Source organism: Pseudophryne corroboree, unplaced genomic scaffold (genome assembly GCF_028390025.1).
Source record: "Pseudophryne corroboree isolate aPseCor3 unplaced genomic scaffold, aPseCor3.hap2 scaffold_1579, whole genome shotgun sequence".
Classification (NCBI taxonomy): domain Eukaryota; kingdom Metazoa; phylum Chordata; class Amphibia; order Anura; family Myobatrachidae; genus Pseudophryne; species Pseudophryne corroboree.
In genome coordinates, this window is record NW_026968211.1 from 7,898 (window position 1) to 78,645 (window position 70,748).

General features: G+C 48.4%; 16 non-coding genes and 1 pseudogene across 16 annotated transcripts; all 17 read left to right on the forward strand.

Annotated features, from left to right (window-relative positions):
• The first annotated feature begins 31,864 nt into the window (after positions 1-31,864).
• On the forward strand, positions 31,865-32,028 carry LOC135000844 (U1 spliceosomal RNA). The gene has a single exon (XR_010202587.1). It is a non-coding gene; the product is annotated as a U1 spliceosomal RNA (small nuclear RNA).
• Positions 32,029-32,180: 152 nt separating this feature from the next.
• LOC135000852 (U1 spliceosomal RNA) lies at positions 32,181-32,343 on the forward strand. The gene has a single exon (XR_010202595.1). It is a non-coding gene; the product is annotated as a U1 spliceosomal RNA (small nuclear RNA).
• Positions 32,344-33,014: 671 nt separating this feature from the next.
• Positions 33,015-33,178, forward strand: LOC135000859 (U1 spliceosomal RNA). Its single transcript, XR_010202601.1, has one exon. It is a non-coding gene; the product is annotated as a U1 spliceosomal RNA (small nuclear RNA).
• A 152-nt stretch (positions 33,179-33,330) lies between these two features.
• Positions 33,331-33,493, forward strand: LOC135000854 (U1 spliceosomal RNA). Its single transcript, XR_010202597.1, has one exon. It is a non-coding gene; the product is annotated as a U1 spliceosomal RNA (small nuclear RNA).
• A 646-nt stretch (positions 33,494-34,139) lies between these two features.
• Positions 34,140-34,303, forward strand: LOC135000846 (U1 spliceosomal RNA). Its single transcript, XR_010202589.1, has one exon. It is a non-coding gene; the product is annotated as a U1 spliceosomal RNA (small nuclear RNA).
• Positions 34,304-34,455: 152 nt separating this feature from the next.
• On the forward strand, positions 34,456-34,618 carry LOC135000856 (U1 spliceosomal RNA). The gene has a single exon (XR_010202599.1). It is a non-coding gene; the product is annotated as a U1 spliceosomal RNA (small nuclear RNA).
• A 671-nt stretch (positions 34,619-35,289) lies between these two features.
• Positions 35,290-35,453, forward strand: LOC135000841 (U1 spliceosomal RNA). The gene has a single exon (XR_010202584.1). It is a non-coding gene; the product is annotated as a U1 spliceosomal RNA (small nuclear RNA).
• Positions 35,454-35,605: 152 nt separating this feature from the next.
• LOC135000857 (U1 spliceosomal RNA) lies at positions 35,606-35,768 on the forward strand. Its single transcript, XR_010202600.1, has one exon. It is a non-coding gene; the product is annotated as a U1 spliceosomal RNA (small nuclear RNA).
• A 671-nt stretch (positions 35,769-36,439) lies between these two features.
• LOC135000847 (U1 spliceosomal RNA) lies at positions 36,440-36,603 on the forward strand. Its single transcript, XR_010202590.1, has one exon. It is a non-coding gene; the product is annotated as a U1 spliceosomal RNA (small nuclear RNA).
• A 152-nt stretch (positions 36,604-36,755) lies between these two features.
• Positions 36,756-36,918, forward strand: LOC135000855 (U1 spliceosomal RNA). The gene has a single exon (XR_010202598.1). It is a non-coding gene; the product is annotated as a U1 spliceosomal RNA (small nuclear RNA).
• A 671-nt stretch (positions 36,919-37,589) lies between these two features.
• LOC135000842 (U1 spliceosomal RNA) lies at positions 37,590-37,753 on the forward strand. The gene has a single exon (XR_010202585.1). It is a non-coding gene; the product is annotated as a U1 spliceosomal RNA (small nuclear RNA).
• Positions 37,754-37,905: 152 nt separating this feature from the next.
• Positions 37,906-38,068, forward strand: LOC135000850 (U1 spliceosomal RNA). The gene has a single exon (XR_010202593.1). It is a non-coding gene; the product is annotated as a U1 spliceosomal RNA (small nuclear RNA).
• Positions 38,069-38,739: 671 nt separating this feature from the next.
• LOC135000843 (U1 spliceosomal RNA) lies at positions 38,740-38,903 on the forward strand. Its single transcript, XR_010202586.1, has one exon. It is a non-coding gene; the product is annotated as a U1 spliceosomal RNA (small nuclear RNA).
• Positions 38,904-39,055: 152 nt separating this feature from the next.
• LOC135000851 (U1 spliceosomal RNA) lies at positions 39,056-39,218 on the forward strand. The gene has a single exon (XR_010202594.1). It is a non-coding gene; the product is annotated as a U1 spliceosomal RNA (small nuclear RNA).
• Positions 39,219-39,889: 671 nt separating this feature from the next.
• Positions 39,890-40,053, forward strand: LOC135000848 (U1 spliceosomal RNA). Its single transcript, XR_010202591.1, has one exon. It is a non-coding gene; the product is annotated as a U1 spliceosomal RNA (small nuclear RNA).
• Positions 40,054-40,205: 152 nt separating this feature from the next.
• Positions 40,206-40,368, forward strand: LOC135000849 (U1 spliceosomal RNA). Its single transcript, XR_010202592.1, has one exon. It is a non-coding gene; the product is annotated as a U1 spliceosomal RNA (small nuclear RNA).
• Positions 40,369-40,520: 152 nt separating this feature from the next.
• LOC135000858 (U1 spliceosomal RNA) lies at positions 40,521-40,662 on the forward strand (annotated as a pseudogene).
• The last annotated feature ends 30,086 nt before the right edge of the window (positions 40,663-70,748 follow it).

Consider the following 70,748-nt stretch of genomic DNA (forward strand, 5'->3'; position numbering starts at 1 on the left):
CCCACACACTCACTACTTGTCCAACCCATGCTGCCAGGCAGGGATAGCTTGAAGACCTTGGGGCTGTCAGGGATGTGAGAGGGCAGCCTGGGACATGTAGTGCCATGCCTTGTGGGGGAGGACTAGGAGCGTCCCGTTTAGCGGCTAGCCATGGGCGTCTCATCAGTGAAGGCTTGCAGCTGTGCCTTGATGAGGGCGCCCTGTCATCGCGGGGTGCAGGACACACACACACACACACACACACACACACACACACACTCACTCCCACACACTCACTCCCACACACTCACTACTTGTCCAACCCATGCTGCCAGGCAGGGATAGCTTGAAGACCTTGGGGCTGTCAGGGATGTGAGAGGGCAGCCTGGGACATGTAGTGCCATGCCTTGTGGGGGAGGACTAGGAGCGTCCCGTTTAGCGGCTAGCCATGGGCGTCTCATCAGTGAAGGCTTGCAGCTGTGCCTTGATGAGGGCGCCCTGTCATCGCGGGGTGCAGGACACACACACACACACACACACACACACACACACACACACACTCACTCCCACACACTCACTCCCACACACTCACTACTTGTCCAACCCATGCTGCCAGGCAGGGATAGCTTGAAGACCTTGGGGCTGTCAGGGATGTGAGAGGGCAGCCTGGGACATGTAGTGCCATGCCTTGTGGGGGAGGACTAGGAGCGTCCCGTTTAGCGGCTAGCCATGGGCGTCTCATCAGTGAAGGCTTGCAGCTGTGCCTTGATGAGGGCGCCCTGTCATCGCGGGGTGCAGGACACACACACACACACACACACACACACTCACTCCCACACACTCACTCCCACACACTCACTACTTGTCCAACCCATGCTGCCAGGCAGGGATAGCTTGAAGACCTTGGGGCTGTCAGGGATGTGAGAGGGCAGCCTGGGACATGTAGTGCCATGCCTTGTGGGGGAGGACTAGGAGCGTCCCGTTTAGCGGCTAGCCATGGGCGTCTCATCAGTGAAGGCTTGCAGCTGTGCCTTGATGAGGGCGCCCTGTCATCGCGGGGTGCAGGACACACACACACACACACACACCACACACACACACTCACTCCCACACACTCACTCCCACACACTCACTACTTGTCCAACCCATGCTGCCAGGCAGGGATAGCTTGAAGACCTTGGGGCTGTCAGGGATGTGAGAGGGCAGCCTGGGACATGTAGTGCCATGCCTTGTGGGGGAGGACTAGGAGCGTCCCGTTTAGCGGCTAGCCATGGGCGTCTCATCAGTGAAGGCTTGCAGCTGTGCCTTGATGAGGGCGCCCTGTCATCGCGGGGTGCAGGACACACACACACACACACACACACACACACACACACTCACTCCCACACACTCACTCCCACACACTCACTACTTGTCCAACCCATGCTGCCAGGCAGGGATAGCTTGAAGACCTTGGGGCTGTCAGGGATGTGAGAGGGCAGCCTGGGACATGTAGTGCCATGCCTTGTGGGGGAGGACTAGGAGCGTCCCGTTTAGCGGCTAGCCATGGGCGTCTCATCAGTGAAGGCTTGCAGCTGTGCCTTGATGAGGGCGCCCTGTCATCGCGGGGTGCAGGACACACACACACACACACACACACACACACACACACACACTCACTCCCACACACTCACTCCCACACACTCACTACTTGTCCAACCCATGCTGCCAGGCAGGGATAGCTTGAAGACCTTGGGGCTGTCAGGGATGTGAGAGGGCAGCCTGGGACATGTAGTGCCATGCCTTGTGGGGGAGGACTAGGAGCGTCCCGTTTAGCGGCTAGCCATGGGCGTCTCATCAGTGAAGGCTTGCAGCTGTGCCTTGATGAGGGCGCCCTGTCATCGCGGGGTGCAGGACACACACACACACACACACACACACACACACTCACTCCCACACACTCACTCCCACACACTCACTACTTGTCCAACCCATGCTGCCAGGCAGGGATAGCTTGAAGACCTTGGGGCTGTCAGGGATGTGAGAGGGCAGCCTGGGACATGTAGTGCCATGCCTTGTGGGGGAGGACTAGGAGCGTCCCGTTTAGCGGCTAGCCATGGGCGTCTCATCAGTGAAGGCTTGCAGCTGTGCCTTGATGAGGGCGCCCTGTCATCGCGGGGTGCAGGACACACACACACACACACACACACACACACACACACACACACTCACTCCCACACACTCACTCCCACACACTCACTACTTGTCCAACCCATGCTGCCAGGCAGGGATAGCTTGAAGACCTTGGGGCTGTCAGGGATGTGAGAGGGCAGCCTGGGACATGTAGTGCCATGCCTTGTGGGGGAGGACTAGGAGCGTCCCGTTTAGCGGCTAGCCATGGGCGTCTCATCAGTGAAGGCTTGCAGCTGTGCCTTGATGAGGGCGCCCTGTCATCGCGGGGTGCAGGACACACACACACACACACACACACACACACACTCACTCCCACACACTCACTCCCACACACTCACTACTTGTCCAACCCATGCTGCCAGGCAGGGATAGCTTGAAGACCTTGGGGCTGTCAGGGATGTGAGAGGGCAGCCTGGGACATGTAGTGCCATGCCTTGTGGGGGAGGACTAGGAGCGTCCCGTTTAGCGGCTAGCCATGGGCGTCTCATCAGTGAAGGCTTGCAGCTGTGCCTTGATGAGGGCGCCCTGTCATCGCGGGGTGCAGGACACACACACACACACACACACACACACACACACACACTCACTCCCACACACTCACTCCCACACACTCACTACTTGTCCAACCCATGCTGCCAGGCAGGGATAGCTTGAAGACCTTGGGGCTGTCAGGGATGTGAGAGGGCAGCCTGGGACATGTAGTGCCATGCCTTGTGGGGGAGGACTAGGAGCGTCCCGTTTAGCGGCTAGCCATGGGCGTCTCATCAGTGAAGGCTTGCAGCTGTGCCTTGATGAGGGCGCCCTGTCATCGCGGGGTGCAGGACACACACACACACACACACACACACACTCACTCCCACACACTCACTCCCACACACTCACTACTTGTCCAACCCATGCTGCCAGGCAGGGATAGCTTGAAGACCTTGGGGCTGTCAGGGATGTGAGAGGGCAGCCTGGGACATGTAGTGCCATGCCTTGTGGGGGAGGACTAGGAGCGTCCCGTTTAGCGGCTAGCCATGGGCGTCTCATCAGTGAAGGCTTGCAGCTGTGCCTTGATGAGGGCGCCCTGTCATCGCGGGGTGCAGGACACACACACACACACACACACACACACACACACTCACTCCCACACACTCACTCCCACACACTCACTACTTGTCCAACCCATGCTGCCAGGCAGGGATAGCTTGAAGACCTTGGGGCTGTCAGGGATGTGAGAGGGCAGCCTGGGACATGTAGTGCCATGCCTTGTGGGGGAGGACTAGGAGCGTCCCGTTTAGCGGCTAGCCATGGGCGTCTCATCAGTGAAGGCTTGCAGCTGTGCCTTGATGAGGGCGCCCTGTCATCGCGGGGTGCAGGACACACACACACACACACACACACACACTCACTCCCACACACTCACTCCCACACACTCACTACTTGTCCAACCCATGCTGCCAGGCAGGGATAGCTTGAAGACCTTGGGGCTGTCAGGGATGTGAGAGGGCAGCCTGGGACATGTAGTGCCATGCCTTGTGGGGGAGGACTAGGAGCGTCCCGTTTAGCGGCTAGCCATGGGCGTCTCATCAGTGAAGGCTTGCAGCTGTGCCTTGATGAGGGCGCCCTGTCATCGCGGGGTGCAGGACACACACACACACACACACACACACACACACACACACACACACACTCACTCCCACACACTCACTCCCACACACTCACTACTTGTCCAACCCATGCTGCCAGGCAGGGATAGCTTGAAGACCTTGGGGCTGTCAGGGATGTGAGAGGGCAGCCTGGGACATGTAGTGCCATGCCTTGTGGGGGAGGACTAGGAGCGTCCCGTTTAGCGGCTAGCCATGGGCGTCTCATCAGTGAAGGCTTGCAGCTGTGCCTTGATGAGGGCGCCCTGTCATCGCGGGGTGCAGGACACACACACACACACACACACACACACTCACTCCCACACACTCACTCCCACACACTCACTACTTGTCCAACCCATGCTGCCAGGCAGGGATAGCTTGAAGACCTTGGGGCTGTCAGGGATGTGAGAGGGCAGCCTGGGACATGTAGTGCCATGCCTTGTGGGGGAGGACTAGGAGCGTCCCGTTTAGCGGCTAGCCATGGGCGTCTCATCAGTGAAGGCTTGCAGCTGTGCCTTGATGAGGGCGCCCTGTCATCGCGGGGTGCAGGACACACACACACACACACACACACACACACACACACACACTCACTCCCACACACTCACTCCCACACACTCACTACTTGTCCAACCCATGCTGCCAGGCAGGGATAGCTTGAAGACCTTGGGGCTGTCAGGGATGTGAGAGGGCAGCCTGGGACATGTAGTGCCATGCCTTGTGGGGGAGGACTAGGAGCGTCCCGTTTAGCGGCTAGCCATGGGCGTCTCATCAGTGAAGGCTTGCAGCTGTGCCTTGATGAGGGCGCCCTGTCATCGCGGGGTGCAGGACACACACACACACACACACACACACACACACACACACACACTCAATAGCTTTGTTAATGTCGATACGTTAAATTTCTAACATTTACCTGTCGACCTATTAACTGTCTAGCTTAATTTAAGTCGATGTTCTAAGAGTCGACCTTTTATTTGTCGATCTAATATCTGTCTACCTTTGTTAATTTCGATATGTTAAATTTCTAACATTTACCTGTCGACCTATTAACTGTCTAGCTTAATTTAAGTCGATGTTCTAAGAGTCGACCTTTTATTTGTCGATCTAATATCTGTCTACCTTTGTTAATTTCGATATGTTAAATTTCTAACATTTAACTGTCGACCTATTAACTGTCTAGCTTAATTTAAGTCGATGTTCTAAGAGTCGACCTTTTATTTGTCGATCTAATATCTGTCTAGCTTTGTTAATTTCGATATGTTAAATTTCTAACATTTACCTGTCGACCTATTAACTGTCTAGCTTAATTTAAGTCGATGCTATAATCGTTCGATCTTTTAGTTGTCATACTATTTATATTGTCGGACTTCTCAATGTCGATATATGTTCCGTCTAGGATGCGTATGCCGAACACAATGGTATGTCTAACTTTATGAATCGATTAGTTACACGTCGTACTAATGTGTTTGTCGACTAAAATGACATCGACTTTAAACCCAAGTCTACCTTGTACATGTCGACCTAAACAGTCTGTCTATCTAGCGCTGCCGATCAAAGTGCTGTCTGCAAACACTACATCGATACCGCGTCCCAGACCCGTTACGAGTATACTACTATCTCTTTATCAACCAGTGTACAGTGCGGTAGTTCACGGCTGTGGCTACCTCTGTGTCGGCACTCGGCAGGCAGTCCGTCCATCCATAATTGTATTATAATATATACCACCTAACCGTGGTTTTTTTTTCATTCTTTATACCGTCATAGTGTCATACTAGTTGTTACGAGTATACTACTATCTCTTTATCAACCAGTGTACAGTGCGGTAGTTCACGGCTGTGGCTACCTCTGTGTCGGCAGTCGGCAGGCAGTCCGTCCATCCATAATTGTTTTATAATATATACCACCTAACCGTGGTTTTTTTTTCATTCTTTATACCGTCATAGTGTCATACTAGTTGTTACGAGTATACTACTATCTCTTTATCAACCAGTGTACAGTGCGGTAGTTCACGGCTGTGGCTACCTCTGTGTCGGCAGTCGGCAGGCAGTCCGTCCATCCATAATTGTATTATAATATATACCACCTAACCGTGGTTTTTTTTTCATTCTTTATACCGTCATAGTCAGTCATACTAGTTGTTACGAGTATACTACTATCTCTTTATCAACCAGTGTACAGTGCGGTAGTTCACGGCTGTGGCTACCTCTGTGTCGGAACTCGGCAGGCAGTCCGTCCATCCATAATTGTATTACAATATATACCACCTAACCGTGGTTTTTTTTTCATTCTTTATACCGTCATAGTCAGTCATACTAGTTGTTACGAGTATACTACTATCTCTTTATCAACCAGTGTACAGTGCGGTAGTTCACGGCTGTGGCTACCTCTGTGTCGGAACTCGGCAGGCAGTCCGTCCATCCATAATTGTATTACAATATATACCACCTAACCGTGGTTTTTTTTTCATTCTTTATACCGTCATAGTCAGTCATACTAGTTGTTACGAGTATACTACTATCTCTTTATCAACCAGTGTACAGTGCGGTAGTTCACGGCTGTGGCTACCTCTGTGTCGGAACTCGGCAGGCAGTCCGTCCATCCATAATTGTATTACAATATATACCACCTAACCGTGGTTTTTTTTTCATTCTTTATACCGTCATAGTCAGTCATACTAGTTGTTACGAGTATACTACTATCTCTTTATCAACCAGTGTACAGTGCGGTAGTTCACGGCTGTGGCTACCTCTGTGTCGGAACTCGGCAGGCAGTCCGTCCATCCATAATTGTATTACAATATATACCACCTAACCGTGGTTTTTTTTTCATTCTTTATACCGTCATAGTCAGTCATACTAGTTGTTACGAGTATACTACTATCTCTTTATCAACCAGTGTACAGTGCGGTAGTTCACGGCTGTGGCTACCTCTGTGTCGGAACTCGGCAGGCAGTCCGTCCATCCATAATTGTATTATTATAATATATACCACCTAACCGTGGTTTTTTTTTCATTCTTTATACCGTCATAGTGTCATACTAGTTGTTACGAGTATACTACTATCTCTTTATCAACCAGTGTACAGTGCGGTAGTTCACGGCTGTGGCTACCTCTGTGTCGGCACTCGGCAGGCAGTCCGTCCATCCATAATTGTATTACAATATATACCACCTAACCGTGGTTTTTTTATACCACCTAACCGTGGCAGTCCGTCCATAATTGTATACTAGTATCCAATCCATCCATCTCCATTGTTTACCTGAGGTGCCTTTTAGTTCTGCCTATAAAATATGGAGAACAAAAAAGTTGAGGTTCCAAAATTAGGGAAAGATCAAGATCCACTTCCACCTCGTGCTGAAGCTGCTGCCACTAGTCATGGCCGAGACGATGGAATGCCAGCAACGTCGTCTGCCAAGGCCGATGCCCAATGTCATAGTACAGAGCATGTCAAATCCAAAACACCAAATATCAGAAAAAAAAGGACTCCAAAACCTAAAATAAAATTGTCGGAGGAGAAGCGTAAACTTGCCAATATGCCATTTACCACACGGAGTGGCAAGGAACGGCTGAGGCCCTGGCCTATGTTCATGGCTAGTGGTTCAGCTTCACATGAGGATGGAAGCACTCAGCCTCTCGCTAGAAAACTGAAAAGACTCAAGCTGGCAAAAGCACCGCAAAGAACTGTGCGTTCTTTGAAATCCCAAATCCACAAGGAGAGTCCAATTGTGTCGTTTGCGATGCCTGACCTTCCCAACACTGGACGTGTAGAGCATGCGCCTTCCACTATTTGCATGCCCCCTGCAAGTGCTGGAAGGAGCACCCGCAGTCCAGTTCCTGATAGTCAGATTGAAGATGTCAGTGTTGAAGTACACCAGGATGAGGAGGATATGGGTGTTGCTGGCGCTGGGGAGGAAATTGACCAGAAGGATTCTGATGGTGAGGTGGTTTGTTTAAGTCAGGCACCCGGGGAGACACCTGTTGTCCGTGGGAGGAATATGGCCGTTGACATGCCAGGTGAAAATACCAAAAAAATCAGCTCTTCGGTGTGGAGGTATTTCACCAGAAATGCGGACAACAGGTGTCAAGCCGTGTGTTCCCTTTGTCAAGCTGTAATAAGTAGGGGTAAGGACGTTAACCACCTCGGAACATCCTCCCTTATACGTCACCTGCAGCGCATTCATAATAAGTCAGTGACAAGTTCAAAAACTTTGGGTGACAGCGGAAGCAGTCCACTGACCAGTAAATCCCTTCCTCTTGTAACCAAGCTCACGCAAACCACCCCACCAACTCCCTCAGTGTCAATTTCCTCCTTCCCCAGGAATGCCAATAGTCCTGCAGGCCATGTCACTGGCAAGTCTGACGAGTCCTCTCCTGCCTGGGATTCCTCCGATGCATCCTTGCGTGTAACGCCTACTGCTGCTGGCGCTGCTGTTGTTGCCGCTGGGAGTCGATGGTCATCCCAGAGGGGAAGTCGTAAGCCCACTTGTACTACTTCCAGTAAGCAATTGACTGTTCAACAGTCCTTTGCGAGGAAGATGAAATATCACAGCAGTCATCCTACTGCAAAGCGGATAACTGAGTCCTTGACAACTATGTTGGTGTTAGACGTGCGTCCGGTATCCGCCGTTAGTTCACAGGGAACTAGACAATTTATTGAGGCAGTGTGCCCCCGTTACCAAATACCATCTAGGTTCCACTTCTCTAGGCAGGCGATACCGAGAATGTACACGGACGTCAGAAAAAGACTCACCAGTGTCCTAAAAAATGCAGTTGTACCCAATGTCCACTTAACCACGGACATGTGGACAAGTGGAGCAGGGCAGGGTCAGGACTATATGACTGTGACAGCCCACTGGGTAGATGTATGGACTCCCGCCGCAAGAACAGCAGCGGCGGCACCAGTAGCAGCATCTCGCAAACGCCAACTCTTTCCTAGGCAGGCTACGCTTTGTATCACCGCTTTCCAGAATACGCACACAGCTGAAAACCTCTTACGGCAACTGAGGAAGATCATCGCGGAATGGCTTACCCCAATTGGACTCTCCTGTGGATTTGTGGCATCGGACAACGCCAGCAATATTGTGTGTGCATTAAATATGGGCAAATTCCAGCACGTCCCATGTTTTGCACATACCTTGAATTTGGTGGTGCAGAATTTTTTTAAAAACGACAGGGGTGTGCAAGAGATGCTGTCGGTGGCCAGAAGAATTGCGGGACACTTTCGGCGTACAGGCACCACGTACAGAAGACTGGAGCACCACCAAAAACTACTGAACCTGCCCTGCCATCATCTGAAGCAAGAAGTGGTAACGAGGTGGAATTCAACCCTCTATATGCTTCAGAGGTTGGAGGAGCAGCAAAAGGCCATTCAAGCCTATACAATTGAGCACGATATAGGAGATGGAATGCACCTGTCTCAAGTGCAGTGGAGAATGATTTCAACGTTGTGCAAGGTTCTGATGCCCTTTGAACTTGCCACACGTGAAGTCAGTTCAGACACTGCCAGCCTGAGTCAGGTCATTCCCCTCATCAGGCTTTTGCAGAAGAAGCTGGAGGCATTGAAGAAGGAGCTAAAAGGGAGCGATTCCGCTAGGCATGTGGGACTTGTGGATGCAGCCCTTAATTCGCTTAACAAGGATTCACGGGTGGTCAATCTGTTGAAATCAGAGCACTACATTTTGGCCACCGTGCTCGATCCTAGATTTAAAGCCTACCTTGGATCTCTCTTTCCGGCAGACACAGGTCTGCTGGGGTTGAAAGACCTGCTGGTGACAAAATTGTCAAGTCAAGCGGAACGCGACCTGTCAACATCTCCTCCTTCACATTCTCCCGCAACTGGGGGTGCGAGGAAAAGGCTCAGAATTCCGAGCCCACCCGCTGGCGGTGATGCAGGGCAGTCTGGAGCGACTGCTGATGCTGACATCTGGTCCGGACTGAAGGACCTGACAACGATTACGGACATGTCGTCTACTGTCACTGCATATGATTCTCTCAACATTGATAGAATGGTGGAGGATTATATGAGTGACCGCATCCAAGTAGGCACGTCACACAGTCCGTACTTATACTGGCAGGAAAAAGAGGCAATTTGGAGGCCCTTGCACAAACTGGCTTTATTCTACCTAAGTTGCCCTCCCACAAGTGTGTACTCCGAAAGAGTGTTTAGTGCCGCCGCTCACCTTGTCAGCAATCGGCGTACGAGGTTACATCCAGAAAATGTGGAGAAGATGATGTTCATTAAAATGAATTATAATCAATTCCTCCGCGGAGACATTGACCAGCAGCAATTGCCTCCACAAAGTACACAGGGAGCTGAGATGGTGGATTCCAGTGGGGACGAATTGATAATCTGTGAGGAGGGGGATGTACACGGTGATATATCGGAGGGTGAAGATGAGGTGGACATCTTGCCTCTGTAGAGCCAGTTTGTGCAAGGAGAGATTAATTGCTTCTTTTTTGGGGGGGGTCCAAACCAACCCGTCATATCAGTCACAGTCGTGTGGCAGACCCTGTCACTGAAATGATGGGTTGGTTAAAGTGTGCATGTCCTGTTTTGTTTATACAACATAAGGGTGGGTGGGAGGGCCCAAGGATAATTCCATCTTGCACCTCTTTTTTCTTTTCTTTTTCTTTGCATCATGTGCTGATTGGGGAGGGTTTTTTGGAAGGGACATCCTGCGTGACACTGCAGTGCCACTCCTAGATGGGCCCGGTGTTTGTGTCGGCCACTAGGGTCGCTAATCTTACTCACACAGCTACCTCATTGCGCCTCTTTTTTTCTTTGCGTCATGTGCTGTTTGGGGAGGGTTTTTTGGAAGGGACATCCTGCGTGACACTGCAGTGCCACTCCTAGATGTGCCCGGTGTTTGTGTCGGCCACTAGGGTCGCTAATCTTACTCACACAGTCAGCTACCTCATTGCGCCTCTTTTTTTCTTTGCGTCATGTGCTGTTTGGGGAGGGTTTTTTGGAAGGGCCATCCTGCGTGACACTGCAGTGCCACTCCTAGATGGGCCCGGTGTTTGTGTCGGCCATTAGGGTCGCTAATCTTACTCACACAGCTACCTCATTGCGCCTCTTTTTTTCTTTGCGTCATGTGCTGTTTGGGGAGGGTTTTTTGGAAGGGACATCCTGCGTGACACTGCAGTGCCACTCCTAGATGGGCCCGGTGTTTGTGTCGGCCACTAGGGTCGCTTATCTTACTCACACAGCGACCTCGGTGCAAATTTTAGGACTAAAAATAATATTGTGAGGTGTGAGGTATTCAGAATAGACTGAAAATGAGTGTAAATTATGGTTTTTGAGGTTAATAATACTTTGGGATCAAAATGACCCCCAAATTCTATGATTTAAGCTGTTTTTTAGTGTTTTTGGAAAAAAACACCCGAATCCAAAACACACCCGAATCCGACAAAAATAATTCGGTGAGGTTTTGCCAAAACGCGTTCGAACCCAAAACACGGCCGCGGAACCGAACCCAAAACCAAAACACAAAACCCGAAAAATTTCAGGCGCTCATCTCTATAAACAAAGTGTGTGTACATTCACAGAATTCATTCATGTGTCATATACACCTTATACACACAGTCTGAAGTTCATTTAATACAATATTTTTAATAACTTTGAGTATTAAACAAAGTTTGTGTACACTGAGCCATCAAAAAACAAAGGTTTCACTATCTCAGTCTCACTCAAAAAAGTCCGTATTTCGGAATATTCCGTATTTCGGAATATTTGCATATGGGATACTCAACCTGTATTACTTTTTTCTGCTACTGGTTCTTTAACCTATGCAAACAAGCATCTGACTTGCCTTTCCTATTGCTTTGTTACATTGCTCACCTGAAATAGTAATACTTAGATAGCTTTCCTCTTGCCATTATAATGCCCTTAATATTATAGTTAGCCTTTGCATTTTTGAGACATGTATGATTTTGCATTTTTTGGCATTAAATGTTGCCATGTTCTTGACCATTCCTCTAGTCAAGGGGCAGAACTGCCAGAGACAACGGAGTCAGTTGCCGCCGGGCTCCAGCCCTGAAGGGGCTCCAGCCCTAAAGGGGCTTCCTCCATTGCCCCCCGGCTGTTACGTGCCCTTCCTACTAAATAGACAAAGGCGCTACCAGCAGGGTCTCGCAGTTTGTACATTCCATGCCGTAAAACCCTTCTTTCCACCTTTTTCAAGACCCAGCCCAGCAGCCTCGCCGCTGCCACCACCGCTAGCTGCAGCACTGCCAGCGGTGGGGTGCCCCTGCTTCTTCTCACACCACAGATAGCTGGGCAGCACTGCAACTGCCTGCCTGATTGCTCCGCCCCCTTCCGGCTCCCAAGCACCTCTGCTGCCCAGTGATCCAGGAGCCTGCTGCTAGGAAGAAGTGGCCGAGCTTCAGCAAGCGAGTCTGGACACTGGCGGAGGAAGCCATGATAACCAGATAATGGGGAGTGGAGAGCCAGTTCCAAGGTAATACTTTATACAGCTGGTTGAGATCCTGGTCGGTGGATATGGATTCCAAGAAAACCCTGGAGGTGCTTCCTTTCAAGGGAGACACGCTCTTTGGAGAAGACCTCAATAAGATTGTAGCTGATCTGGCTACTGCTAAAACAGCTTGCCTACCTCGTATGACTCCTACCACGCAGAAGGCTAAAAGTACTTTCCCTTGGCCCTTTCATCCCTCAGGTAAAGCGTACCCAAGGTCAGGCATACCCAAAGCAAGCTCATGCTTCCAGACCTGCCAAGCCCAGACTGAAGCAAGCCTGGGCTGCCCATCAGCCTGCTTCCAAAACGGACAAGCCTGCCGCATGACGGTGCAGGCCTCCCTCTGGGGGATCCCAGGGTGGGGGGCCCGACTTCTAGGTTTGGCATAGAAAGGTATAATTCTAAGCTAGAGAATTCTGTTTGGAGCTCACCTTGTACTTTGTGAAGAAATAATCAGCATTGTTGCTGAGCAGATACATGTAGTGTGTGGCTGCAAACTGCATGGATCTGCTGCGTTGTAATGCTGATACTTTTTTTTTGCAAAGTACCAATAGCTTCATATAATGTTCACAATTTTTATGCAGGATCAAATAGCTCAATAGGTAGGGTGTTTGATTAGAATTCAACAGGTTATAGGTTTGAATCCTGGGTATGGTAGTTTGAGATGTGTTATTTAATAAAGTATGTTGTTCTGACTGCTGGGATATCATACTAAATAAATGGAGTTGATCAATTTTTTTTTTAATTTTTTTTTAAACTAGGGACAATTTCCAGATACTTTTCTTTATAACTGAGATTGCCCCCTGGAACTTCACATCAGTTGACAACTATGCATGAGTGGGCAGTGCTTGCTCTGGATCTGCCCACCCATTTATGTGCCGTCATAAAAGAAAGCACAACTGACAGTTATCCTGGGCGTACACTACACAATTATCTGTCAGGCTATCTATCCAGTCTGGATGGGTGGAATGAAAATATGGTAATGTATAGTAGCAAATGTCAATTAACCATTTGCTCCCAAACACTAGAAAAGTGGTCAAAAATGGTCATTACACAAATTGGTTAAACCCAAAATTTAACCAATTTGTTTAGGGGACCATGTTTGTCCATTTTCTAGTGTTTGAGAGTAAATCGTTGATGGTCATTTGCTCACATAGATAACCGGATTTCTATTCCAACCAGCCAGTGTTGGAGATATGGTCTGCCAGATTACATAATGCATACCAGAGCCATAACTAGACTTTTTGGTGCCCTGTGACAGAGAATTATATGCCCCCCCCCCCTCCCCTCCCCATTTTTGCAATATGGACAAAAGGCGCATGCCTTGTGGGGAAGGGGCATAACAAGATTGGTCTCAGAGAAAGCACATGAGATATGAAGATATATCTAGTATACTTGACACTCAATGGTTTGTGGTATTGCCGGGGTGCCCTCCTTAAATGCATATACAGTCACACATGGGGTGTTTGTGCAAATGGCATATCAGCAGTCAGCACTAACTGGTGACATGCCATTTGTAAAAGTAAGCCATGTGTGACTAATATATAAACATACTTTATTAAATAACACCTCAAACTATCATACCCAGGATTCAAATCTATAACCTGTTGAATTCTAATCAAACACCCTACCCATTGAGCTACTTGATCCGGCATCTATTCTAACCTCCAAAAACAGATTCAGTTGCATTTTCCAGCATGTTTTGTTTGCGCCTTTGCAAATGTCTTACATCGACAAACTTATTTAGTACTATTTTGCAAATAGGGTTACATTGTTGCTAGAGATGAGCGGGTTCGGTTTCTCTGAATCCGAACCCGCCAGAACTTCATGTTTTTTTTCACGGGTCCGAGCGACTCGGATCTTCCCGCCTTGCTCGGTTAACCCGAGCGCGCCCGAACGTCATCATGACGCTGTCGGATTCTCGCGAGGCTCGGATTCTATCGCGAGACTCGGATTCTATATAAGGAGCCGCGCGTCGCCGCCATTTTCACACGTGCATTGAGATTGATAGGGAGAGGACGTGGCTGGCGTCCTCTCCGTTTAGAATAGATTAGAGAGACACTTGATTTACTAATTTTGGGGAGCATTAGGAGTACTCAGTACAGTGCAGAGTTTTGCTGATAGTGACCACCAGTTTTATTTATAATCCGTTCTCTGCCTGAAAAAAGCGATACACAGCACACAGTGACTCAGTCACATACCATATCTGTGTGCACTGCTCAGGCTCAGGCCAGTGTGCTGCATCATCTATTATCTATATATAATATTATATATATCTGTCTGACTGCTCAGCTCACACAGCTTATAATTGTGGGGGAGACTGGGGAGCACTACTGCAGTGCCAGTTATAGGTTATAGCAGGAGCCAGGAGTACATAATATATTATATAGTGAGTGACCACCAGACACACAGTGCAGTTTATTTAATATATCCGTTCTCTGCCTGAAAAAAGCGATACACACAGTGACTCAGTCAGTCACATACCATATCTGTGTGCACTGCTCAGGCTCAGGCCAGTGTGCTGCATCATCTATATATATTATATATCTGTCTGACTGCTCAGCTCACACAGCTTATAATTGTGGGGGAGACTGGGGAGCACTACTGCAGTGCCAGTTATAGGTTATAGCAGGAGCCAGGAGTACATAATATTATATTAAAATTAAACAGTGCACACTTTTGCTGCCAGTGTGACTAGTGACCAGTGACCTGACCACCAGTATATATAATATTAGTAGTATACTATCTCTTTATCAACCAGTCTATATTAGCAGCAGACACAGTACAGTGCGGTAGTTCACGGCTGTGGCTACCTCTGTGTCGGCACTCGGCAGCCCGTCCATAATTGTATATACCACCTAACCGTGGTTTTTTTTTCTTTCTTTATACATACATACTAGTTACGAGTATACTATCTCTTTATCAACCAGTCTATATTAGCAGCAGACACAGTACAGTGCGGTAGTTCACGGCTGTGGCTACCTCTGTGTCGGCACTCGGCAGCCCGTCCATAATTGTATATACCACCTAACCGTGGTTTTTTTTTCTTTCTTTATACATACATACTAGTTACGAGTATACTATCTCTTTATCAACCAGTCTATATATTAGCAGCAGACACAGTACAGTGCGGTAGTTCACGGCTGTGGCTACCTCTGTGTCGGCACTCGGCAGCCCGTCCATAATTGTATATACCACCTAACCGTGTTTTTTTTTTCTTTCTTTATACATACATACTAGTTACGAGTATACTATCTCTTTATCAACCAGTCTATATATTAGCAGCAGACACAGTACAGTGCGGTAGTTCACGGCTGTGGCTACCTCTGTGTCGGCACTCGGCAGCCCGTCCATAATTGTATATACCACCTAACCGTGGTTTTTTTTTCTTTCTTTATACATACATACTAGTTACGAGTATACTATCTCTTTATCAACCAGTCTATATATTAGCAGCAGACACAGTACAGTGCGGTAGTTCACGGCTGTGGCTACCTCTGTGTCGGCACTCGGCAGCCCGTCCATAATTGTATATACCACCTAACCGTGGTTTTTTTTTCTTTCTTTATACATACATACTAGTTACGAGTATACTATCTCTTTATCAACCAGTCTATATATTAGCAGCAGACACAGTACAGTGCGGTAGTTCACGGCTGTGGCTACCTCTGTGTCGGCACTCGGCAGCCCGTCCATAATTGTATATACCACCTAACCGTGGTTTTTTTTTCTTTCTTTATACATACATACTAGTTACGAGTATACTATCTCTTTATCAACCAGTCTATATATTAGCAGCAGACACAGTACAGTGCGGTAGTTCACGGCTGTGGCTACCTCTGTGTCGGCACTCGGCAGCCCGTCCATAATTGTATATACCACCTAACCGTGGTTTTTTTTTCTTTCTTTATACATACATACTAGTTACGAGTATACTATCTCTTTATCAACCAGTCTATATTAGCAGCAGACACAGTACAGTGCGGTAGTTCACGGCTGTGGCTACCTCTGTGTCGGCACTCGGCAGCCCGTCCATAATTGTATATACCACCTAACCGTGTTTTTTTTTTCTTTCTTTATACATACATACTAGTTACGAGTATACTATCTCTTTATCAACCAGTCTATATATTAGCAGCAGACACAGTACAGTGCGGTAGTTCACGGCTGTGGCTACCTCTGTGTCGGCACTCGGCAGCCCGTCCATAATTGTATATACCACCTAACCGTGTTTTTTTTTCTTTCTTTATACATACATACTAGTTACGAGTATACTATCTCTTTATCAACCAGTCTATATATTAGCAGCAGACACAGTACAGTGCGGTAGTTCACGGCTGTGGCTACCTCTGTGTCGGCACTCGGCAGCCCGTCCATAATTGTATACTAGTATCCAATCCATCCATCTCCATTGTTTACCTGAGGTGCCTTTTAGTTGTGCCTATTAAAATATGGAGAACAAAAATGTTGAGGTTCCAAAATTAGGGAAAGATCAAGATCCACTTCCACCTCGTGCTGAAGCTGCTGCCACTAGTCATGGCCGAGACGATGAAATGCCAGCAACGTCGTCTGCCAAGGCCGATGCCCAATGTCATAGTACAGAGCATGTCAAATCCAAAACACCAAATATCAGTAAAAAAAGGACTCCAAAACCTAAAATAAAATTGTCGGAGGAGAAGCGTAAACTTGCCAATATTCCATTTACCACACGGAGTGGCAAGGAACGGCTGAGGCCCTGGCCTATGTTCATGGCTAGTGGTTCAGCTTCACATGAGGATGGAAGCACTCAGCCTCTCGCTAGAAAAATGAAAAGACTCAAGCTGGCAAAAGCAGCACAGCAAAGAACTGTGCATTCTTCGAAATCCCAAATCCACAAGGAGAGTCCAATTGTGTCGGTTGCGATGCCTGACCTTCCCAACACTGGACGTGAAGAGCATGCGCCTTCCACCATTTGCACGCCCCCTGCAAGTGCTGGAAGGAGCACCCGCAGTCCAGTTCCTGATAGTCAGATTGAAGATGTCAGTGTTGAAGTACACCAGGATGAGGAGGATATGGGTGTTGCTGGCGCTGGGGAGGAAATTGACCAGGAGGATTCTGATGGTGAGGTGGTTTGTTTAAGTCAGGCACCCGGGGAGACACCTGTTGTCCGTGGGAGGAATATGGCCGTTGACATGCCAGGTGAAAATACCAAAAAAATCAGCTCTTCGGTGTGGAGGTATTTCACCAGAAATGCGGACAACAGGTGTCAAGCCGTGTGTTCCCTTTGTCAAGCTGTAATAAGTAGGGGTAAGGACGTTAACCACCTCGGAACATCCTCCTTTATACGTCACCTGCAGCGCATTCATAATAAGTCAGTGACAAGTTCAAAAACTTTGGGTGACAGCGGAAGCAGTCCACTGACCAGTAAATCCCTTCCTCTTGTAACCAAGCTCACGCAAACCACCCCACCAACTCCCTCAGTGTCAATTTCCTCCTTCCCCAGGAATGCCAATAGTCCTGCAGGCCATGTCACTGGCAATTCTGACGAGTCCTCTCCTGCCTGGGATTCCTCCGATGCATCCTTGCGTGTAACGCCTACTGCTGCTGGCGCTGCTGTTGTTGCCGCTGGGAGTCGATGGTCATCCCAGAGGGGAAGTCGTAAGCCCACTTGTACTACTTCCAGTAAGCAATTGACTGTTCAACAGTCCTTTGCGAGGAAGATGAAATATCACAGCAGTCATCCTACTGCAAAGCGGATAACTGAGTCCTTGACAACTATGTTGGTGTTAGACGTGCGTCCGGTATCCGCCGTTAGTTCACAGGGAACTAGACAATTTATTGAGGCAGTGTGCCCCCGTTACCAAATACCATCTAGGTTCCACTTCTCTAGGCAGGCGATACCGAGAATGTACACGGACGTCAGAAAAAGACTCACCAGTGTCCTAAAAAATGCAGTTGTACCCAATGTCCACTTAACCACGGACATGTGGACAAGTGGAGCAGGGCAGGGTCAGGACTATATGACTGTGACAGCCCACTGGGTAGATGTATGGACTCCCGCCGCAAGAACAGCAGCGGCGGCACCAGTAGCAGCATCTCGCAAACGCCAACTCTTTCCTAGGCAGGCTACGCTTTGTATCACCGCTTTCCAGAATACGCACACAGCTGAAAACCTCTTACGGCAACTGAGGAAGATCATCGCGGAATGTCTTACCCCAATTGGACTCTCCTGTGGATTTGTGGCATCGGACAACGCCAGCAATATTGTGTGTGCATTAAATATGGGCAAATTCCAGCACGTCCCATGTTTTGCACATACCTTGAATTTGGTGGTGCAGAATTTTTTAAAAAACGACAGGGGCGTGCAAGAGATGCTGTCGGTGGCCAGAAAAATTGCGGGACACTTTCGGCGTACAGGCACCACGTACAGAAGACTGGAGCACCACCAAAAACTACTGAACCTGCCCTGCCATCATCTGAAGCAAGAAGTGGTAACGAGGTGGAATTCAACCCTCTATATGCTTCAGAGGTTGGAGGAGCAGCAAAAGGCCATTCAAGCCTATACAATTGAGCACGATATAGTAGGTGGAATGCACCTGTCTCAAGTGCAGTGGAGAATGATTTCAACGTTGTGCAAGGTTCTGATGCCCTTTGAACTTGCCACACGTGAAGTCAGTTCAGACACTGCCAGCCTGAGTCAGGTCATTCCCCTCATCAGGCTTTTGCAGAAGAAGCTGGAGGCATTGAAGAAGGAGCTAAAAGGGAGCGATTCCGCTAGGCATGTGGGACTTGTGGATGCAGCCCTTAATTCGCTTAACAAGGATTCACGGGTGGTCAATCTGTTGAAATCAGAGCACTACATTTTGGCCACCGTGCTCGATCCTAGATTTAAAGCCTACCTTGGATCTCTCTTTCCGGCAGACACAGGTCTGCTGGGGTTGAAAGACCTGCTGGTGACAAAATTGTCAAGTCAAGCGGAACGCGACCTGTCAACATCTCCTCCTTCACATTCTCCCGCAACTGGGGGTGCGAGGAAAAGGCTCAGAATTCCGAGCCCACCCGCTGGCGGTGATGCAGGGCAGTCTGGAGCGACTGCTGATGCTGACATCTGGTCCGGACTGAAGGACCTGACAACGATTACGGACATGTCGTCTACTGTCACTGCATATGATTCTCTCAACATTGATAGAATGGTGGAGGATTATATGAGTGACCGCATCCAAGTAGGCACGTCACACAGTCCGTACTTATACTGGCAGGAAAAAGAGGCAATTTGGAGGCCCTTGCACAAACTGGCTTTATTCTACCTAAGTTGCCCTCCCACAAGTGTGTACTCCGAAAGAGTGTTTAGTGCCGCCGCTCACCTTGTCAGCAATCGGCGTACGAGGTTACATCCAGAAAATGTGGAGAAGATGATGTTCATTAAAATGAATTATAATCAATTCCTCCGCGGAGACATTGATCAGCAGCAATTGCCTCCACAAAGTACACAGGGAGCTGAGATGGTGGATTCCAGTGGGGACGAATTGATAATCTGTGAGGAGGGGGATGTACACGGTGATATATCGGAGGGTGAAGATGAGGTGGACATCTTGCCTCTGTAGAGCCAGTTTGTGCAAGGAGAGATTAATTGCTTCTTTTTTGGGGGGGGTCCAAACCAACCCGTCATATCAGTCACAGTCGTGTGGCAGACCCTGTCACTGAAATGATGGGTTGGTTAAAGTGTGCATGTCCTGTTTTGTTTATACAACATAAGGGTGGGTGGGAGGGCCCAAGGACAATTCCATCTTGCACCTCTTTTTTCTTTTCTTTTTCTTTGCATCATGTGCTGATTGGGGAGGGTTTTTTGGAAGGGACATCCTGCGTGACACTGCAGTGCCACTCCTAGATGGGCCCGGTGTTTGTGTATGCCACTAGGGTCGCTAATCTTACTCACACAGTCAGCTACCTCATTGCGCCTCTTTTTTTCTTTGCGTCATGTGCTGTTTGGGGAGGGTTTTTTGGAAGGGCCATCCTGCGTGACACTGCAGTGCCACTCCTAGATGGGCCCGGTGTTTGTGTCGGCCACTAGGGTCGCTAATCTTACTCACACAGCTACCTCATTGCGCCTCTTTTTTTCTTTGCGTCATGTGCTGTTTGGGGAGGGTTTTTTGGAAGGGACATCCTGCGTGACACTGCAGTGCCACTCCTAGATGGGCCCGGTGTTTGTGTCGGCCACTAGGGTCGCTAATCTTACTCACACAGCTACCTCATTGCGCCTCTTTTTTTCTTTGCGTCATGTGCTGTTTGGGGAGGGTTTTTTGGAAGGGACATCCTGCGTGACACTGCAGTGCCACTCCTAGATGGGCCCGGTGTTTGTGTCGGCCACTAGGGTCGCTTATCTTACTCACACAGCGACCTCGGTGCAAATTTTAGGACTAAAAATAATATTGTGAGGTGTGAGGTATTCAGAATAGACTGAAAATGAGTGTAAATTATGGTTTTTGAGGTTAATAATACTTTGGGATCAAAATGACCCCCAAATTCTATGATTTAAGCTGTTTTTTAGTGTTTTTTGAAAAAAACACCCGAATCCAAAACACACCCGAATCCGACAAGAAAAATTCGGTGAGGTTTTGCCAAAACGCGTTCGAACCCAAAACACGGCCGCGGAACCGAACCCAAAACCAAAACACAAAACCCGAAAAATTTCAGGCGCTCATCTCTAATTGTTGCAACATTGTGTTCCCTAATTGCTTGATTTTTTAAATGCAACAATTGATAAAGACACCTGATAATTGCTCTGTGGAGTGTTATTTTGTGTCTACTTCTTATCTACATTTAATTCCCTACCTCTAATCAAGGCATTTTTAAATGCTGGGGGCTGCCAGGACGTGAGGCCTACCTAGACTTTAGATCGGAATTTGAATGTACTTGTGAACTAACTTAATTTCCTACTTCTAAATTAATTCCTAAATTCACTACTTACATTAATCCTGTAGTTGGGCATTTTGAGCCTTCAATTGTGGGTATTGTTTTGTGTCCAGACCAGCAGCTGGTTGTGTGCATTTGCTGGAAAGGCATCGAAGACCTCCGATATGCTGCATCTCCTGATGTGTGTCTCCCTCAAGTGGCTGTCAGCAAATGCATGCTAGACACCCCATTCCAAGCTGATTGTGACATCACGGAACATGCATCATAGAACAGGCATGCTAGAATATGGGTCTTCAACCTGCGACCCTCCAGCTGCTGTGGAACTACATATACCAGCATGCCCTGCCTCAGTTTTAGCATACCTTAATAGCAAAACTGTGGCAGGGCATGCTGGGATGTGTAGTTTCACAGCAGCTGGAGGGCCACAGGATGAAGACCCATGTGCTAGAGCCAAGCCGCAGGTACATTGAATGCTAGCAAGCTGAATGTTTAAATCCTTTTTGTTCCGCAGCATTCCAATGCGGAAGATTCCATGGAACCAGAGATTATTCCATTGAGAAGGACATGCTGCCTGGATGACTGCACTGTGCAAATTAAATCACGGAGCCAGTTGGCTTGTGGGTGGCTCTGGTGACTGGGTGGTTGGGTGGGCGGTGTGTCAGAGGTGGAGCACATGCAAATGAATGTGTATCATCCTGCTAGTGAGAGTGAAAACTCATGCAGGAGTGTGCCTGCTTGTCAGTGGGTTATGCACCTTGCCAGGCGTCAAATCTACATGGAGCAGCTGGAGGGGACAAGAGCAGGTTTGCAAAATATAGATAGAAGAGCATATATGCTGGCGCATTCTCCATGATTGTGTCAGCTTATGTTTTGGTGCACTGCACTTTCCTCCACTAAGTTTTAGCCATTTTGGTTAAACGCAAGTGTAGTTGCTTCTCGCCCTTTTGGCTGTGATCTTGTATCGTGGTTGAAGAGTCTGCTGGAGGGATTGTTTTCTTCATTGACGAGAGACTGAAGATATTACAGGATGGAAGGCTTGGGAACACTATCTGTTTTTCAGTTGTGGAAGAGTTGAAAGACAGCTTTTCCTTGCCAATATCTCTCTTTTGCAAAGAGCTACGCATTGGAAAATTCAGGGCTATACCGTGTAGATGAAGCACTAACAGGAGGCTTTAAAATTTTCATTCTAGTTTCCTTCGTTTGGGAGAAAAATGCAAAGGTACAAGACAGCTTTTCCTTGCCAATATCTCTCTTTTGCAAAGAGCTGCACATTGGAAAATTCAGGGCTATGCCGTGTAGATGATGGCCTAACAGGAGGCTTTAAAATTTTCTTTCTAGTGTCCTTCGTTTGGGAGAAAAATGCAAAGGTACAAGACAGCTTTTCCTTGCCAATATCTCTCTTTTGCAAAGAGCTACGCATTGGAAAATTCAGGGCTATGCCGTGTAGCTGATGGCCTATCAGGAGGCTTTAAAATTTTCTTTCTAGTGTCCTTCGTTTGGGAGAAAAATGCAAAGGTACAAGACAGCTTTTCCTTGCCAATATCTTTCTTTTGCAAAGAGCTACGCATTGGAAAATTCAGGGCTATACCATGTAGATGAAGCACTAACAGGAGGCTTTAAAATTTTCATTCTAGTGTCCTTCGTTTGGGAGAAAAATGCAAAGGTAGCTTGTGCCATCGCCACTCTGCTCCTTGTGCCGCCTTGGCGGTTTACATGAGCCACTGCGGTGACGTTGTCTGACTGGATCAGAACCGGTTGGTCGCAAAGTAAGGTCTCCGCTTGACGTAGGGCATTGTATATGGCCCCTAGTTTCAGGATGTTGATGTGAAGACAAGTCTCTTGACTTGACCAAAGACCTTGGAAATTTCTTCCCTGTGTGACTGCTCCCCAACCTTGGAGGCTTGCATCTGTGGTCACCAGGATCCAGTCCTGAATGCCGAATCTGCGTCACTCGAGAAGGTGAGCACTCTGCAGCCACCACAGGAGTGATACCCTGACCCTGGGGGACAGGGTGATCAACCAATGCATCTGTAAATGTGACCCAGACCACTTGTCCAGTAGGTCCCATTGGAAAGTCCTCGCAAGGAACCTGCCGAATGGAATGGCTTTGTATGATGCCACCATCTTTCCCAGGACTCGAGTGCAGTGATGCACTGACACAAGTTTTGGTTTCAATAGGTTCCTGACAAGAGTCATGAGTTCCTGGGCCTTTTCTATCGGGAGATAAACCCTCTTCTGGTCTGTGTCCAGAATCATGCCCAAGAAAGACAGACGAGTCGTAGGAACCAACTGCGACTTTGGGATATTGAAAATCCAGCCGTGTTGCTGTAACACTTTCAGTGAAAGTGATACGCTGTTCAGCAACTGCTCTCTTGATCTCGCTTTTATGAGATCGCTCAAGTACGGGATAATTGTGACACATTGCTTGCGCAGGAGAACCATCATTTCCACCATTACCTTGGTGAAAATTCTCTGGGCAGTGGAGAGACCAAACAGCAACGTCTGAAATTGGCAATGACAGTCCTGTACCGCAAATCTGAGGTACGACTGATGAGATGGATAAATTTGGACATGAAGGTATGCATCCTGTACACAAATGCGGACAACAGGTGTCAAGCCGTGTGTTGCCTTTGTCAAGCTGTAATAAGTAGGGGTAAGGACGTTAACCACCTCAGAACATCCTCCCTTATACGTCACCTGCAGCGCATTAATCATAAGTCAGTGACAAGTTCAAAAACTTTGGATGACAGCGGAAGCAGTCCACTGACCACTAAATCCCTTCCTCTTGTAACCAAGCTCCTGCAAACCACACCACCAACTCCCTCAGTGTCAATTTCCTTCTTAGACAGGAGAGCCAATAGTCCTGCAGGCCATGTCACTGGCAAGTCTGACGAGTCCTCTCCTGCCTGGGATTCCTCCGATGCATCCTTGAGTGTAACGCCTACTGCTGCTGGCGCTGCTGTTGTTGCTGCTGGGAGTCAATCGTCATCCCAGAGGGGAAGTCGGAAGACCACTTGTACTACTTCCAGTAGGCAATTGACTGTCCAACAGTCCTTTGCGAGGAAGATGAAATATCACAGCAGTCATCCTGCTGCAAAGCGGATAACTCAGGTCTTGTCAGCCTGGGTGGTGAGAAACGTGGTTCCGGTATCCATCGTTAATTCAGAGGCAACTAGAGACTTGATTGAGGTACTGTGTCCCCGGTACCAAATGCCATCTAGGTTCCATTTCTCTAGGCAGGCGATACCGAAAATGTACACAGACCTCAGAAAAAGAGTCACCAGTGTCCTAAAAAATGCAGTTGTACCCAATGTCCACTAGTCCACATGTCCGTGGTTAAGTGGAGCAGGGCAGACTCAGGACTATATGACTGTGACAGCCCACTGGGTAGATGTATTGCCTCCCGCAGCAAGAACAGCAGCGGCGGCACCAGTAGCAGCATCTCGCAAATGCCAACTCGTTCCTAGGCAGGCTACGCTTTGTATCACCGCTTTCCATAAGAGGCACACAGCTGACAACCTCTTACGGAAACTGAGGAACATCATCGCAGAATGGCTTACCCCAATTTGACTCTCCTGGGGATTTGTGACATCAGACAACGCCACCAATATTGTGCGTGCATTACATCTGGGCAAATTCCAGCACGTCCCATGTTTTGCACATACATTGAATTTGGTGGTGCAGAATTATTTAAAAAACGACAGGGGCGTGCAAGAGATGCTGTCGGTGGCCCGAAGAATTGCGGGCCACTTTCTGCATTCAGCCACCGCGTGCCGAAGACTGGAGCACCACCAAACATTCCTGAACCTGCCCTGCCATCCTCTGAAGCAAGAGGTGGTAACGAGGTGGAATTCAACCCTCTATATGCTTCAGAGGATGGAGGAGCAGCAAAAGGCCATTCAAGCCTATACATCTACCCACGATATAGGCAAAGGAGGGGGAATGCACCTGACTCAAGCGCAGTGGAGAATGATTTCAACGTTGTGCAAGGTTCTGCAATCCTTTGAACTTGCCACACGTGAAGTCAGTTCAGACACTGCCAGCCTGAGTCAGGTCATTCCCCTCATCAGGCTTTTGCAGAAGAAGCTGGAGACATTGAAGGAGGAGCTAAAACAGAGCGATTCCGCTAGGCATGTGGGACTTGTGGATGGAGCCCTTAATTCGCTTAACCAGGATTCAATCTGTTGAAATCAGAGCAATAAATTTTGGCCACCGTGCTCGATCCTAGATTTAAAACCTACATTGTATCTCTCTTTCCTGCAGACACAAGTCTGCAGAGGTTCAAAGACCTGCTGGTGAGAAAATTGTCAAGTCAAGCGGAACGTGACCCGTCAACAGCTCCTCCTTCACATTCTCCCGCAACTGGGGGTGCGAGGAAAAGGCTAAGAATTCCGAGCCCACCCGCTGGCGGTGATGCAGGGCAGTCTGGAGTGAGTGCTGACATCTGGTCCGGACTGAAGGACCTGGCAACGATTACTGACATGTCGTCTACTGTCACTGCATATGATTCTGTCACCTTTGAAAGAATGGTGGAGGATTATATGAGTGACCGCATCCAGGTAGGCACGTCAGACAGTCCGTATGTATACTGGCAGGAAAAAGAGGCAATTTGGAGGCCCTTGCACAAACTGGCTTTATTCTACCTAAGTTGCCCTCCCTCCAGTGTGTACTCCAAAAGAGTGTTTAGTGCAGCCGCTCACCTTGTCAGCAATCGGCGTACGAGGTTACTTCCAGAAAATGTGGAGAAGATGATGATCATCAAAATGAATTATAATCAATTCCTCCATGGAGACATTCACCAGCAATTGCCTCCAGAAAGTACACAGGGATCTGAGATGGTGGATTCCAGTGGGGACGAATTAATAATCTATGAGGAGGGCGATGTACACAGTGAAAGGGGTGAGGAATCGGAGGATGATGAGGTGGACATCTTGCCTCTGTAGAGCCAGTTTGTGCAAGGAGAGATTGATTGCTTCTTTTTTGGTGGGGGTCCAAACCAACCAGTCATTTCAGTCAGCCGTGTGGCAGACCCTGTTGCTGAAATGATGGGTTCGTCAATGTTTTTCTTTTCAATCTAAGCCCCTGCAGTTTTCTGTAAGAATCTGCTTCGCTATGATGATCAACAAGTCACAAGGGCAAACACTCAGGGCTGGAGGCGTAGATCTTAGGACCAGCTGCTACAAGCATGGCAAAGGTGTCACTATCATTTGTGACACCCAGAGAGGAAGCGAGGGAGATTGTAATGCAGTGCGCGCAGATAATTGGATTTTTCTGCCAGCATATTTTTTTTCTCTGCAACCCACTGCTAAATTGTGCTTCCTAGCTGTTTTTTATAAAATCACTGAATCAAATCTAACTCTGATTACATCAGAGAAGGCCAGGTACCCTACACAATAAGAGGGGGTTTGAAATTTTGACTTGTCTACTTAAATATCACCAAAATCTGATCACAAGGTCAATTACGTCCCTGGGTGGGATTGAACCACCAACCTTTTGGTTAATAGCCGAACACACTAACCGATTGCGCCACAGAGACACTTTGCGAACAGTACATACTGACAAAGGCTAATAAGCATACATCTAGAACGTTTCCTAGAAAAACATTAAAAAATCAATAATCTGGAGAGTTTTTGTAAGATGTTTCTTCCATCAACCAATGAATAAACACATTGGTACTTTCCCATGATGAGTGAGTGCTTCAGGATCTCTTGAACTTACATGTGCAGCAGAGTACTGCAATGGAAGCATGCTGGGCCCATAACCCAGAGGTAGGCAGATTGAAACTATCCTCTGCTATATGCATTTTTTTTTTGTTAATTAAAGTAATCCAAAACTGGGATTGATATTTTGTCTCTTTTATTTTTACTTAAAGTACAATAACTTTTACCATTTTAATTTGTTTTAATAGTATATTGACAGAATTGTTTTCTTTCAAAAATCCACTTCATTTTCTTTACCCTATTATTAAAATGGTAATTGACAAAAACAAACTACATTGTCACCAGAAGAGCAATACAAAATGTACAAGTGATATATTAAAATCATCTTTCCAGCTTGAATTTCAATGATGCATTGGGTCAACGATTTTGTGAGAAACATCTTCACCCTTAAATAAAGATTTTCTTAATTCCTTACCTGTGTGCTAATTAGATATCACCTTGTTTTCACATTAAACAGACTTCCACATGAGAAAGCAGCAAGGATGCAGTGGCGTTAATGTTTCCTGGTGTCAACCTGTATTATTTCAGTAGACATTGAAATGAGGATGCATCTTGCTGCCTTTCCAATGAAGCAAGTTTAATTTAGTAATAGGTGAAAAACCATCCCTACAAAGGTGTTAATCAGAGACTTGGCTTTGTGGACACTTTTCAGAGAACAAATTTGTTAGCATAAAAATAAAGCCAGAAAATGAAGAGCTGTTTAATCACGCAATTTGATTTTTTTGCCAGCATATTTCTTTTTCTCTGCAACCCACTGCTAAATTGTGCTTCCTAGATGTTTTTATAAAATCACTGAATCAAATCTAACTCTGATTACATCAGAGAAGGCCAGGTACCCTACACCATAACAGGGGGTATGAAATTTGACTTGTCTACTTAAAGATCACCAAAATCTGATAACAAGGTCAATTAGGTCCCTGGGTGGGATTGAACCACCAACCTTTTGGTTAATAGCCATACATACTAACTGATTGCGCCACAGAGACACTTTGCAAAAGTTCATACTGACAAAGGCTAATAAGCATTCATCTAAAACGTTTCCTAGAAAAACTTTAAAAAGTCAATAATCTGGAGAGTTTTTGTAAGATGTTTCTTCCATCAACCAACGAAGAAACACATTGGTACTTTCCCATGATGAGTGAGTGCTTCAGGATCTCTTGCACTTACATGTGCAGCAGAGTACTGCAATGGAAGCATGCTGGGCCCATAACCCAGAGGTAGGCAGATTGAAACTATCCTCTGCTATATGCATTTTTTTTTTGTTAATTAAAGTAATCCAAAACTGGGATTGATATTTTGGCTCTTTTATTTTTACTTAAAGTACAATAACTTTTACCATTTTAATTTGTTTTAATAGTATATTGACAGTATTGTTTTCTTTCAAAAATCCACTTCATTTTCTTTACCCTATTATTAAAATGGTAATTGACAAAAACAAACTACATTGTCACCAGAAGAGCAATACAAAATGTACAAGTGATATATTAAAATCATCTTTCCAGCTTGAATTTCAATGATGCATTGGGGCAACGATTTTGTGAGAAACATCTTCACCCTTAAATAAAGATTTTCTTAATTCCTTACCTGTGTGCTAATTAGATATCACCTTGTTTTCATATTAAACAGACTTCCACATGAGAAAGCAGCAAGGATGCAGTGGCGTTAATGTTTCCTGGTGTCAACCTGTATTATTTCAGTAGACATTGAAATGAGGATGCATCTTGCTGCCTTTCCAATGAAGCAAGTTTAATTTAGTAATAGGTGAAAAACCATCCTTACAAAGGTGTTAATCAGAGACTTGGCTTTTTGGACACTTTTCAGAGAACAAATTTGTTAGCATAAAAATAAAGCCAGAAAATAAAGAGCTGTTTAATCACTCAATTGGATTTTTCTGCCAGCATATTTTTTTTCTCTGCAACCCACTGCTAAATTGTGCTTCCTAGCTGTTTTTATAAAATCACTGAATCAAATCTAACTCTGATTACATCAGAGAAGGCCAAGTACCCTACACCATAACAGGGGGTTTGAAATTTTGACTTGTCTACTTAAAGATCACCAAAATCTGATAACAAGGTCAATTAGGTCCCTGGGTGGGATTGAACCACCAACCTTTTGGTTAATAGCCGTACATACTAACTGATTGCGCCACAGAGACACTTCGCAAAAGCCCATACTGACAAAGGCTAATAAGCATTCATCTAAAACGTTTCCTAGCAAAACTTTAAAAAGTCAATAAACTGGAGAGTTTTTGTAAGATGTTTCTTCCATCAACCAACGAAGAAACACATTGGTACTTTCCCATGATGAGTGAGTGCTTCAGGATCTCTTGCACTTACATGTGCAGCAGAGTACTGCAATGGAAGCATGCTGGGCCCATAACCCAGAGGTAGGCAGATTGAAACTATCCTCTGCTATATGCATTTTTTTTTGTTAATTAAAGTAATCCAAAACTGGGATTGATATTTTGTCTCTTTTATTTTTACTTAAAGTACAATAACTTTTACCATTTTAATTTGTTTTAATAGTATATTGACAGTATTGTTTTCTTTCAAAAATCCACTTCATTTTCTTTACCCTATTATTAAAATGGTAATTGACAAAAACAAACTACATTGTCACCAGAAGAGCAATACAAAATGTACAAGTGATATATTAAATTCATCTTTCCAGCTTGAATTTCAATGATGCATTGGGTCAACAATTTTGTGAGAAACATCTTCACCCTTAAATAAAGATTTTCTTAATTCCTTACCTGTGTGCTAATTAGATATCACCTTGTTTTCACATTAAACAGACTTCCACATGAGAAAGCAGCAAGGATGCAGTGGCGTTAATGTTTCCTGGTGTCAACTTGTATTATTTCAGTAGACATTGAAATGAGGATGCATCTTGCTGCCTTTCCAATGAAGCAAGTTTAATTTAGTAATAGGTGAAAAACCATCCTTACAAAGGTGTTAATCAGAGACTTGGCTTTGTGGACACTTTTCAGAGAACAAATTTGTTAGCATAAAAATAAAGCCAGAAAATGAAGAGCTGTTTAATCACTCAATTGGATTTTTCTGCCAGCATATTTTTTTTCTCTGCAACCCACTGCTAAATTGTGCTTCCTAGCTGTTTTTTATAAAATCACTGAATCAAATCTAACTCTGATTACATCAGAGAAGGCCAGGTACCCTACACAATAAGAGTGGGTTTGAAATTTTGACTTGTCTACTTAAATATCACCAAAATCTGATCACAAGGTCAATTACGTCCCTGGGTGGGATTGAACCACCAACCTTTTGGTTAATAGCCGAACACACTAACCGATTGCGCCACAGAGACACTTTGCAAACAGTACATACTGACAAAGGCTAATAAGCATACATCTAGAACGTTTCCTAGAAAAACATAAAAAAATCAATAATCTGGAGAGTTTTTGTAAGATGTTTCTTCCATCAACCAATGAATAAACACATTGGTACTTTCCCATGATGAGTGAGTGCTTCAGGATCTCTTGCACTTACATGTGCAGCAGAGTACTGCAATGGAAGCATGCTGGACCCATAACCCAGAGGTAGGCAGATTGAAACTATCCTTTGCTATATGCATTTTTTTTTTGTTAATTTAAGTAATCAAAACTGGGATTGATATTTTTGCTCTTTTATTTTTACTTAAAGTACAATAACTTTTACCATTTTAATTTGTTTTAATAGTATATTGACAGTATAGTTTTCTTTCAAAAATCCACTTAATTTTCTTTACCCTATTATTAAAATGGTAATTGACAAAAAAAACGACATTGTCACCAGAAGAGCAATACAAAATGTACAAGTGATATATTAAAATCATCTTTCCAGCTTGAATTTCAATGATGCATTGGGGCAACAATTTTGTGAGAAACATCTTCACCCTTAAATAAAGATTTTCGTAATTTCTTACCTGTGTGCTAATTAGATATCACCTTGTTTTCACATTAAACAGACTTCCACATGAGAAAGCAGCAAGGATGCAGTGGCGTTAATGTTTCCTGGTGTCAACCTGTATTATTTCAGTAGACATTGAAATGAGGATGCATCTTGCTGCCTTTCCAATGAAGCAAGTTTAATTTAGTAATAGGTGAAAAACCATCCCTACAAAGGTGTTAATCAGAGACTTGGCTTTGTGGACACTTTTCAGAGAACAAATTTGTTAGCATAAAAATAAAGCCAGAAAATGAAGAGCTGTTTAATCACGCAATTTGATTTTTTTGCCAGCATATTTCTTTTTCTCTGCAACCCACTGCTAAATTGTGCTTCCTAGATGTTTTTATAAAATCACTGAATCAAATCTAACTCTGATTACATCAGAGAAGGCCAGGTACCCTACACCATAACAGGGGGTATGAAATTTGACTTGTCTACTTAAAGATCACCAAAATCTGATAACAAGGTCAATTAGGTCCCTGGGTGGGATTGAACCACCAACCTTTTGGTTAATAGCCGTACATACTAACTGATTGCGCCACAGAGACCCTTTTACTTGCCTTACAGAGCAGCTCTGGAGCTGTTACAGTGCCCAGCTGCTGCAAGAAATCAGCTTGAATGCTTAAGCGGCTGGGGCATAGCCAACATGAGCCCCACACCGAAGGAGGGTGGAGGTGTTTAATGCGAACTAGGGGTCATCCAAGCGCCGCAAAAGGCCGCCATGCCCTGCACACCCCTTTTCTCTTTTCATATGCAGACGAGGGTTGAAGCCAACTTTGACCCACTGCTTGGATGACATCACCATATGCAAATCCATCTGCTGCAGGCCTTCCCCCAGGAATGCTTGCACTAGTTGTTGCATTTGGTTTGTTGTTTGGGGGTGCTTCAGTATTAGGCACCCTTTTGCCCTCCCATGTTCATCTGAAAATATGTGTTCTCCCTGCAGTTGTTGTCCCCAGATGAGAGTTCCCTTGTGCTGCCTCAGTTGAATCTCCTTTACTTGACAGAGATGTGCCTGAGCAGCGGCCCTCCCCAGCTCTATCCCAAATCATACTTATTTTGCATAGGAGATACCATGGTCATGAAGATTGTTCTCCCAGGGTGAGGTTCATTCATTGCATTCTGGGTATGCTGACCCCTATGATTTCCCCAAATGTGGGAAACTCGACTGCATTATTTGTGGTAGTGGGGGACTGTGTTTGTGCTTTCCTCTGGTCAGCTCTGGTAAAAGTCAGATTTCTTTGTCTCAGATCTTCCTCTAGCCTTGTTCTTTTTTCTAGAGTTCCCTTGCGCTGCCTCAGTTGGATCTCCTTCACTTGACAGGGGGGTACCCGAGCAGCAACCCTCCCCAGCTCTAGCCCAACTCCTACTTACCTGCCAGGTGAGATACTATGATCATGAAGGTGCTTCTCCCAGGGCAAGGCTCACCCATTGCACTCTGGGTGTGCTGCTCCTGCGATTTCCCCAAATGTGGGAAACTTGACTGCATAATTTGTGTTTCCCCTGGTCGGCTCTCGTATAATTCAGATCTCTTTGTCTCAGGTCTCTCTCCAGCCTAGTTTGCTGTCTGTTTCCACTTCTCTTTTCTTGAGCCGCTCCCTTCTATGCCCTTGCGCACTATCCTGACTTCTCCCGTCTGCTTACTTTGTGCTTTCCAATGCACAATGCAAACTACAGGTAGTACTGCAGGGCCCACACCCTTTTACTTGCCTTACAGAGCAGCTCTGGGGCTGTTACAGTGCCCAGCTGCTGCAAGAAATCAGCTTGAATGCTTCAGGGGCTGGGGCATAGCCAACATGAGTCCCACACCGAAGGAGGGTGGAGGTGTTTAATGCGAACTAGGGGTCATCCAAGCGCCGCAAAAGGCCGCCATGCCCTGCACGCCCCTTTTCTCTTTTCATATGCAGACGAGGGTTGAAGCCAACTTTGACCCACTGCTTGGATGGCATTACCATATGCAAATCAATCTGCTGCAGGCCTTCCCCCAGGAATGCTTGCACTAGTTGTTGCATTTGGTTTGTTGTTTGGGGGTGCTTCAGTATTAGGCAGCCTTCTGCCCTCCCATGTTCATCTGAAAATATGTGTTCTCCCTGCAGTTGTTGTCCCCAGATGAGAGTTCCCTTGTGCTGCCTCAGTTGAATCTCCTTTACTTGACAGAGATGTGCCTGAGCAGCGGCCCTCCCCAGCCCTATCTCAAATCATACTTATTTTGCATAGGAGATACCATGGTCATGAAGATTGTTCTCCCAGGGTGAGGTTCATTCATTGCATTCTGGGTATGCTGACCCCTGTGATTTCCCCAAATGTGGGAAACTCGACTGCATTATTTGTGGTAGTGGGGGACTGTGTTTGTGCTTTCCTCTGGTCAGCTCTGGTAAAAGTCAGATTTCTTTGTCTCAGATCTTCCTCTAACCTTGTTCTTCTTTCGAGAGTTCCCTTGTGCTGCCTCAGTTGGATCTCCTTCACTTGACAGGGGGGTGCACGAGCAGCGACCCTCCCCAGCTCTAGCCCAACTCCTATTTACCTGCCAGGTGAGATACTATGATCAGGAAGGTGCTTCTCCCAGGGCAAGGCTCACCCATTGCACTCTGGGTGTGCTGCTCCTGCGATTTCCCCAAATGTGGGACACTTGACTGCATAATTTGTGTTTTCTCTGGTCGGCTTTCATATAATTCAGATCTCTTTGTCTCAGGTCTTTCTCCAGCCTAGTTTGCTGTCTGTTTCCACTTCTCTTTTCTTGAGCCGCTCCCTTCTATGCAGTTGCGCACTATCCTGACCTCTCCCGTCTGCTTACTTTGTGCCTTCCAACGCACAATGCATACTACAGGTAGTGCTGCAGGGCCCACACCCTTTTACATGCTTTACAGAGCAACTCTGGAGCTGTTACAGTGCCCAGCTGCTGCAAGAAATCATCTTGAATGCTTCAGGGGCTGGGGCATAGCCAACATGAGCCCCACACCGAAGGAGGGGTCATCCAAGCGCCACAAAAGGACACCATGCCCTGCACATCCCTTTTTTCTTTTCATATGCAGACGAGGGTTGAAGCCAACTTTGACCCACTGCTTGGATGACATCACCATATGCAAATCCATCTGCTGCAGGCCTTCCCCCAGGAATGCTTGCACTAGTTGTTGCATTTGGTTTGTTGTTTGGGGGTGCTTCAGTATTAGGCAGCCTTCTGCCCTCCCATGTTCATCTGAAAATATGTGTTCTCCCTGCAGTTGTTGTCCCCAGATGAGAGTTCCCTTGTGCTGCCTCAGTTGAATCTCCTTTACTTGACAGAGATGTGCCTGAGCAGCGGCCCTCCCCAGCCCTATCCCAAATCATACTTATTTTGCATAGGAGATACCATGGTCATGAAGATTGTTCTCCCAGGGTGAGGTTCATTCATTGCATTCTGGGTATGCTGACCCCTGTGATTTCCCCAAATGTGGGAAACTCGACTGCATTATTTGTGGTAGTGGGGGACTGTGTTTGTGCTTTCTTCTGGTCAACTCTGGTAAAAATCAGATTTCTTTGTCTCAGATCTTCCTCTAGCCTTGTTCCTCTTTCGAGAGTTCCCTTGTGCTGCCTCAGTTGGATCTCCTTCACTTGACAGGGGGGTACCCGAGCAGCGACCCTCCCCAGCTCTAGCCCAACTCCTACTTACCTGCCAGGTGAGAAACTATGATCATGTAGGTGCTTCTCCCAGGGCAAGGCTCACCCATTGCACTCTGGGTGTGCTGCCCCTGTGATTTCCCCAAATGTGGGAAACTTGACTGCATAATTTGTGTTTCCCCTGGTCGTCTCTCGTATAATTCAGATCTCTTTGTCTCAGGTCTCTCTCCAGCCTAGTTTGCTGTCTGTTTCCACTTCTCTTTTCTTGAGCCGCTCCCTTCTATGCCCTTGCGCACTATCCTGACTTCTCCCGTCTGCTTACTTTGTGCCTTCCAACACACAATGCAAACTACAGGTAGTGCTGCAGGGCCCACACCCTTTTACTTGCCTCACAGAGCAGCTCTGGAGCTGTTACAGTACCCAGCTGCTGCAAGAAATCAGCTTGAATGCTTCAGGGGCTGGGGCATTGCCAACATGAGCCCCACACCGAAGGAGGGTGGAGATGTTTAATGTGAACTAAGGGTCACCCAAGCGCCGCAAAAGGCCGCCATGCCCTGCACGCCCCTTTTCTCTTTTCATATGCAGACGAGGGTTGAAGCCAACTTTGACCCACTGCTTGGATGGCATTACCATATGCAAATCAATCTGCTGCAGGCCTTCCCCCAGGAATGCTTGCACTAGTTGTTGCATTTGGTTTGTTGTTTGGGGGTGCTTCAGTATTATGCAGCCTTCTGCCCTCCCATGTTCATCTGAAAATATGTGTTCTCCCTGCAGTTGTTGTCCCCAGATGAGAGTTCCCTTGTGCTGCCTCAGTTGAATCTCCTTTACTTGACAGAGATGTGCCTGAGCAGCGGCCCTCCCCAGCCCTATCCCAAATCATACTTATTTTGCATAGGAGATACCATGGTCATGAAGATTGTTCTCCCAGGGTGAGGTTCATTCATTGCATTCTGGGTATGCTGACCCCTGTGATTTCCCCAAATGTGGGAAACTCGACTGCATTATTTGTGGTAGTGGGGGACTGTGTTTGTGCTTTCCTCTGCTCAGCTCTGGTAAAAGTCAGATTTCTTTGTCTCAGATCTTCCTCTAGCCTTGTTCCTCTTTCGAGAGTTCCCTTGTGCTGCCTCAGTTGGATCTCCTTCACTTGACAGGGGGGTACCCGAGCAGCGACCCTCCCCAGCTCTAGCCCAACTCCTACTTACCTGCCAGGTGAGAAACTATGATCATGTAGGTGCTTCTCCCAGGGCAAGGCTCACCCATTGCACTCTGGGTGTGCTGCCCCTGTGATTTCCCCAAATGTGGGAAACTTGACTGCATAATTTGTGTTTCCCCTGGTCGTCTCTCGTATAATTCAGATCTCTTTGTCTCAGGTCTCTCTCCAGCCTAGTTTGCTGTCTGTTTCCACTTCTCTTTTCTTGAGCCGCTCCCTTCTATGCCCTTGCGCACTATCCTGACTTCTCCCGTCTGCTTACTTTGTGCCTTCCAACACACAATGCAAACTACAGGTAGTGCTGCAGGGCCCACACCCTTTTACTTGCCTCACAGAGCAGCTCTGGAGCTGTTACAGTACCCAGCTGCTGCAAGAAATCAGCTTGAATGCTTCAGGGGCTGGGGCATTGCCAACATGAGCCCCACACCGAAGGAGGGTGGAGATGTTTAATGTGAACTAAGGGTCACCCAAGCGCCGCAAAAGGCCGCCATGCCCTGCACGCCCCTTTTCTCTTTTCATATGCAGACGAGGGTTGAAGCCAACTTTGACCCACTGCTTGGATGGCATTACCATATGCAAATCAATCTGCTGCAGGCCTTCCCCCAGGAATGCTTGCACTAGTTGTTGCATTTGGTTTGTTGTTTGGGGGTGCTTCAGTATTATGCAGCCTTCTGCCCTCCCATGTTCATCTGAAAATATGTGTTCTCCCTGCAGTTGTTGTCCCCAGATGAGAGTTCCCTTGTGCTGCCTCAGTTGAATCTCCTTTACTTGACAGAGATGTGCCTGAGCAGCGGCCCTCCCCAGCCCTATCCCAAATCATACTTATTTTGCATAGGAGATACCATGGTCATGAAGATTGTTCTCCCAGGGTGAGGTTCATTCATTGCATTCTGGGTATGCTGACCCCTGTGATTTCCCCAAATGTGGGAAACTCGACTGCATTATTTGTGGTAGTGGGGGACTGTGTTTGTGCTTTCTTCTGGTCAACTCTGGTAAAAATCAGATTTCTTTGTCTCAGATCTTCCTCTAGCCTTGTTCTTCTTTCGAGAGTTCCCTTGTGCTGCCTCAGTTGGATCTCCTTCACTTGACAGGGGGGTACCCGAGCAGCGACCCTCCCCAGCTCTAGCCCAACTCCTACTTACCTGCCAGGTGAGATACTATGATCATGTAGGTGCTTCTCCCAGGGCAAGGCTCACCCATTGCACTCTGGGTGTGCTGCCCCTGTGATTTCCCCAAATGTGGGAAACTTGACTGCATAATTTGTGTTTCCCCTGGTCGGCTCTCGTATAATTCAGATCTCTTTGTCTCAGGTCTCTCTCCAGCCTAGTTTGCTGTCTGTTTCCACTTCTCTTTTCTTGAGCCGCTCCCTTCTATGCCCTTGCGCACTATCCTGACTTCTCCCGTCTGCTTACTTTGTGCCTTCCAACACACAATGCAAACTACAGGTAGTGCTGCAGGGCCCACACCCTTTTACTTGCCTCACAGAGCAGCTCTGGAGCTGTTACAGTACCCAGCTGCTGCAAGAAATCAGCTTGAATGCTTCAGGGGCTGGGGCATTGCCAACATGAGCCCCACACCGAAGGAGGGTGGAGATGTTTAATGCGAACTAAGGGTCACCCAAGCGCCGCAAAAGGCCGCCATGCCCTGCACGCCCCTTTTCTCTTTTCATATGCAGACGAGGGTTGAAGCCAACTTTGACCCACTGCTTGGATGGCATTACCATATGCAAATCAATCTGCTGCAGGCCTTCCCCCAGGAATGCTTGCACTAGTTGTTGCATTTGGTTTGTTGTTTGGGGGTGCTTCAGTATTAGGCAGCCTTCTGCCCTCCCATGTTCATCTGAAAATATGTGTTCTCCCTGCAGTTGTTGTCCCCAGATGAGAGTTCCCTTGTGCTGCCTCAGTTGAATCTCCTTTACTTGACAGAGATGTGCCTGAGCAGCGGCCCTCCCCAGCCCTATCCCAAATCATACTTATTTTGCATAGGAGATACCATGGTCATGAAGATTGTTCTCCCAGGGTGAGGTTCATTCATTGCATTCTGGGTATGCTGACCCCTGTGATTTCCCCAAATGTGGGAAACTCGACTGCATTATTTGTGGTAGTGGGGGACTGTGTTTGTGCTTTCCTCTGCTCAGCTCTGGTAAAAGTCAGATTTCTTTGGCTCAGATCTTCCTCTAGCCTTGTTCTTCTTTCGAGAGTTCCCTTGTGCTGCCTCAGTTGGATCTCCTTCACTTGACAGGGGGGTGCCCGAGCAGCGACCCTCCCCAGCTCTAGCCCAACTCCTACTTACCTGCCAGGTGAGATACTATGATCAGGAAGGTGCTTCTCCCAGGGCAAGGCTCACCCATTGCACTCTGGGTGTGCTGCTCCTGCGATTTCCCCAAATGTGGGAAACTTGACTGCATAATTTGTGTTTCCTCTGGTCGGCTCTCGTATAATTCAGATCTCTTTGTCCCAGGTCTTTCTCCAGCCTAGTTTGCTGTCTGTTTCCACTTCTCTTTTCTTGAGCCGCTCCCTTCTATGCCCTTGCGCACTATCCTGACCTCTCCCGTCTGCTTACTTTGTGCCTTCCAATGCACAATGCATACTACAGGTAGTGCTGCAGGGCCCACACCCTTTTACATGCTTTACAGAACAGCTCTGGAGCTGTTACAGTGCCCAGCTGCTGCAAGAAATCATCTTGAATGCTTCAGGGGCTGGGGAATAGCCAACATGAGCCCCACACCGAAGGAGGGTGGAGATGTTTAATGCGAACTAAGGGTCACCCAAGCGCCGCAAAAGGCCGCCATGCCCTGCACGCCCCTTTTCTCTTTTCATATGCAGACGAGGGTTGAAGCCAACTTTGACCCACTGCTTGGATGGCATTACCATATGCAAATCAATCTGCTGCAGGCCTTCCCCCAGGAATGCTTGCACTAGTTGTTGCATTTGGTTTGTTGTTTGGGGGTGCTTCAGTATTAGGCAGCCTTCTGCCCTCCCATGTTCATCTGAAAATATGTGTTCTCCCTGCAGTTGTTGTCCCCAGATGAGAGTTCCCTTGTGCTGCCTCAGTTGAATCTCCTTTACTTGACAGAGATGTGCCTGAGCAGCGGCCCTCCCCAGCCCTATCCCAAATCATACTTATTTTGCATAGGAGATACCATGGTCATGAAGATTGTTCTCCCAGGGTGAGGTTCATTCATTGCATTCTGGGTATGCTGACCCCTGTGATTTCCCCAAATGTGGGAAACTCGACTGCATTATTTGTGGTAGTGGGGGACTGTGTTTGTGCTTTCCTCTGCTCAGCTCTGGTAAAAGTCAGATTTCTTTGGCTCAGATCTTCCTCTAGCCTTGTTCTTCTTTCGAGAGTTCCCTTGTGCTGCCTCAGTTGGATCTCCTTCACTTGACAGGGGGGTGCCCGAGCAGCGACCCTCCCCAGCTCTAGCCCAACTCCTACTTACCTGCCAGGTGAGATACTATGATCAGGAAGGTGCTTCTCCCAGGGCAAGGCTCACCCATTGCACTCTGGGTGTGCTGCTCCTGCGATTTCCCCAAATGTGGGAAACTTGACTGCATAATTTGTGTTTCCTCTGGTCGGCTCTCGTATAATTCAGATCTCTTTGTCCCAGGTCTTTCTCCAGCCTAGTTTGCTGTCTGTTTCCACTTCTCTTTTCTTGAGCCGCTCCCTTCTATGCCCTTGCGCACTATCCTGACCTCTCCCGTCTGCTTACTTTGTGCCTTCCAATGCACAATGCATACTACAGGTAGTGCTGCAGGGCCCACACCCTTTTACATGCTTTACAGAACAGCTCTGGAGCTGTTACAGTGCCCAGCTGCTGCAAGAAATCATCTTGAATGCTTCAGGGGCTGGGGAATAGCCAACATGAGCCCCACACCGAAGGAGGGTGGAGATGTTTAATGCGAATTAAGGGTCATCCAAGCGCCACAAAAGGACGCCATGTCCTGCACATCCCTTTTTTCTTTTCATATGCAGACGAGGGTTGAAGCCAACTTTGACCCACTGCTTGGATGACATCACCATATGCAAATCCATCTGCTGCAGGCCTTCCCCCAGGAATGCTTGTACTAGTTGTTGCATTTGGTTTGTTGTTTGGGGGTGCTTCAGTATTAGGCAGCCTTCTGCCCTCCCATGTTCATCTGAAAATATGTGTTCTCCCAGCAGTTGTTGTCCCCAGATGAGAGTTCCCTTGTGCTGCCTCAGTTGAATCGCCTTTACTTGACAGAGATGTGCCTGAGCAGCGGCCCTCCCCAGCCCTATCCCAAATCATACTTATTTTGCATAGGAGATATCATGGTCATGAAGATTGTTCTCCCAGGGTGAGGTTCATTCATTGCATTCTGGGTATGATGACCCCTGTGATTTCCCCAAATGTGGGAAACTCGACTGCATTATTTGTGGTAGAGGGGGACTGTGTTTGTGCTTTCCTCTGGTCAGCTCTGGTAAAAGTCAGATTTCTTTGTCTCAGATCTTCCTCTAGCCTTGTTCTTCTTTCGAGAGTTCCCTTGTGCTGCCTCAGTTGGATCTCCTTCACTTGACAGGGGGGTGCCCGAGCAGCGACCCTCCCCAGCTCTAGCTCAACTCCTACTTACCTGCCAGGTGAGAAACTATGATCAGGAAGGTGCTTCGCCCAGGGCAAGGCTCACCCATTGCACTCTGGGTGTGCTGCCCCTGTGATTTCCCCAAATGTGGGAAACTTGACTGCATTATTTGTGGTAGTGGGGGACTGTGTTTGTGCTTTCTTCTGGTCAACTCTGGTAAAAATCAGATTTCTTTGTCTCAGATCTTCCTCTAGCCTTGTTCCTCTTTCGAGAGTTCCCTTGTGCTGCCTCAGTTGGATCTCCTTCACTTGACAGGGGGGTACCCGAGCAGCGACCCTCCCCAGCTCTAGCCCAACTCCTACTTACCTGCCAGGTGAGATACTATGATCATGTAGGTGCTTCTCCCAGGGCAAGGCTCACCCATTGCACTCTGGGTGTGCTGCCCCTGTGATTTCCCCAAATGTGGGAAACTTGACTGCATAATTTGTGTTTCCCCTGGCCGTCTCTCGTATAATTCAGATCTCTTTGTCTCAGGTCTCTCTCCAGCCTAGTTTGCTGTCTGTTTCCACTTCTCTTTTCTTGAGCCGCTCCCTTCTATGCCCTTGCGCACTATCCTGACTTCTCCCGTCTGCTTACTTTGTTCCTTCCAACACACAATGCAAACTACAGGTAGTGCTGCAGGGCCCACACCCTTTTACTTGCCTCACAGAGCAGCTCTGGAGCTGTTACAGTACCCAGCTGCTGCAAGAAATCAGCTTGAATGCTTCAGGGGCTGGGGCATTGCCAACATGAGCCCCACACCGAAGGAGGGTGGGGGTGTTTAATGCGAACTAAGGGTCATCTTGAACTTGAACTGTTTTATATACGTGTTCAAAGATTTAAAATGGGTCTCACCGAACCGTCCGGTTTCGGTACCACAAACATTGTGGAATAGTAACCCCTTCCTTGTTGAAGGAGGGGTACCTTGACTATCACCTGCTGCAAATACAGCTTGTGAATTTGCCTCTATCACAGCCTCCCTGTCCAAGGGAGATGTTGGCAAGGCAGATTTTAGGAAACGGCGAGGGGGAGACGTCTCGAATTCCAGCTTGAATCCCTGAGACACTACTTGTAGAATCCAGGGATCCACCTGTGAGCAAGCCCACTGATTGCTGAAGCACTTGAGACGGGCCCCCACCGCACCTGGCTCCACCAGTGGAGCCCCAGCGTCATGCTGTGGACTTAGCGGAAGCGGGGGAGGACTTTTGTTCCTGGGAACTGGCTGTATATATATATATATATATGCACACACACTCATGTATATACATGTATACACAAATACACGTATGTACATGTTTATGTATGTATAATACACTGAGTACATTATATTTATGAATTAATTGCTTCCCGATTCTGCAGCAGCATCATCAGCACCATCAGTGTTACTCACAGTCACTTCACACTGACTGCTGCACAACACATCACTTAATTTCCGGGCCGCCCGCCACCTGGTGAAGAGACATGGGAGATGAAGGACCAGCAGTGCCACGTTGAGCGGAAGTATTGTGATTTAGTTACCCACACACTCCTTGTGACACCTGCTCCCCGTCTGCCCTCCCACCCGCCGCCTGCCATCCGGAACCCGCACTGACAAGTAAGTCTCAGCAGAATGTGTCTGCCGGCGGCTCCCAGTCCCCCCTAGAGGAACACTGCCAGTGGTGTGGCAGCCGCGGCACACTAGGACTGAGAGACCGCAGCGGGAGGAAAGCACGGGTGGGCGGGAGGAGAGCATAGGCGGACATCACCACGTCACATTGCAAGGTGACACCAGTCCCCCCAGTGAGGCCGCCGACGAATGCACTCAGCATAGTATTAGCAGCAGGCAGAGGGGGGGCGGGCGCAGCGGTGGTGGGAGGTATGGAAATGAGCTACAGGCTAGGCTCCACCGATCACACACTCAGCGATCACTGTGCCACAGCAAGCGTATCGTGCAGCGGTGCTGGACATTAGGGAGTGCCTGTGCGCACCAGGCACCCCCTGTACGCACGCCTATGCGCTACCACCCCCCATATGCCACACTACATCACTATGCTATAGCCCTCCCATATGCTGCACTTCATAGTTACACTATACCCCCCATACAACATACTACATCACCACAGTACACTACTCACAATAAAATTAAAACATCCCAGTTCCTCATTCTTAATGAGCTCACGTGAGTTCTCTCCCCAACGGAGCTCCAGACCAAGTAACAATGAAGACACCAGCAGCGTGTAGGGGGCAGGCCAGGTCCACTTGTCAGGAGAGAGCAGTCACTGGAGGGTAAGAAGGGGACGGGGCCTAGTCCTACAGACGGGAGAGAGCACAGACAGGAGAGAGCAAGGTACAGGGGTAGAAGGGGACGGCTGATGTGAAGAAGGGGGCGGGGCCTATTCTTGCATCCTTTCAAAATTCGACTTTTTAAAATTCGACATTTGACAAATTCGACTTTTCTGCAATGGTACAAATGCGGCAATTCAACAAAAGTATATTCAATTGAAGTTTGTAAATTCGACAACAGTGCTTTTAAACAGTAAATTCGTCATTTTCAATCCGCCACACTTTGCAGGCGGAATCTAATAAAAAATAATATTTTTTTGGGGTAATAGCATATCTATTTATATTAGAAGGGATTAGGTACTTGGTTTGTCTTTTTTGGAGGCACAAGTATTATTTATATATTTTTTAAAAGATTATTATTATTATTTTTTTTTTTTAAATGGAATGTGAAAAACCCGGAAAAGAAAAATTGCGTGGGGTCCCCCCTCCAAAGCATAACCAGCCTCGGGCTCTTCGATCCGGTCCTGGTTCTAAAAATCCGGGGGAAAAACGGACAGGGGATCCCCCGTATTTTTAAAACCAGCTCCGGGCTCTGCGCCTGGTGCTGGTGCAAAAAATACGGGGGACAAAAAGAGTAGGGTCCCCCATTATTTTTACACCAGCATCGGGCTCCACTAGCTGGACAGATAATGCCACAGCCGGGGGTCACTTTTATACAGTGCCCTGCGGCCGTGGCATTAAATATCCAACTAGTCACCCCTGGCCGGGGTACCCTGGGGGAGTGGGGACCCCTTCAATCAAGGGGTCCCCCCCCAGCCACCCAAGGGCCAGGGGTGAAGCCCGAGGCTGTCCCCCCCATCCAAGGGCTGCGGATGGGAGGCTGATAGCCTTGAGAAAATTGAAAGAATATTGTTTTTTCCAGTAGTACTACAAGTCCCAGCAAGCCTCCCCCGCAATCTGGTACTTTGAGAACCACAAGTACCAGCATGCGGGAGAAAAACGTGCCCGCTGGTACCTGTAGTTCTACTGGGGGAAAAATACCCAAATAAAAACAGGACACAGACACCGTGAAAGTATAACTTTATTTCACACCTGCCGACACACACATACTTACCTATGTTGACACGAAGCAGTCGGTCCTCTTCTCCAAGTAGAATCCACGGGTACCTGAAAATAAAAGATAATTATACTCACCTGATCCAGGTTCCAGATTAACTCCACGTACTTGGCAAAACAACAAACCGAACACCCGGACCAGACGGACTGAAAGGGGTCCCATGTTTACACATGGGACCCCTTTCCACGAATGCAGACATCCGAATCTCGCGGGAATCCGACAGCGGGATGATGACGTTCGGGCGCGCTCGGGTTAGCCGAGCAAGGCGGGAAGGTTCGAACCTGCCTCGGACCCATGTAAAATGGGTGAAGTTCGGGGGGTCCGGATTCCGACGAACCGAACCCACTCATCACTAGTATGTACGTGTGTGTCAGGTGCCGTGCGCGTACGTACGTGTGTGTCAGGTGTCGTGCGTGTACGTGTGTGTGTGTGTGTGTGTGTCAGGTGGCGCGTACCTACATGTGTGTATGTCAGGTGCTGTGCATGTGTGTACGTACACGCGTGTATGTGTCAGGTGCCGCGTGTGTGTGTGTGTGTGCCAGTGTGCCAGGAGCCACGCGTGTACATGCGTGAGGGTGTCAGGAGCCGCACGTATACGTACATACGTGTAGGTTTCAGGTGCCGCGCGTATACATACGTGTGTGTGTCAGGAGCCGAGCGCGTACGTACATGTGTGTGTGTCAGGAGCAACGCGCGTGTGTGTCAGGAGCCACACGTGTGCATACGTGTGTGTGTCAGGTGCCACACATGTACGTACGTGTGTGTGTGTGTGTTTGTGTCAGGTGCCGCGCGTGTACGTGTGTGTGTCAAGTGCCGCGTGTGTACGTACGTATGTGTGTGCCTGGAGCCGCGAGTGTACATACATGTGTGTGTGTGTGTCTCAGGTGCTGTACGTGTATGTGTGTGTCTCAGGTGCTGCACGTGTATATGTGTGTATTTCAGGTGCTGCATTTGTATGCGTCAGCTGCCACGTGGGTGTCAGGTGTTGAGCGTGTATGTGTTTGTGTCAGCTGTCGCATCTGTATGTGTGTGACTGTCAGGTGCTGCGCGTGTATGTGTGTTTCAGGTGCTGTTCATGTATGTGGGAGTGGCAGGTGCTGCATGTGTATATATGTGTGAGTGGCAGGTGCTGCGTGTGTATACGAGTGTGTGTGAGGTGCTGCGAGTGTATGTGTGTGTTAGGTGCTCTGAGTGTATATGATTGTGTGTCAGGTGCTGTGCATGTGTGCGTTAAATGCCACATGTATATATGTGTGTCAGGTGCTGCGTGTGTGTGTGTGTGTGTGTGTGTGTGTGTGTCAGGTGCTGCATGTTTGTATGTGTGTGTGTGTGTCAGGTGCTGCATGTCTGTATGTGTGTGTGTGTCAGGCGCTGCATGTCTGTGTGTGTGTGTGTGTGTGTGTGTCAGGAGCTGCATGTCTGTATATGTGTGTGGGTGTGTCAGGTGATGCATGTCTGTGTGCGGGTGTGTCAGGTGATGCATGTGTGTGTGTGTGTGTGTGTCAGGTGCTGCATGTCTGTGTGTGTGTGTGTGGGTGTGTGTGTCTGTCAGGTGCTGCATGTGTGTGTCAGGTGCTGCATGTCTGCGTGTGTGTGTGTCAGGCGCTGTATGTCTGCGTGTGTGTGTCAGGCGCTGCATATCTGTGTCAGGTGCTGTGTGTGTGTGTGTGCGTGTCTGTCAGGTGCTGCGTGTCTGCGTGTGTGTCAGGCGCTGCGTGTCTGCGTGTGTGTCAGGCGCTGCGTGTCTGCGTGTGTCAGGCGCTGCGTGTCTGCGTGTGTGTCAGGCGCTGCGTGTGTGTCAGGCGCTGCGTGTGTGTCAGGCGCTGCGTGTGTGTCAGGCGCTGCGTGTGTGTCAGGCGCTGGGTGTCTGCGTGTGTGTCAGGCGCTGCGTGTGTGTCAGGCGCTGCGTGTCTGCGTGTGTGTCAGGCGCTGCGTGTCTGCGTGTGTGTCAGGCGCTGCGTGTGTGTCAGGCTCTGCGTGTGTCAGGCGCTGCGTGTGTGTCAGGCGCTGCGTGTCTGCGTGTGTGTCAGGCGCTGCGTGTCTGCGTGTGTGTCAGGCGCTGCGTGTCTGCGTGTGTGTCAGGCGCTGCGTGTCGTCGTGTTTGTGTGTCAGGTGCTGCGTGTGTGTGTCAGGTGCTGCGTGTGTGTGTGTCAGATGCTGCGTGTCTGCGTGTGTGTTAGGTGCTGCGTGTGAGTATGTCAGGTGCTGCGTGTGTCAGGAGCATGTGAGTGTCAGGTGCGTGTGTGTCAGGCGCTGCGTGTGTCAGGCGCTGCGTGTGTCAGGAGCTGCCTGTGCGTGTGCGTGTGTGTCAGGCGCTGCCTGTGTGTCAGGCGCTGCGTGTCTGTGTGTGTCAGGCGCTGCGTGTCTGTGTGTGTCAGGCGCTGCGTGTCTGTGTGTGTCAGGCGCTGCGTGTGTGCCAGGCGCTGCCTGTGCGTGTGTGCCAGGCGCTGCCTGTGCGTGTGTGTCAGGCGCCGCGTGTCTGTCAGGCGCCGCGTGTCTGTCAGGCGCCGCGTGTGCGTCAGTCGCCGCGTGTGCGTCAGGCGCCGCGTGTCTATGTGCGTCAGGCGCCGCGTGTGTGCGTGTGTGTCAGGTCCGTGTGAGTGTCAGGTGCTGCGTCTGTGTGTGCGTGTGTCAGGTGCTGCGTGTGTGTCAGGTGCTGCGTGTGAGTGTATGCGCGTGTGTCAGGTCCGTGTTAGTGTCAGGTGCTGTGTGTGTGTGTGTCAGGTGCTGTGTGTGTGCGTGTGTGTCAGGTGCTGTGTGTGTGTGTGTGTGTGTGTGTGTCAGGTGCTGTGTGTGTGCGTGTGTCAGGCGCTGCATATTAGTATGCGTGTCAGGCGTTGCATGTCTGTGTGTGTCAGGCGCTGCGTGTCTGGGGGGGGTGGCCGGACACACAGCAGAGAGGGGGTGGGGGTGGCTGGACACACAGCAGAGAGGGGAGGGTGACCGGACACACGGCAGGGAGGGGAGGGGGTGGCCAAACACAGCAGGAAGAGGGGGGAGTTGCCGAACACACAGCAGGGGAGGGGAGGGGATGGTGGCCAGACAAACAGCAGGGGAGGGGAGGGGGGGGGGAGGGTAGGCCGGACACACAGCAGGTGAGGGGGGGGGTGGCTGGACACACAGCAGGGAGGGGGGGTAGGCAGGACACACAGCAGGGGAGGGGAGGGTGGCCGGACAAACAGCAGGGAGAGAGGGGGGGGGGGGGGGGTAGGCCGGACACACAGCAGGGGAGGGGGGGTGGCTGGACACACAGCAGGTGAGGGGGGGCTGGACACACAGCAGGTGAGGGGGGGGCTGGACACACAGCAGGTGAGGGGGGGGGGCTGGACACACAGCAGGTGAGGGGGGGGGCTGGACACACAGCAGGTGAGGGGGGGGGGGCTGGACACACAGCAGGTGGGGGGGGCTGGACATGCAGCAGGTGAGGGGGGGGCTGGACACGCAGCAGGTGAGGGGGGGTAGGCCGGACACACAGCAGGGGAGGGGAGGGTGGCCGGACACACAGCAGGGGAGGGGAGGGTGGCCGGACACACAGCAGGGGAGGGGAGGGTGGCCGGACAAACAGCAGGGGAGGGGAGGGTGGCCGGACAAACAGCAGGGAGGGGGGGGGGGTAGGCCGGACACACAGCAGGGGAGGAGGGGGGGCTGGACACACAGCAGGTGAGGGGGGGGGGCTGGACACACAGCAGGTGAGGGGGGGGGTAGGCCGGACACACAGCAGGGAGGGGGGGGGTAGGCCGCCGGACACACAGCAGGTAAGGGGAGGGTGGCCGGACAAACAGCAGGGAGGGGGGGGTAGGCCGGACACACAGCAGGTGAGGGGGGGGGTGGCTGGACACACAGCAGGTGAGGGGGGGGGTCTGGACACACAGCAGGGAGGGGGGGGGTAGGCCGGACAAACAGCAGGGAGGGGGGGGGGGGTAGGCCGGACACACAGCAGGGAGGGGGGGGGGGCTGGACACAGCAGGGGGGGGGGTAGGCCAGACACACAGCAGGTGAGGGGGGGGTGGCTGGACACACAGCAGGGAGGGGGGGGTAGGCCGGACACACAGCAGGTGAGGGGGGGGGGCTGGACACACAGCAGGTGAGGGGGGGGGGCTGGACACACAGCAGGTGAGGGGGGGGGGGTAGGCCGGACACACAGCAGGTGAGGGGGGGGGGGTGGCTGGACACACAGCAGGGAGGGAAGGGGGTAGGGGGGTGGCCTTATTATAATAACCGTGTGGGGGAGGAGTCTGCGGCGGTGGGTGAATGAGATGTGGGGGCAGGCTGCTAAGGGTGCAGGGGAGGAGGGGAAGGGAGCCGGATGGATCTGAATGTGAGCCGCACGTAAGGGACCATACTGATCCTCCCCACCTCAGCCCGCTGGTGCTGCTGCCTGACTTCTTCCGTGCAGCACAGCTGTCTTCTCCGGCTGCCGCTGCCGCTCCCGCACCCGCTTCAGGTGTGGGGGTACCACACCGCTCAGTAGGCAAGCGCTGTCAGTCAGGAGTCAGCGCTGCACCGGATGTCTCTTCTGGATGTCCTCTGACTTTCTCCTGCGGCGCAACTCCAGCTATTCCTCCCGCTGCGGCTCCCACTTCGGGTAAGGGGACCATATTGCTCAGTAGTGAGCACTTTCGGTAAGCCTGCGGCTGCTATGCCGCTACCCCTCTCCTCCACAGTCCTAATGGGTCGCTGCAGTCTGTAAGGGACCGCAGGTGCACACACCCAGGAACCGCTGGCTCTCCTCCCGCTGCCAGCAGCTACTTTTATAACCTCAGCCTGCACGAGACCCCTTCCCTCACTCACTCTCGCTCTCCTGGCGGCCACTGCGCAGCCGCAACAAATTGAAAAGCCCTATCTCTATAATGGGGCATATTTCTCTTAATTAAAAAAACCCTATAACTTTCTGAAAAACCACAACCCCAAAAGGCACTACACTGGGGCATACTCTATCTAGTAAAACAAACCCCAAGTCTTAATTCGTCCTCTATCCGGAGTTATGCCTTCCCAAAAAATATCTAATTCACTCTATAGGAAAACGGTGTCAAAAAGCCACAAAGGAAGTCACAGAAAAAAACTGACAGTTGGAACTTTAGGTTACTCCCAATTCCTCATTTTTTATTATTTTGCCCTGAAATTTGGCATGCAGCACCGGGTGACGATTCTACACGCCCATGCCAAATTTCAGCTCAGTACGTCCAATCAGTTTTGAGGTGTAGCCCCTCAAACACCATGCCCCCATCTCAGAAGTTCCCTATGGGAGAATTCCGTTTGTTCGATTCAGCCTTAATATAAGGGCACGACCGTGCCCTTATAATATCTATCTATCTATCTATCTATCTATCTATCTATCTATCTATCTATCTATCGTATGTGTGTGTATATATACATCTATACATACATGCGCTAACACCTGGACATACACTGATGTACCCACACCTAATATCCATACATACACGCCCTGACACCTGGACATACACCAACATTCCCACACCTGCATCTATACATACACATGCTGACACCTGGACATACACCAACATACAAGCACCTGCATCTATATATACACGCGCTGACAAATGGACATACACCGACGTACCCACACTTGCATCTATACATACATGCACTGACATCTGGACATACAAGCACCTGCATCTATACATACACGCGCTGACACCTGAACCTACACTGACCTTCCCACACCTGCATCTATACATACACATTCTGACACCTGGACATACACAGACGTACCCACACCTGCATCTATACATACACGCGTTGACACCTGGACGTACACTGACGTACACACACCTACATCTATATATGCATGGATGCAAATGTGGGTACGTCTGTATACGTCCAGGTGTTAGCATGTGTATGTATAGATGTTAGGTGTGGGTACATCAGTGTATGTCCAGGTGTCAGCACATGTATGTATAGATTCACATGTGGGTAAGCCGGTGTACGTCCACGTGTCAGCATGTGTAGGTATAGATGCAGGTGTGGGTACGTTGGTGTACGTTTAGGGGTCAGCGTGTTAATGTATAGATGTTGGTGTGTATGTCAGTGTACGTACAGATATAGGTGTGTGTGTGTGTGTGTGTGTGTGTGTGTGTGTATGTATGTATGTATATGTATAGAGGAAGGTGTGATACATACATATAACACATACATGATAGATACATACATATATCACACACACGATAGATAGATAGATAGATAGATAGATAGATAGATAGATACATACAAGATAGATACATACATACATGATAGATACATATATATACACACACATACGATAGATAGATAGATAGATAGATACATATATATATATATATATATATCACAAACATATATGATTCATACATATATCACACACACATACATGATACATACATGAGAAAGACCTGGGATGGTGATGAGGCCAGGGCCCCCTGCTGATGTTGCGTTGAGGAAGGCAGTGTTCCAGGGCGGATGCCAGTCGGGGAGAGCGCCGCGCAGCCCGGGAAAAATACTGCTGAGGAGCTACATCTGGAAGAGCCCCTGGGAGGGAGAGTGCCACATGCCCCATCCTGCGCGGCAGACTCTGCAGGCCTGCACATGGGAAGGGAGGTCTCTGGCCACACGTACTCACCCTTCTGCTGAAGCCCCGCTGCTGTCCCCATCAGCGCTCTCCAGCGGGGAGCGGGGCCAGGATGAACCTCAACCTGTGAGAACTATCTTCATGATTAAGAGATCTCATATGCAAGATAAGTATGTGTTGGGATAGGGCTGGGGAGGGTGGCTGCTCGGGCACACCCCCGTCAAGTTAAGGAGATTTAACTGAGGAAGCACAAGGGAACTCTCGTCTGGGGACAACAACTGCAGGGAGACCACATCTTTTCAGATGAACATGGGAGGGCGGAAGGCTGCCTAATACTGAAGCACCCTCAGACATTAAACCATATGCAACAACTATTGCAAGCATTCCTGGGGGAAGGTCTGCAGCAGACGGATTTGCATACGGTGATGTCATCCAAGCAGTGGGCCAAAGTTGGCTGGAACCCTCATCTGTATATGAAAAGAGAAAAGGGGCATGCAGGGCATGGCGGCCTTTTGCGGCGCTTGGATAACCCCAAGTTTGCATTAAACACCCCCACCCTCCTTCGGTGTGGGGCTCATGTTGGCCATGCCCAAGCCCCTGAAGCATTCAAGCTGATTTCTTGCAGCAGCTGGGCACTGTAACAGCTTCAGAGCTGCTCTACAAGACAAGTAAAAGGGTGTGGGCCCTGCAGCACCACCTGTAGTTTGCATACACACATATATAGGACAGCATCTCTTATATGCCCCAGGGTCAATAAAATAGTATCCTTGTCTAGGCTATCCATCCCCTCAGATAAGGTATTTGTCCATGCCGCTACAGCACTACACACCCTGGCCGACGCAATTGCCGGTCTGAGTAAGGTACCTGAATGTGTATAAATGGACTTCAGGGTAATCTCCTGTTTGCGGTCAGCACACTCTTTGAGGGTAGCCGTATCCTGGGACGGGAGGGCTACCTTCTTGGATAAGCGTGTTAATGCTTTGTCCACCCTAGGGGAGGATTCCCATCGTAACCTATCCGTTGATGGGAAAGGATACGCCATAAGAATCCTTTTGGAAATCTGCAGTCTTTTATCTGGAGATTCCCAAGCTTTTTCACATAACTCGTTCAGCTCGTGTGAGGGGGGAAAGGTTACCTCAGGCTTCTTTCCCTTGTACATATGTACCCTCTTGTCAGCGACAGGGGGTTCCTCTGTGATGTGCAAAACATCTTTTATTGCCATAATCATAAATCGAATGGATTTTGCCAATTTTGGTTGTAACTTTGCATCATCGTAATCGACACTGGAGTCAGAATCCGTGTCGGTATCTGTGTCAACAATCTGGGATAGTGGGCGCTTATGAGACCCTGACAGTCCCTGCAACATAGGATCAGGCATGGGTTGAAACCCTGACTGTCCCAAAGCTTCTGCCTTGTCTAATCTTTTGTGCAATGAGTTTACACTAGCATTTAAAACATTCCACATATCCATCCAATCAGCTGTCGGCGGAGACACCACATTCATTTGCTCCCGCTCCTCTCTAATATAGCCTTCTTCCTCAGACATGTCGACACACGTGTACCGACACACTTCACACACAGGGAATGCTTTTTCTGAAGACAGTTTCCCCACAAGGCCCTTTGGAGAGACAGAGAGAGAGTATGCCAGCACACCCCCCAGCGCTATATAACCCAGGAATAAAACAGTAACTTAATGTTTGCCCAGTAGTGCTGCTGTATGTAATTTGCGAATTATGTGCCCCCCCCCCCCCCTCTTTTCAACCCTCTTGTCTAACGTGGTATAAGCAGGGTAGAGTCCGGGGAGCTTCCTCTCAGCGGTGCTGTGGAGAAAAAATGGCGCTGGTGAGTGCTGAGGGAGAAGCCCCGCCCCCTCGGAGGCGGGCTTCTGTCCCGCTTAAACTGTAAAATTGGTGGGGGCTTATACATATATAAAGTGCCCAGCTGTATATATGTTATATTTTTGCGAAAGAGGTTTATATTGCTGCCCAGGGCGCCCCCCCTGCGCCCTGCACCCTTACAGTGACCGGAGTATGTGAGGTGTATGGGAGCAAAGGCGCACAGCTGCAGTGCTGTGCGTTACCTCAGTGAAGATCATGAAGTCTTCTGCCGCCTCTGAAGTCTTCTTTTCTTCTCATACTCACCCGGCTTCTATCTTCCGGCTCTGCGAGGGGGACGGCGGCGCGGCTCTGGGACGGACGGCGAGGGTGAGATCCTGCGTACCAATCCCACTGGAGCTAATGGTGTCCAGTAGCCTAAGAAGCAGGACCTTGCAACTCAGAGAGTAGGGCTGCTTCTCTCCCCTCAGTCCCTCGATGAGGGAGTCTGTTGCCAGCAGTGCTCCCTGAAAATGAAAAACCTAACAAAATACTTTCTGTCAGAAAGCTCAGGAGAGCTCCTGAAAAGCACCCAGTCTCCACTGGGTACAGTATCAAACTGAGGTCTGGAGGAGGGGCATAGAGGGAGGAGCCAGTGCACACCCAGAACTAAAGTCTTTCTTAAAGTGCCCATGTCTCCTGCGGAGCCCGTCTATCCCCATGGTCCTTACGGAGTCCCCAGCATCCTCTAGGACGTTAGAGAAAATAGGATTTTAATACCTACCGGTAAATCCTTTTCTCTTAGTCCGTAGAGGATGCTGGGCACCCGTCCCAGTGCGTACTGTGTCTGCAGTTATTAAATGGCCCTTAACTCCAGAACATTTATGTGGAGATGAAAACATCCAAGGAAGACTTGACCATCTTCCTTGGATGTTTTCCCCCTGTGTGACTGCTCTCCAGCCTCAGAGGGTTGCATCCGTCCTGGATCCCGAACCATCGCCCCTCTAGGTGGTGAGAACTGTGCAGCCACCAATGGAGTGAGATTCTGGTCTTGGAAGACAGGATTATCCTCCGGTGCATGTGTAGGTGGGATCCGGACCACTTGTCCAACAGGTCCCACTGGAACACTCTGGCATGGAACCTGCCAAACTGAATGGCCTCGTAGGCCGCAACCATCTTCCCCAGCAACTGAATGCATTGATGGATTAACACTCTTGCTGGTTTCAGAATTTGTTTGACCAGACTCTGGATCTCCAGAGCCTTTCCACTAGAAGAAAACCTCTTCTGTGTCCAGTATCACTCCCAAAAACAACAACCGCGTCATTGGGACCAACTGCGATTTTGGCAAGTTTAGGAGCCAACCATGTTGTTGAAGAACTGTCAGGGAGAGTAGATGTTTTGCACCAACTGGTCCCTGGATCTCGCCTTTATCAGGAGATCATCCAAGTACGGGATAATTGTGACTCCTTGCTTGCGAAGGAGAACCATCATTTCCGCCATCACCCTGGTGAAAATCCTCGGAGCCGTGGACAGACCAAACGGCAACGTCTGAAATTGGTAATGACAATCCTGAATTGCAAACCTCAGGTAGCTTGATGCAGTGGCTAAATGGGAACATATAAGTAGGCATCCTTTATGTCTACCAAAACCATGAAATCTCCTTTATCCCCCGGACTGGAGATCACTACCCTGAGAGATTCCATCTTGAAATTGAATTTCTTTAGGTAGAAATTAAGGGATTTCAGATTTAAGATTGGTCTGACTGAGCCGTCCGGCTTCGGGACCACGAAGAGGCTTGAATAAAAACCTTCTCCCTGCTGACTAAGGCTGATTTGAACAATCGGTGAGGGGGAACGTCTTGAAACCCCAGTTTGTACCTTTGGGACACTATTTGTAAAGCCCACGAGTCCAGGTCCGAATGAATCCAGAACTGACTGAAGAGTTTTAGACGTGCCCCCCACTGGTGCGGGCTCCTGCAAGAGAGCCCCAGCGTCATGCAGTGGATTTGGCAAAAGCAGAGGACGATCTCTGCTCCTGCGATCTTGAAGAGGCTACAGACCTCTTCCCTCTTTTCCTTCCTCTACCTGCAAAGAAAGGGGAATCTTAACTTCTTGCATATCTATTGGGCCGAAATGACTGCGTCAGATAATGATGCGTCTTCATCCGTTGAGAGGGAACATAGGGCAAGAAGGATGACTTACCTGCGGGAGCTGCCGAGATCAAATTAACTAGGCCGTCGCCAAACAAGGCTTCACCTTCATAGGGAAGAGACTCCCTTTCTTCTTGGAGTCAGCATCAGCATTCCCTTGGTGAATCCACAATGCCCTCCTATCCGAGACTGCCATGAAATTGGCCCGTGAGCACTTGTGCCCGGTGTAGGATTTTTAAATATGTGTAGTTTACTGTATGCAAAGGTTTAAAACCTTTTAGGAACTGAGATCTAAGGTGTATTACATGTAGTTTAAAAAAAACAAAAAAGGTTTATTTTATGGCAGTAGTTTCCAAACTGGGGTTCTTGCACTGGTAGCATAGTTTGGTGGTCCAGGACCAATTAAAATTATTTATACTTTATTAAATTGGCAAAACCATTCCCTCACAACATAACTGAACCTGAGGATGACATGCTATAAACACAATTTACTTAATTTTATATTTTTTTCTGAATTTCTCAATAAAAAAAACTTTGGCCTAGGGGTGCCGTGAAACAAATTGTGATACTCTAGGGCAGGGGTGTCAAACCCATGGGCCGCATGCCGCCCCCAATGCATCCTTTTGTGGCCCACAGGCCGGGGTCCGACAGGGGTCCTTTTGTGGCCCGATCACCTTGCTTAGAGCGAGGGCAGGAGAGTGCAGCCAGAGTCTTTGCTTTCTATGTGCGGCACCATCTTCCCGAAGAGATCACCGGGAAGATAGTGCCCCTTCCACTGGCTACAGCACAGGTATACTGGGGTGGGGTAGCAAACTGGGGCCCCAATGGGCCCCTCCAGCAGTCCCTCTACCAAAACACGTCTTTTGGTGGTTTTGCGGTGTTGTTATAACTACATGGTGACGATACTGTAGCACAGAGATTTTCAACCATTTACAACTCACGTCACACAGAACAAGATTTAAATATTGACAAGGCACACTGAAATATAATGGTGATGCATGGTGCAGTATCGTGTCCTAGGATGTCATGTCGCAGCTTCTCCATAGGTAACGCCTGAACAGGCCCGGTGACAGGGGGGACAAAGGGGACACTTGTTCAGGGCTCCAAGTATTAAGAACAGAAATAATGGGGCCACAGTGCCAATATTGCTTTTTAAAGTGTATCCACCAACTGCTCAATTTAAGCAGGAAAACAATTAACAGGCCAACTAAACCCTCCCCCCTCCTTTTACCCCATCACTTTGTCCAGTCCCTGTGGTCCATACTGTATTGCCATTATTATGCATGTTGCTGTGCTGGCCCTTTTCTGAATGTCCCTGCCACCGCCACCGAAGAGCTGGATAGCCCAGTATGAAAACCACCTGCCGGCCTCACTGACGGTCCGAGTCAAAGGCTCCATTTTTTTTAAAGATCCCTCTGCCAAGTTAAGGGGGGGTTGAGGGGGCCCCAGAGATATCAGTGTACTGGGCCCCGAGATTTCTGTTGCTGGCCCTGACCCTCAGGGGCGTATCTACCCCTTGGCCAGGATGGCACTTGCCAGGGGCACCATCCAGCTGTGCCAACCGTGGCTAAGGGATAGAGTTCTGCAGTCTCGAAAGGGCGCTATGGCAATCAGCGTGGGACTGACCAATTAGACGGTGAGGGAAGGATACTGAAATTGTCCCAACCCTGTTACAGTTTGAAACGCCCCTCAACTGCTGTCCACTGCTTCACTCCTAGCTCTGCCCCTTTGAAATTATTAATCCCTACCCCCCGGTAGGCGGAGTTCTCCAGGCCCATACTCAGGAGTCACCACTGCTGTACATTATGTGCCGGTTGTAGAGGCAGAGCGGGGAACATCAGAGAACGCCACAAATTACACAGTGGGCAAGGAGATGGCTGGAGACAGCTGCACAGCCATGCCTTGCAAGTTCGAGAGAGCTGTTGAATTTCAGCACTTCAAGCCAGAGCCTGCCCCCTGCTGCCCAAGCAGTCCGTGACAGTTAGTGTCGAGGAGGGGGGGATTTGTGCATGTGTGCTATCAGTGTGTGTGTGGGGGGGGTGGGGGGGTGGAGGATGTGTGTGACTGTGAGGGAGCTGTCAGTGTCAGTGGGGAGAGGAGCAGGAGGGAGTTGTCAGTGTGTGGAAGTGATGAGAGTTGTCAGTACTGGGGAAATGTGTGTGTGTGTGTACTAGATTTAGGAGTGTGTGTTTGTGAGAGGTTTCAGTTGGGGAATTAGAGTTCATACAGTAATTAAATGTTTTCATATTGAGAACTACATCTCCCAGCATATACAGTGTGCTGGGGATGCTAACAAGCTTTATTTAAAAGTTTAAAAAACATTGCTTTTATGACTGCAATGGTTAAAAAGGGAGAGCTATAAATCAATTTATCAGTGAATGATCGCAGTTTGAGCTGTTACATTTTACTGAACCACCTATCCCTCCACACTCACTACCTGTCCTCAGGATACATTTACCATCCCGGCAGATGGTATACCGGCGGTCATTTGACCGATGTTGGAATCCTGACACCACTTGGGAGACTGGTGCCGGCACACAGACAGCCAACATCCCGAAGGCGAGTATTGGAGGGAGGGTTAGGACCGGGGGAGCGGGTGTTAGGGAAGGCACTAGGAGGGGGGGGGAGTTAGTCCTAGCTGCCACCCCCTGAGGGTTAGCCCTATCCGCCACCCCCCCAGAGGATTAGGATTAGGTATCATGTGACTGCTGGAATCCCGAGCGCCGGATGCCATACCCAACCCCCTTTACTTTTTCAGGCATTTCTATCTCTCCTCTCTCTATGGTGTTCCGATTGCCCACTTTCCCTTGTGCTTTTCTCTCTCTCTCTCTCTCTCTCCTTTGTTTAGAGCATCAGTTTCTGTAGTCCACTTTATCCTTATTTTTTCCAGTGTTTCACTATCTCTCTGATGTAATGAGGATGTATGGTCTAGAGGGATCAGTAATGCATTGTACTGTATAGAGGCGTCAGGGATGTAGCGTAGGGTATAGAGGCGTCAGGGATGTAGCGTAGGTTATAGAGGCATCAGGAATGTAGCGTAGGGTATAGAGGCGTCAGGGATGTAGCATAGGGAATAGAGGCGTCAGGGATGTAGCGTAGGGAATAGAGGCGTCAGGGATTTAGCTTAGGGAATATAGGCATCAGGGATGTACTAGCAGGTATATAGAGGTCAGTGTACTGTATAGAGGGGTCAGTAATGCAGTGATGGTTATAGAAAGGTCAGTGATGTAGTGTAGGGTATAGAGGGGTCAGTTATGTAGTGTGGGGTAAAGAGGGGTCAGTAAAGATACTAAGCTGAAGTACTTAGAACACTTCTTGAATTAAGACACAACCTGCAAGAAAAAGTATGCAATATGGGTGAAAAGGCAAATGTCAGAGGTCTGATACAAGTGACCAGCTCCACACCTTGCACCACATAGCGTTATGTTAAACTGGGATATGTTCTTTTTTGGTGTGTGTGTATGTATGTGTGTGTGTGTGGGGGGGGGGGGGGTGCCAAAGGAAATTTTTGCCAGTGGCTCCTTTGGTCTAGAACCAGCCCTGATCACAAAATATTTTTGTCTGAGCAGACTGGACACTGATCAGCGTTGGCTCATTCTCAGCCCCCCGCCCAGCCTCTGCTGCCAACAGACTGCTATTAGCTAGTTAACCTTCTGCCTTCCCTATCTATGACACAGACTGCTGCTAATGCTACCAGACTGTTCCCAGTGGCTTCACACCAACAGTGAATCCCAGCCGATGATGTAGGGCAGCGTGTGGGGGAGGGGGTCAGTTGCTGTGGCTCCAACATGGTAACCGCCAATGGACTGCAATGCTTTATCGAAAGGGGGGGCGCCAGTCCCTTACTTTGCCAGGGGCGCTTGGACCCCTAGCTACACCTCTGTTGACCCTAACCGATACCCCTAAACTAACCATAATTCCTGCAGTAAAAATCCATGTTTCTATGTATATAGGGGGTCATTCCGAGTTGATCGCATGCTGCCGTTGTTCGCTGCGTAGCAATCAGTTGAAAAAAAATGGCTAATCTGTGCATGCGCATGCTCCGTAATGTGCATGCGCATCGTACGGGTACAAAGTCCATTGTGGTTTTGCACTAGTTCTAGCGATTATTCCAATCACAGAACAGGCCACAAGGAGATTGACAGAAAGAGGGCGTTTCTGGGTGTCAACTGACCGTTTTCAGGGAGTGCTTGGAAAAATGCAGGCGTGGCAGAAGAAATGCAGGCGTGGCTGGGCATTCGCTGGATGGGTGTGTGACATCAAAAGCCGTCCCTCGGTTGTTAGAATCAACGCACACGAAGTGTAACTACAGTGCTGGTCTTATTTTGAAACGATTTTGCAGGCGCTCTGCTGCTCAAGTGTTCGCACTTCTCCAAAGTGAATATACACTCTCCAGTGGGCAGCGACAATGCGTTTGCATGGCTGCTAAAAACTGCTAGCGAGCAATCAACTCAGAATGACCCCCATAGTGTATTGCAAGAAAATATCTGTAAATCCAATGGTACCGTAAGTGCGGTATATACTCGCACTTCTTTGCGGGGTGAGAACATCTCCCCTAAGTGAAGTCAGCCCTATGAATAGAGTTTGTGTGATCCCTGTGCAGCAGTCACAGAAAGGGTTCATCTCTGCAGTTTGTCACTCAAATTACATTGCTGCATTTTTTCTAGAAGTGGATCTGAGAGCTGTTACCCGCAGACCAGCTACAATAATTATCCTGGGTACTCACTAGACCAGTGGTTCTCAAACTGCACCCTGGGTGCCTCAGGACACCTGCAGGGGTGCCTTGGATTGGTGGTCCAGGACCAATTCAAAATATTTATAGTTAGTGTTATAGGCAAAACCAGTGCTGTTGGCTGGCAATCATAACATATGTGCACAAGCAGAAGCAAATCCTGTCCCCTACCAAAGGGCCAGTGCTAGGGTGTTTGGCGCCTCCCTGCAAACTATTAATTTGGGCCCTCTCTCCAATACTTAATAAAGGGACAGTGCGCTCCTTAAAAAAAGAAGGTGTGGTATCACAAGGAAGGGGCATGGCCACACAATAGCACCCCAAATCAAAATACGCCACACAGTAGCACTATCTTATTGTCATTACACCGCATGTAATAATAATAATAATAATACCCACAGTCGCAGTGCCCTTTATACACATAACCACCATATCAGTGCAGCTTACACACATAATGCCAACAGTAGCAGTGCCCCTTCTACACATGCCCACGGTGGCAATCCTTTACATGGCAAATATCAACCTGGTTTTGCCATGTAAAGGATTGCCACTTTAAAAACAAACAATCAAACAAAAACAAAAAAAACAACAGGAAAAAACACAAAATCTCTCACTTTCTGATTCTCACACCCTATTACATTCCTCCCTATATATTTAAATGTTTCTATTACTGTATGTTCCCTCTTCCCTTCTCCAAACTATACACATCAACATTTTTTAGTATTTCCAGGTAAGTTTTGTGATGTAGGCCATGCACAATTTTAGTTGCCCTAATGTATTTACAGCCTTCTGGAGATATGGCTTCTGGAACTGAACACAGGATTCTAAATGTGGCTGTACCAAGGACCTATACAGTGGCATTACAGGTTGAGTATCCCTTATCCAAAATGCTTGGGACCAGAGGAATTTTGGATATCGGATTTTTCTGTATTTTGGAATAATTGCATACCATAACGAGATATTATGGTGATGGGACCTAAATCTAAGCGCAGAAGGCATTTATGTTTCATATACACCTTATACACACAGCCTGAAGGTCATTTTAGCCAATATTTTTTATAACTTTGTGCATTAAACAAAGTGTGTGTACATTCACAGAATTCATTTATGTTTCATATACACCTTATACACACAGTCTGAAGTTCATTTAATACAATATTTTTAATAACTTTGAGTATTAAACAAAGTTTGTGTACACTGAGCCATCAAAACACAAAGGTTTCACTATCTCAGTCTCACTCAAAAAAGTCCGTATTTCGGAATATTCCGTATTTCGGAATATTTGGATATGGGAAACTCAACCTGTATTACTTTTTTCTGCTACTGGTTCTTTAACCTATGCAAACAAGCATCTGACTTGCCTTTCCTATTGCTTTGTTACATTGCTTACCTGAAATAGTAATACTTAGATAGCTTTCCTCTTGCCATTATAATGCCCTTAATATTATAGTTAGCCTTTGCATTTTTGAGACGTGTATGATTTTGCATTTTTTGGCATTAAATGTTGCCATGTTCTTGACCATTCCTCTAGTCCAGGGGCGGAACTGCCAGAGACAACGGAGTCAGTTGCCGCCGGGCTCCAGCCCTAAAGGGGCTTCCTCCATTGCCCCCCGGCTGTTACGTGCCCTTCCTACTAAATAGACAAAGGCGCTACCAGCAGGGTCTCGCAGTTTGTACATTCCATGCCGTAACACCCTTCTTTCCACCTTCACAATGAAGCTATTGGTACTTTGCAAAAAAAAAAATTATTAGCATTGCAACTCAGCAGATCAATGCAGTGTGCAGCCACACACTCCATATATCTGCTCAGCCACAAAGCTGATTATTTCTTCACAAAGTACAAGGTGAGCTCCAAATAGAATTCTCTAGCTTAGATTATACCTTTCTATGCAAGGGTAAATAGCTCAATTGTTTGACTGCAATGCCACAGGAAATGGTTTGGATCCAAGACAGTGTGACTGAATAATAAAGAAACCTTAAGATGAGTTCATGAATGTTGTATAAGTATTAGTGAGAGAAGGGGTCAGGAGCATGCTAGGCTGCAAAAAATAAGGTAGGCTGCAAGTGAAAGTAATGATCTCCTATATATTTTCCCAGATCTGTCACTCTGTGTGGCTAACTCTGGGGGAAGTCACAGCAATGGGCGGAGACGGCAACTGCAGGACGATACACCAGTGCCAGCAGCAGACCGTAACAAAGTGACAGATCAGGGAGAATATATAGGAGGTAGGGAGGTGGCCATGGTACATGGCTGGCCAAGGGACACTAGCTCATGTACACCTTTACCACTGAGGCTGGCCACCAAGGATGGACCTGTCACCAGTGCACATGCAATAACCTCTTCTGCTGCCCTCTTTGCAACTCAGATTGCCCAGTGCTCCCCTTCGCTAACAGTCCACAAAGTTTCCCCATCTCACGATCTGCCTCCTCACCCCCACTTTCATCTCTACAGCACACGCGCATATCATACAAGATCCCATCATGCGTACGTAGGTCTGAAATGCAAGAGGGAGGTTGGGGGGAGATTGGCATGCGCCAGCAACACCACACAGCTCACTGTGACCACAGTGGAGAGACGCTGCAACAGGACAATACACCAACCTCGGAGCAAGGAACTGCGTCGGTCAGGAGGAGAACTATTTCAATAGCATAAAAAGGTTAATGCGTCCCACCCTATGGACACCAGACTCATCAAGTCACTGTTGCCAGAGTCTCATACAATGACTCTGAACCTCTAAGCACACTATTTGACTGTCCACACCCTGCTGTGCCTATTACCCATCTCCTCCACCACCCTCAACACTGACCCACACATCATTCACCCACAAAGATACAATAAAGGTAGTTTGGATAAATTAGCTAAATGAAATGGATTTAACCAATTTATCTAAATGACCATTTTTGGATGTTTTCCAGTGTTTGTGAGCAAATGGTCAATTGTCATTTGCTGCCACATATTAGCATAATTTTGTTTCAACTAGAAAAAAAAATTGGACAGATAATCTAAGTGTGGATCCAGTTTAAAGGTCCGTATTCACGGCCCGATTTTGGGGAGAGATGTGTGCTGAGCGAACTGCTCAGCACACATCTCTCCCCCCGCTCAGCACAGCGTGATGTGTGCTGAGCATACGGGGGGTGGGGGGGGCGCTCATTTCACCCCCTGTGTAGGGCATTCTGTGTGTATCCAGCTTAACAGGTGTGAGCATCATACAACTACTGACTTGCGAGTAACTATACAGCAGCTCCATACCTTGTGACTTGAAGAAACACCAGTTAACCCCGGGAATGCTGCAGTCAAAGCAACAATTCCTCTTCTTACATTCCGCTGCACTTATTGTGGGGTAGCCGCAATCCCTTCTGCTGTACGGTTCCACATTACATTGTTTCTTGTCACTTCCTGTTGATGCAGTAAGGAAACATCCAGGAATTACAGCAGCTTAGTTTTTTTTTTAACTGGGGCAATTTAGCTAGATCACAGGGCAATTTAGCTCCTTTGGTCCTTTTTTAGGACCAGTTAATCAGACAGTTGAGCAAACTGAAAAACAGCTAACAGGAAATTTCCACTTAAATGGTATTTTCTAATCTTATCTGACCATGACTAAGAATAAAGGATACACAAGATAAACTCTTAGAGCCATGGACCTTATCCATGTTTAAGCTCCATCAAATCTGTAATCAATAGCACTACATGCTCCCACTTTACCACTGTACTATATACTCTACCTGTGTTTTTAAGGTAAAAACACCATTTAACCCCAGTGACACTTGAATTAAAGCAGCAGCCTCTGGAATAGCATTCCTTAGCATTAATCCCAGGAAATCTGCAATCTTCACGCTCTTTGATAGCCATGCTACATTGCTGTTTACTTGGATGGAGCAGAGAGCACAACATCAGGACATAGGAAATATTACAATGCATGATAAGAAAGGTGTGAGCTCTACAGCAAGGCCTCTAACCCTTTGCCAGTGCCAAATACATAGGGCTTAACTCAGATCTGATCACAGCAGCAAATTTATTAGCTAAAACCATGTACACTGCAGGGGGGGGGGGGGTGTATAATATGTGCAGAGAGAGTTAGATTTTGGTGCGGTGTGTTCAAACTGAAATCTAAATTGCAGTGTAAAAACAAAACAGCCAGTATTTACCCTGCACACAAACAATATAACCCACCTAAATCTCTCTGCAAATGTTATATCTGCCCCCCCCATCCCTGCAGTGCACATGGTTTTGCCCACTAGCTAACAAATTTGCTGCATCTGGGAATTACAGCAGCTTAATATTTCTTTTTACAGAAGGTTCAGCAAATTAAATTATTTAGTGAAATACTGTAATCATAACAGTTACAGGGATATTGTAGGTAGATTTATTGTCAGTGGATAAATGTAAAAATTAAACCCTTAGGCATAGTTCCAAAATGCTGTCATTGCAATCCAGATTTTAAGGATATCATGCTTGAGCACAGGTGACTTAATTAGAACTTCGGTCAATGTGAATTAACCATTGGACTCAACCATGGTTATCCTTAAAACCCAGGGGTCTATTTAAGATCGATCTTAATCGATGTTGGGCTTCCAGGTTGAAAAAAACACACACATTTACTAACATTTTAAAATTTATATAAAAAAATCATCTGTTCGTAAATGCAGTGCACATGGTTTTGCCCAACTGCTAACAAAAATCCTGCTGCGATCAACTCAGAATTACCCCATTGCACACGCTAAGCTGCCGCCTACTGGGAGTGAATCTTAGCATCTTAAAATTGCGAACGAAAAATTTGCAATATTGCGATAAGACATCTCTGTGCAGTTTCTGAGTAGCTCGAGACTTACTCTGCCAGTGCGATCAGTTCAGTGCTTGTCGTTCCTGGTTTGACGTCACAAACACACCCAGCGTTCGCCCAGACACTCCTCCGTTTCTCCAGCCACTCCCGCGTTTTTCCCAGAAACGGTAGCATTTTTTCCCACACGCCCCTAAAGCGGCCTGTTTCCGCCCAGAAACACCCACTTCCTGTCAATCACATTACGATCACCAGAACGATGAAAAAAACGTGAGTAATATTCCTAACTGTATAGCAAATTTACTTGGCGCAGTCGCAGTGTGAACATTGCGCATGCGCATTAAGCGGAAAATCGCTGCGATGCGAAGAAAATTACCGAGCGAACAACTCGGAATGACCACCTATGTGCACTGCAGGAAAGGCAGATTTAACATGTGCAGAGAGAGTTAGATTTGGGTGTGGTGTGTTCAATCTGCAATCTAATTTGCAGTGTAAAAATAAAGCAGTCAGTATTTACCCGGCACAGAAACAAAATAACTCACCCAAATCTAACTCTTTCTGCACATGTTATATCTGCCTCCCCTGCAGTACACATGGTTTTGCCCAACTGCTAACAAAATTCCTGCTGCAATCATCTTGGAATTACCCCCATCGATTGATGTTTTCACACTGCTCGTGTATATAAGACATAGGGCCTAATTCAGTTTGGATCGTAATACGCGTTCCAACCGCAAAAACTATGAAGAGGATGGGGGCATATACGCAGGGTCCATCCTGTGCGTGTGCCTACATTTTCTCCGGGTGCCCCGCAGAAAATGCGAATGCCTCTGCCTGTCAATCAGTAGAGGGCGTACCTTCGCAGGTATATCGCGATCATGAGCCATGTCTCCCATTTTTGTCATTATAGGTGCTCTGTGAGCTGCTGGCCATGCCCCAGCCCCTCTGTCTCCCGTGAATAGACATTGAGGCTTATTCAGACCAGATCGCTTCAATTTATTTTCACCCAGCGGGCAATCTGGTCTGCACTGCACATGCGTATGCGCCACAATGCGTAAGTGCGACGGTCCGGAGATCACAAGAAGATTGACAAGAAGAGGGTGTTTGTGTGGGTGGCAACTGAATGTTTCTAGGGAGTGTCCGGAAAAACACTGGAGGGACCCGGCGTTTTGTGGGAGGATTTGTGACGTCACCTCAATGGCTGAGTAAGTGCTGAGCTGTGCAGCTCTTGTGCACATGTGATCACACACCTGCACAGCAAATTTTCCCTTCCGCTGTAGGCGGCAACTACCTGATTACAGGGATGCAAAAAACACACCCTAGCGATCAGGTCTGAATTACCCACAATGTGCATATTTGCAGAGCAACAAGCTACAGGGAGCCTTCCACCCCACCCCCCCTTCCCCATGGGAAGGGGGGGGGGGGTTGTTTGGGTTAGCTGGACATTCCCCAAAAAAGTGACTGTCCTGCAAAAATTGGGATAGTTGGGAGGTATGTTCAAATACATTTATTGTTTTGCATGCAGGGTAAATACTGGCTTCTTTGACATTTAGCCACAAATGCTGCACAGCTGAATTACAGTATTACACTGCAATTAACAGTTATGCTAGGACATTCCCCCTCCCAAATCTACCTCTCTCTGCATGTTACATCTGTCCCACAGTGGCGTGCGGTGAGGTCAGTGGCTAGTGAGGCACTACAGCCATAATGTCCGCCGAATCCTGCCGATGACCCTTAGCCAATGCCCGCTACTGCCTCTGAGCCGATACCCGCTGCCACCGCCAATGGCTTACAAACTCGCCCACAATCAACTGACCCAGCCCTCCACCACTAATTTCTATCTCAGTCCGATGCCGCCAATGCCCGCTGCCTGCCTGCTCATTGTTCTCGTTATATATTATAAATTTTTAAAGAAAAAAAAATGAGTGTTTGGGACTGGGAAGGGTGAGGGAGGAGGACATGAATGCAATTTTGTTGTCCAGGGCTTCCATTAACTTAAAGGAGAAGGGTCTGAATGGGTTAAAAAAAATGCGTGAGGTCCCCCCTCCTTAGTATAACCAGCCTCGGGCTCTTTGAGCCGGTCCTGGTTATTTAAATACTGGGGGAAAAATTGGACAGGGGTTCCCCGTATTTAGACAACTAGCACCGGGCTCTTAGACCGGTCCAGGTTCCAAAAATACGTGGGACAATAGATGTAGGGGTCCCCCATATTTTTAAAACCAGCACCGGGCTCCACTAGCCAGAGAGATAATGCCACAGCCGGGGGACACTTTTATGTAGGTCCCTGCGGCCCTGGCATTACCCCTCCAACTAGTCACCCCTGGCCGGGGTTCCCTGGAGGAGTGGGGACCCCTTAAATCAAGAGGTTCCTCCCCTCGAGGCACCCAAGGGCCAGGGGTGAAGCCCGAGGCTGTCCCCAGCACCCCTGGGTGGTGGGTGCCGGGCTGATAGCCATGTGTGTAAAAAAAGAATATTGTTTTTTCGTTGTGGAACTACAAGGCCCAGCAAGCCTCCCCCGCTTGCTGGTACTTGGAGAACCTCAAGTACCAGCAGGCGGGGAAATAACGGGCTTGCTGGTACCTGTAGTTCTACAACAACAAAAAATACCCAAATAAAAACACAAACACACACAGCGTGACAGTAAAATTATTGAGACAGGCTGTAGCATGTGGGTGCATGTAACCCTATAAAAGTGATGGATTGGGTGACTATTACAATACCCACTGTTGCTGTCTGAAAAATGATGGATTTATAGATTGCTCTGCCGAGACATGTTTTTTTCTAAAATGCACCACAGGTATGGATGGATAGTATACTTGACGACACAGAGGTAGGTAGAGCAGTGGCCTACTGTACCGTACTGCTATATATTATATTATTTATTATTATTATTATTATCCTTTATTTCTCTGACGTCCTAAGTGGATGCTGGGGACTCCGTCAGGACCATGGGGATTAGCGGCTCCGCAGGAGACAGGGCACAAAAGTAAAAGCTTTAGGATCAGGTGGTGTGCACTGGCTCCTCCCCCTATGACCCTCCTCCAAGCCTCAGTTAGATTTTTGTGCCCGGCCGAGAAGGGTGCAATCTAGGTGGCTCTCCTAAAGAGCTGCTTAGAGTAAAAGTTTTGTTAGGTTTTTTATTTTCAGTGAGTCCTGCTGGCAACAGGCTCACTGCTACGAGGGACTTAGGGGAGAAGAAGTGAACTCACCTGCGTGCAGGATGGATTGGCTTCTTAGGCTACTGGACACCATTAGCTCCAGAGGGATCGAACACAGGCCCAGCCATGGAGTCCGGTCCCAGAGCCGCGCCGCCGACCCCCTTGCAGATGCCGAAGAGTGAAGAGGTCCAGAAACCGGCGGCAGAAGACTTTTCAGTCTTCATGAGGTAGCGCACAGCACTGCAGCTGTGCGCCATTGTTGTCAGCACACTTCACACCAGCGGTCACTGAGGGTGCAGGGCGCTGGGGGGGCGCCCTGGGCAGCAATGAAATACCTATACTGGCTAAAAGATACATCACATATAGCCCCTGGGGCTATATGGATGTATTTAACCCCTGCCAGGTCTCAGAAAAACGGGAGAAGAAGCCCGCCGAAAAGGGGGCGGGGCCTATTCTCCTCAGCACACAGCGCCATTTTCCCTCACAGAAATGCTGGTGGGAAGGCTCCCAGGCTCTCCCCTGCACTGCACTACAGAAACAGGGTTAAAACAGAGAGGGGGGGCACTTATTTGGCGATATGATTATATATATTAAGATGCTATAAGGGAAAAACACTTATATAAAGGTTGTCCCTGTATAATTATAGCGTTTTGGTGTGTGCTGGCAAACTCTCCCTCTGTCTCTCCAAAGGGCTAGTGGGGTCCTGTCCTCTATCAGAGCATTCCCTGTGTGTGTGCTGTGTGTCGGTACGTGTGTGTCGACATGTATGAGGACGATGTTGGTGAGGAGGCGGAGCAATTGCCTGTAATGGTGATGTCACTCTCTAGGGAGTCGACACCGGAATGGATGGCTTATTTAAGGAATTACGTGATAATGTCAACACGCTGCAAGGTCGGTTGACGACATGAGACGGCCGGCAAACCAATTAGTACCTGTCCAGGCGTCTCAAACACCGTCAGGGGAGTTAAAACGTCCTTTTACCTCAGTCGGTCGACACAGACACGGACACTGACTCCAGTGTCGACGGTGAAGAAACAAACGTATTTTCCTTTAGGGCCACACGTTACTTGTTAAGGGCAATGAAGGAGGTGTCACATATTTCTGATACTACAAGTACCACAAAAAAGGGTATTATGTGGAGTGTGAAAAAACTACCTGTAGTTTTTCCTGAATCAGATAAATTAAATGAAGTGTGTGATGATGCGTGGGTTTCCCCCGATAGAAAATTATTGGCGGTATACCCTTTCCCGCCAGAAGTTAGGGCGCGTTGGGAAACACCCCTTAGGGTGGATAAGGCGCTCACACGCTTATCAAAACAAGTGGCGGTACCGTCTCCAGATACGGCCGCCCTCAAGGAGCCAGCTGATAGGAGGCTGGAAAATATCCTAAAAAGTATATACACACATACTGGTGTTATACTGCGACCAGCGATCGCCTCAGCCTGGATGTGCAGCGCTGGGGTGGCTTGGTCGGATTCCCTGACTGAAAATATTGATACCCTTGACAGGGACAGTATTTTATTGACTATAGAGCATTTAAAGGATGCATTTCTATATATGCGAGATGCACAGAGGGATATTTGCACTCTGGCATCAAGAGTAAGTGCGATGTCCATATCTGCCAGAAGATGTTTATGGACACGACAGTGGTCAGGTGATGCAGATTCCAAACGGCACATGGAAGTATTGCCGTATAAAGGGGAGGAGTTATTTGGGATCGGTCCATCGGACCTGGTGGCCACGGCAACAGCTGGAAAATCCACCTTTTTTACCCCAAGTCACATCTCAGCAGAAAAAGACACCGTCTTTTCAGCCTCAGTCCTTTCGTCCCCATAAGGGCAAGCGGGCAAAAGGCCAGTCATATCTGCCCAGGGATAGAGGAAAGGGAAGAAGACTGCAGCAGGCAGCCCATTCCCAGGAACAGAAGCCCTCCACCGCTTCTGCCAAGTCCTCAGCATGACGCTGGGGCCGTACAAGCGGACTCAGGTGCGGTGGGGGGTCGTCTCAAGAGTTTCAGCGCGTAGTGGGCTCACTCGCAAGTGGACCCCTGGATCCTACAAGTAGTATCCCAGGGGTACAGATTGGAAATTCGAGACGTCTCCCCCTCGCAGGCTCCTGAAGTCTGCTTTACCAACGTCTCCCTCCGACAGGGAGGCAGTATTGGAAACAATTCACAAGCTGTATTCCCAGCAGGTGATAATCAAAGTACCCCTCCTACAACAAGGAAAGGGGTATTATTCCACACTATATTGTGGTACTGAAGCCAGACGGCTCGGTGAGACCTATTCTAAATCTGTAATCTTTGAACACTTACATACAAAGGTTCAAATCAAGATGGAGTCACTCAGAGCAGTGATAGCGAACCAGGAAGAAGGGGACTATATGGTGTCCCTGGACATCAAGGATGCTTACCTCCATGTCCCAAATTGCCCTTCTCACCAAGGGTACCTCAGGTTCGTGGTACAGAACTGTCACTATCAGTTTCAGACGCTGCTGTTTGGATTGTCCACGGCACCCCGGGTCTCTACCAAGGTAATGGCCGAAATGATGATTCTTCTTCAAAGAAAAGGCGTCTTAATTATCCCTTACTTGGACGATCTCCTGATAAGGGCAAGGTCCAGAGAACAGTTGGAGGTCGGAGTAGCACTATCTCAAGTAGTTCTACGACAGCACGGGTGGATTCTAAAAATCGCAGCCGTTTCCGACGACACGTCTGCTGTTCCTAGGGATGATTCTGGACACAGTCCAGAAAAAGGTTTTCTCCCGGAGGAGAAAGCCAGGGAGTTATCCGAGCTAGTCAGGAACCTCCTAAAACCAGGAAAAGTGTCAGTGCATCATTGCACAAGGGTCCTGGGAAAAATGGTGGCTTCTTACGAAGCGATTCCATTCGGCAGATTCCACGCAAGAACTTTTCAGTGGGATCTGCTGGACAAATGGTCCGGATCGCATCTTCAGATTCATCAGCGGATAACCCTATCTCCAAGGACAAGGGTGTCTCTCCTGTGGTGGTTACAGAGTGCTCATCTTCTAGAGGGCCGCAGATTCGGCATTCAGGATTGGATGCTGGTGACCACGGATGCCAGCCTGGAAGGCTGGGGAGCAGTCACACAAGGAAAAAATTTCCAGGGAGTGTGATCAAGTCTGGAGACTTCTCTCCACATAAATATACTGGAGCTAAGGGCAATTTACAATGCTCTAAGCTTAGCAAGACCTCTGCTTCAAGGTCAGCCGGTATTGATCCAGTCGGACAACATCACGGCAGTCGCCCACGTAAACAGACAGGGCGGCACAAGAAGCAGGAGGGCAATGGCAGAAACTGCAAGGATTCTTTGCTGGGCGGAAAATCATGTGATAGCACTGTCAGCAGTGTTCATTCCGGGAGTGGACAACTGGGAAGCAGACTTCCTCAGCAGGCACGGCCTCCACCCGGGAGAGTGGGGACTTCATCGGGAAGTCTTCCACATGATTGTGAACCGTTGGGAAAGACCAAAGGTGGACATGATGGCGTCCCGCCTGAACAAAAAACTGGACAGGTATTGCGCCAGGTCAAGAGACCCTCAGGCAATAACTGTGGACGTTCTGATAACACCGTGGGTGTACCAGTCGGTGTATGTGTTCCCTCCTCTGCTTCTCATACCCAAGGTATTGAGAATTATAAGACATAGAGGAGTAAGAACTATACTCGTGGCTCCGGATTGGCCAAGAAGGACTTGGTACCCGGAACTTCAAGAGATGCTCACAGAGGACTCATGGCCTCTGCCGCTAAGAAGGGACTTGCTTCAACAAGTACCATGTCTGTTCCAAGACTTACCGCGGCTGCGTTTGACGGCATGGTGGGGGAACGCCGGATCCTAAGGGAAAAAGGCATTCCGGAAGAGGTCATTCCTACCCTGGTCAAAGCCAGGAAGGAGGTGACCGCACAACATTATCACCACATGTGGCGAAAATATGTTGCGTGGTGTGAGGCCAGGAAGGCCCC